At 46.0% G+C, this 72,089-nt stretch overlaps 3 protein-coding genes, 1 long non-coding RNA gene and 1 pseudogene across 4 annotated transcripts; 1 reads left to right on the top strand and 4 right to left on the bottom strand.

The window, feature by feature from the left end:
* The first annotated feature begins 10,664 nt into the window (after nucleotides 1-10,664).
* On the top strand, nucleotides 10,665-11,777 carry LOC123106431 (uncharacterized). The gene is made up of 3 exons (XM_044528599.1): nucleotides 10,665-10,741; nucleotides 10,839-11,087; nucleotides 11,161-11,777. The coding sequence occupies exons 2-3, from the start codon at nucleotides 10,860-10,862 to the stop codon at nucleotides 11,371-11,373; spliced, it is 441 nt and encodes a 146-aa protein (XP_044384534.1). The 5' UTR covers nucleotides 10,665-10,741; nucleotides 10,839-10,859; the 3' UTR covers nucleotides 11,374-11,777.
* Nucleotides 11,778-20,577: 8,800 nt separating this feature from the next.
* Nucleotides 20,578-20,800, bottom strand: LOC123106430 (uncharacterized; annotated as a pseudogene).
* Nucleotides 20,801-27,531: 6,731 nt separating this feature from the next.
* LOC123102132 (uncharacterized) lies at nucleotides 27,532-30,904 on the bottom strand. The gene is made up of 2 exons (XR_006448764.1): nucleotides 30,595-30,904; nucleotides 27,532-29,890 (listed from the first exon to the last, which is right to left on the bottom strand). It is a non-coding gene; the product is annotated as an uncharacterized lncRNA (long non-coding RNA).
* An 8,890-nt stretch (nucleotides 30,905-39,794) lies between these two features.
* LOC123106429 (uncharacterized) lies at nucleotides 39,795-40,245 on the bottom strand. Its single transcript, XM_044528598.1, has one exon. It carries the CDS (start codon nucleotides 40,127-40,129, stop codon nucleotides 39,908-39,910), a length of 222 nt encoding a protein of 73 aa, XP_044384533.1. The 5' UTR covers nucleotides 40,130-40,245; the 3' UTR covers nucleotides 39,795-39,907.
* A 24,990-nt stretch (nucleotides 40,246-65,235) lies between these two features.
* LOC123106428 (uncharacterized) lies at nucleotides 65,236-65,769 on the bottom strand. The gene has a single exon (XM_044528597.1). The coding sequence runs from the start codon at nucleotides 65,659-65,661 to the stop codon at nucleotides 65,437-65,439; it is 225 nt and encodes a 74-aa protein (XP_044384532.1). The 5' UTR covers nucleotides 65,662-65,769; the 3' UTR covers nucleotides 65,236-65,436.
* Nucleotides 65,770-72,089: the final 6,320 nt, after the last annotated feature.

Here is a 72,089-nt window from a genome sequence, read left to right as displayed (position 1 = left end):
GTCCGTGCTTGGTCGACGCTACGTACTATACATACGTATATAGAGAGGACTAGACACGCTAGCTAGCTAGTAAGCAAACGAAGGAAACAGAAGATCGTCATGAACATATATGCATATATACAGAGAGAAGTGATATCGACCACCTCTCCTTCTCCAAGAGATTGGTCAAACAACAAGTTCTCGTATATCTATCTGACACTACCGGCTACATATATACAATAATTATCTCTTACAAATATAATCATACGGACTCAAGGTCCACATAGAATTCTCCGTCTTCAGGGATCACGTGGTCAAGAAAGAATGCCGCCAATTCCTCTTGAATTGCTCGCATGCGAGCTGGTGCTAGGAGTTCATCCCGCTTCCGAAACATCTAATTTGAAGAAGGGGGTCAATACATATATATATAAATGAATGAAACTCAACACAAATGATGGTAATAAAATAAAATTGTGAATGTTGTTATTTACGTACTTCATATTGTTCGTTAGAGTACCCGCCTCGCTCACAGGTCGTGTGGCGGATGGACTCGCAGATGTAGTATCCACAGAAATCATTCTCTTGTTCCTGCCACAACCACTTTACAAGAAATAGAGGTCAATCAAACTGATAAGAAAGAATGCTAAATGGTATTGATGAAACTAGCGCTTGAATCACTAGGAGATGCGCGGAACATGCTACTATAGTACTTACTTTCGGGTGTCTAAATTCCAGCTCCTTCGGCTGTCCCGGAACTGTTTTGGTAAATTTTCTCCAAACCCTGCCGGACAAAGAAAACAATTACTTGATATTAGGAAATGAACAAAGTTGCTGATATGGTGGATAATGATCGATTTAACTTACTTCTTGAGGATTTCAGTCATGTCCGCATACTCCTTGGGATCTTTTCGTTTAGAGTCCAAGACGGTTACTACTCCCTGCTCAAGCTTAATCTCTAGGAGAATATAGTGGAAACTGCACACACATGCATAACTCATGAATTACATTACTATAACCTTGACTAATATATAAGGGAAACCGAATACGCACAAGACAGTAACACTCACCTGAAGTTGTAAGGAAAGAGTATTATATCTTTGTTTTGATTTATTACGAACGATCGTAGCAAGTTGGCCTCGGTAGCTACGGCATGAAGTTTAACCTGAGTTGCATCTATGAGATATGTGTTAATGAACCCAATATCACCGACTTGTCTTTTCTTCAATTCGGCGATCTTCAATCTGCATAATATTGTGAGGATGATTATAAATACATGCAATGAAAGAGCTAAGCTATATAGAGAAACTTAATGACAGAAGTAGTACTACTTACAGACAGTAGCAGGTGACCGTTGTTTTATCGAGGGCCAATTGATTGAAAAACTGATAGAACTCCTCAAATGGAACAGGCAACAGATCAATTCCAACGAGGTCATGCTCCTTTTTAACTTTCACATACAAAGTACTCCTCCCCCCAGAGTCTCTGCAGATTTTCATGTACCAATCATTCAATCTTCGCATCATCGTTGATAGAGATCTTTCATCTTTGACGAGAGGCTTCCCGTACTCGTATCTTTGTATCTGCACCTCCATGGGTTCATAATGTACTTCGTCGGGCAGGTAATCTGCAAGATTGTTATAACCGGGCACCATCCTCGAATCATTATCGACGTTGTGGCTAGGCACCTTGAGCGGGGGCACGATTGCTTCGCTTATTCGCCGAGCTGGGCAATTTGTTTCCCAGCTCGTCGTTCTTTCAGCCTTTGATCACTGACAGTACTTCCCGACCGCTCCGCTTCAGCAAATTCCTTTCCAATAATGCGGTCATAGTTTCCTTTCGGCGGATCAGACTTCGGTGGTTTTGTCAGGGCAGCCAGAGTGCGCTTCACTTTCACCCGATCTACCTTCTCCTCCAGAGGTGGATGTTTCTTTGCTTTCACCCCTTCAAAGAAGTTCCTCACTTCTTCTCGCGCGATCTCGGCGTTCTCCTCCAGGGTCCTCTCATATGGTAACTTCTCTGGAGTCTTCAAAGAAGGACCGAATCTGTATGTCCTCCCACCTCTGGTTGTACTGCTAGACGCCGACCGAGCAGACGGAGCGGTTGTCTTCTTTACTTGCTTAAGCGGCGGAGGAGAAGGACTACGACGCGCCGGAGCAGCTGGAGTGGCGGCAGGTCTCTTCCGCCCTTGCTGACGAGGCGGAGAAGGAGGAGGCTGGCTGCTCGGGCGCGTCGGCGCAGGCGGAGAAGGAGGCGGAGTATTTATTCTCCACTATTCCTTTCTCTTCTTCTCCACTATTCCTTTCTTCTTCTCCTCTTCTTTTTCTTCTTTTTTCTTCTTCTTATTTATTTCTCCTCTTCTTTTCGGTAGAGGAAACCCTAAATAGCTAGCAAGTATGGTGGGTGTGAGATACATGTGGCCTTCGGTGTCGGACACTACATCCACGTCCCACAAGTGACGTGGGCGTGGAAGCCCGCGCCACTTGTGGGATGTGGGTGTAGTGTCCGACACCGACGGTACATGTATCTCACACCGACGATACTTTCTATTTAGGGTTTCTCCTCTACCGCTCCTCGACCTCTCGACGACCCTCGTTCCCGATAAAATAAAGAGGAAGAAGAAGAAGAAAAAAAAAGAGAAGAAAGAATAGAGGAGAAGACTTCCTCTTCTTCCTCTCCTCTTCTTCTCCCTCTTCTTCGCCTTCTTCCTCGCCTCTCTCATGAATGTCCGGCGTTCTCGACCCCCCCCCCACGTGTCGAAGAAAAAAAGAAGAAAAAAAAAGAGGAGAAGAAGAAAGGAATAGAGGAGAAAAGAGAAAATAGAATATATTCTATTTTCTCTTCTTCTCCACTATTCCTTTCTTCTTCTCCTCTTCTTTTTATTCTTTTTTCTTCTTCTTATTTATTTCTCCTCTTCTTTTCGGTAGAGGAAACCCTAAATAGCTAGCAAGTATCGTGGGTGTGAGATACATGTGGCCATCGGTGTCGGACACTACATCCACGTCCCACAAGTGACGTGGGCGTCGAAGCCCGCGCCACTTGTGGGATGTGGGTGTAGTGTCCGACACCGACGGTACATGTATCTCACACCGACGATACTTTCTATTTAGGGTTTCTCCTCTACCGCTCCTCGACCTCTCGACGACCCTCGTTCCCGATAAAATAAAGAGGAAGAAGAAGAAGAAAAAAGAAGAGAAGAAAGAATAGAGGAGAAGACTTCCTCTTCTTCTCCCTCTTCTTCCCCTTCTTCCTCGCCTCTCTCCTGAATGTCCGGCGTTCTCGACCCCCCCCCCACGTGTCGAAGAAAAAAAAGAAAAAAAAAAGAGGAGAAGAAGAAAGGAAAATTGAGGAGAAAAGAGAAAATAGAATATATATTCTATTTTTCTCTTCTTCTCCTCTATTCCTTTCTTCTTCTCTTCTTCTTTTTCTTCTTTTTTCTTCTTCTTATTTATTTCTCCTCTTCTTCCTCTCCCCTCTTCTTCTCCTTTCTTCCTCTTCTTATTTTCTTTTTCCTCTCATTCTTTTTCTTCTTCTTCCTTCTTAAAAATACAAGAAGTAGTATTGCCTAATTCATTGTTCATATGAATATAAAAACATTTGCATATTTACAATAATTAATATCACCAAAAAAATCTATGAACAGAAAAAAATCCTAATTTTTCTAAAAAACAATCTTTTGCATTGTTCACATACACATATACATTATAGCCACATACACATATACATCACATATGAACAAAAAAATTAAAGTAATAAAAATAAAAAAACAGAGCCGGGCGGCGGCTCACAGCGCGGGGGCAGGCGAGGGCGCCGGCGCGCGGGGGCAGGCGAGGGCGCCGGCGCGCGGGGGCGGGACGGGGCAGGGGCTGGGCGACGGCGAGCATGGGGCGGCGACGGCGAGCCCGTAGCAGGGGAGCTCAAGGCGACGGCGAGGGCGGCGAGGGCGCCGGCGCGCGGGGGCGGGACGGGGCAGGGGCAGGGCGACGGCGAGCACGGGGCAGGGGCGCGGGGCGACGGCGAGCACAGGCAGCCTGACGGCGTCGTCGGGGCGAGCTCGGGCAGCCTGGCGGCGTCGTCGGGGCGGGGAACTGGCGATGAAATCTGAAAAAACGCCAAGTCTTTGCTTATATAGAAAAGGCTTTGGTCCCAGTTCGTGGCACAAACCGGGACCAATGCCCCCCTTTAGTCCCGGTTAGTGCCACGAACCGGGACCAAAGGCCAATTTTCAACAGCCCAAAGGGCGGGAAGCGGCGGCCTTTGGTCCCGGTTGGTGCCACCAACCGGGACTAAAGGGGGGCATTGGTCATGGTTGGTGCCATGAACCGGGACCAATGTCCCCTTTAGTCCCGGTTGGTGCCACCAACCGGGACCAATGGCCTTTGCTGCCCCGAGCCCAAAAGTTTAGTCCCACGTCGCTAGCTGAAGGGCACCGGCACTGGTTTATAAGCGCTGGTGTGCCTACCCATTCGAGCTCCTCTCTAATACAGGCTTTCGGGCCTAAACTTGCTACTGCCTGTGGGCCTATTGGGCCTTCTGCAGGCCTGAATCCTGGCCCATCTAGGGTTTCCAGTCGTATTCAGGCCGTGGAGGCCCAGTAGGAGGCATTTTTTGGTTTTTTCTTTTTTATTTCTATGTTTTTTTGGTTTTTTATTTTTTTTATTTCTACTTACAACTAAATACTTACAGTTTTTTAGTGATTTCTTTTTGCTTTTAGGTCATAAAAAGTATAAACTTTCTGTTAGTGCCATTAGTTTTAAATTTTAAATAGTTTAAATTTGAATTTTTAAAAATTTGTGTGAACCACTAGTTTATGAATAACTTTACTATAAAAATAGAATTTTTTTCTATTTATTTTTTTATTTCTACTTAAAACTAAATACTTACAGTTTTTTAGTGATTTCTTTTTGCTTTTAGGTCACAAAAATTATAAACTTTCTGTTAGTGCCATTAGTTTTAAATTTTAAATAGTTTAAATTTGTGTGAATCACTAGTTTATGAATAACTTTACTATAAAATTAGAAATTCTTTTCTATTTATTTTTTTATTCTTTGAGCTAAATGACTCTGAAATTGGAAAGCATTTCAAAATGAACTCTGAAAAGGTTGAAAGTTGGCATGGTATCATCATTTCACCCACATAGCATGTTCTAAAAAGTAGAGAGGGTTACGACAAAAACTTGATGCACTTCGTGTACAAAATGGACAATCACTTTCGAAGTATCAAAGTTTCAAACCATAAGACATGAAAGCATTTCAAATGAACTCTGAAAAAGTTGAAAGTTGGGATGGTATCATAATTTCACCCACATAGCATGTGCATGTACAAAACGGACAATGGTAGCATGTTCGTCTGTTACAAATTTGGCATGGTATCATCATAATAGTTGCGGGAGAAAGTCTTCACTTTTATTCGCTTGTGTCATTTGCTTATTGCGCCGTAATCATGGATAATCTTCATTGTTTATCAGGATGCTTGGGTCAGCCTTGACATTGAAGGGAGGAATTTCATGAAACTTTTCATAATCTTCAGACATATCTCTCTTGCCGTCCACTCCCAGGATGTCCCTTTTTCCTGAAAGAACTATGTGGCGCTTTGGCTCATCGTATGATGTATTCGCTTCCTTATCTTTTCTTTTTCTCGGTTTGGTAGACATGTCCTTCACATAGATAACCCGTGCCACATCATTGGCTAGGACGAACGGTTCGTCAGTGTACCCAAGATTTTTTAGATCCACTGTTGTCATTCCGTACTGTGGGTCTAGCTGTACCCCGCCGCCTAACAGATTGACCCATTTGCACTTAAACAAAGGGACCTTAAAATCAGGTCCGTAGTCAAGTTCACATATGTCCACTATGTAACCATAATATGTGTCCTTTCCGCTCTCGGTTGCTGCATCAAAGCGGACACCGCTGTTTTGGTTGGTGCTCTTTTGATCTTGGGCGATCGTGTAAAATGTATTCCCATTTATCTCGTATCCTTTGTAAGTCAATACAGTCAAAGATGGTCCCCTGGACAACAAATACAACTCATCACAAACAGTGTTGTCACCTCTGAGACGTGTTTCCAACCAACTGCTGAAAGTCCTGATGTGTTCACATGTAATCCAGTCATCGCACTACTCCGGGTGTTTGGAGCGCAGACTGTTCTTGTGTTCATCGACATACGGGGTCACCAAGGTAGAGTTCTGTAGAACTGTGTAGTGTGCTTGAGACCAAGAATATCCGTCCCTGCATATTATTGAGTCTCTTCCAAGAGTGCCTTTTCCAGTCAGTCTCCCCTCATACCGCGATTTAGGGAGACCTATCTTGTTAAGGCCAGGAATGAAGTCAACACAAAACCCGATAACATCCTCTGTTTGATGGCTCATGGAGATGCTTCCTTCTGGCCTAGCGCGGTTACGGACATATTTCTTTAGGACTCCCATGAACCTCTCAAAGGGGAACATATTGTGTAGAAATACGGGCCCCAGGATGACAATCTCGTCGACTAGATGAACTAGGACGTGCGTCATGATATTGAAGAAGGATGGTGGGAACACCAGCTCGAAACTGACAAGACATTGCGCCACATCACTCCTTAGCCTTGGTACGATTTCTGGATCGATCACCTTCTGAGAGATTGCATTGAGGAATGCACATAGCTTCACAATGGCTAATCGGACGTTTTCCGGTAGAAGCCCCCTCAATGCAACCGAAATCAGTTGCGTCATAATCACGTGGCAGTCATGAGACTTTAGGTTCTGAAACTTTTTCTCTGGTATATTTATTATTCCCTTTATATTCGACGAGAAGCCAGTCGTGACCTTAATACTGAGAATGCATTCAAAGAAGATTTCTTTCTCTTCTTTTGTAAGAGCGTAGCTGGCAGGACCTTTATACTGCTTCGGAGGCATGCCGTCTTTTTCGTGCAAACGTTGCAGGTCCTCTCGTGCCTCAGGTGTATCTTTTGTCTTCCCATACACGCCCAAGAAGCCTAGCAGGTTCACGCAAAGGTTCTTCGTCGCGTGCATCACGTCGATTGAGGAGCGGACCTCTAGGTCTTTCCAGTAGGGTAGGTCCCAAAATATAGATTTCTTCTTCCACATGGGTGCGTGTCCCTCAGCGTTATTCGGAACAGCTAGTCCACCGGGACCCTTTCCAAAGATTACGTAGTGTAAATCATTGACCATAGCAAGCACGTGATCACCGGTGCGCATGGCGGGCTTCTTCCGGTGATCTGCCTCGCCTTTGAAATGCTTGCCTTTCTTTCGACATTTATGGTTGGTCGGAAGAAATCAACGATGGCCCAGGTACACATTCTTCCTGCATTTGTCCAGGTATATACTTTCAGTGTCATCTAAACAGTGCGTGCATGCGTGGTATCCTTTGTTTGTCTGTCCTGAAAGGTTACTGAGAGCGGGCCAATCGTTGATGGTCACGAACAGCAACGCCTTAAGGTTAAATTCCTCCTGTCTGTGCTCATCCCACGTACGTACACCGTTTCTATTCCACAGCTGTAAAAGTTCTTCAACTAATGGCCTTAGGTACACATCAATTTTGTTGCCGGGTTGCTTAGGGCCTTGGATGAGAACTGGCATCATAATGAACTTCCGCTTCATGCACATCCAAGGAGGAAGGTTATACATACATAGAGTCACGGGCCAGGTGCTGTGATTGCTGCTCTGTTCCCCGAAAGGATTAATGCCATCCGCGCTTAAAGCAAACCATACATTCCTTGGGTCCTTTGCAAACTCATCCCAGTACTTTCTCTCGATTTTTCTCCACTGCGACCCGTCAGCGGGTGCTCTCAACTTCCCATCTTTCTTTCGGTTCTCACTGTGCCATCGCATTAACTTGGCATACTCTTCGTTTCTGAACAGACGTTTCAACCGTGGTATTATAGGAGCATACCACATCACCTTCGCAGGAACCCTCTTCCTGAGGGGCTCGCCGTCAACATCACCAGGGTCATCTCGTCTGATCTTATACCGCAACGCACTGCATACCGGGCATGCGTTCAGATCCTTGTATGCACCGCGGTAGAGGATGCAGTCATTAGGGCATGCATGTATCTTCTCCACCTCCAATCCTAGAGGGCATACGACCTTCTTTGCTGCGTATGTACTGTCGGGCAATTCGTTATCCTTTGGAAGCTTCTTCTTCAATATTTTCAGTAGCTTCTCAAATCCTTTGTCAGCCACAGCATTCTCTGCCTTCCACTGCAGCAATTCCAGTACGGTATCAAGCTTTGTGTTACCATCTTCGCAATTGGGGTATAATCCTTTTTTGTGATCCTCTAACATGCGATCGAACTTCAGCTTCTCCTTTTGACTAATGCATTGTGTCCTTGCATCGACAATGACCCGGCGGAGATCATCATCATCGGGCACATCGTCTGGTTCCTCTTGATCTTCAGCAGCTTCACCCGTGGCAGCATCATTGGGCACATCGTCTGGTTCCTCTTGATCTTCACCAGCCCCCCCCCCTGTTGCAGCATCACCGTATTCAGGGGGCACATAGTTGTCATCGTACTCTTCTTCTTCGCCGTCTTCCATCATAACCCCTATTTCTCCGTGCCTCGTCCAAACATTATAGTGTGGCATGAAACCCTTGTAAAGCAGGTGGGAGTGAAGGATTTTCCGGTTAGAGTAAGACCTCGTATTCCCACATTCAGTGCATGGACAACACATAAAACCATTCTGCTTGTTTGCCTCAGCCGCATCGAGAAACTCATGCACGCCCTTAATGTACTCGCGGGTGTGTCTGTCACCGTACATCCATTGCCGGTTCATCTGCGTGCATTATATATAATTAAGTGTCCAAATTAATAGAAGTTCATCATCACATTAAAACCAAAGTGCATACATAGTTCTCATCTAACAACATATAGCTCTCCAGAGCATCTAATTAATTAAACCATACATTGAAACTATGTAAAATATTTCAATGCGAAAACAAATGCGATCATAATCGCAACCAAGGTAACAATTGATCCAACGGCATAATGATACCAAGCCTCGGTATGAATGGCATATTTTCTAATCTTTCTAATCTTCAAGCGCATTGCATCCATCTTGATCTTGTGATCATCGACGACATCCGCAACATGCAACTCCAATATCATCTTCTCCTCAATTTTTTTTATTTTTTCCTTCAACAAATTGTTTTCTTCTTCAACTAAATTTAACCTCTCGACAATAGGGTTGGTTGGCATTTCCGATTCACATACATCCTAGATAAATAAAATCTATGTCACGTTGGTCGGCATAATTTTCATAAACAATAAATGAACCAATAGTTATAAAGATAATATACATACCAAATCCGAATCATAGACAGGACGAGGGCCGACGGGGGCCGATACCAAAACCATCGCACTATATAAGATGCAATAATAAATGTAAGAAAATGATACAAGTATCTATCTAAACATACAAGTAAGAATATTTTTCCTTTCAGAAAGAAGATAAGAACAAGAGGCTCACCACGGTGGTGTCGGTGATGAGATCGGCGCGGGTGATCGACGGCGGTGAAGACGGGGACGGGGCGTGACGGACCGCTAAATCTAGACAAATCTCGAGGAAAATGGAGTTTGGAGGCGAGCTTCGAGAGGAGAAAGCTTAAGTAGTGTGGCTCGGGCATTCCATCGAACACCTCATGTGCATAGGAGGTGAGCTAGAGCACCACAAAGCCCTCTCCCCCTCGGCCAGAAAAAACAGAGCACTGTGCTCTGCTCTTGCGCGAGGGGGTATATATAGGCACCTCATTGGTCCCGGTTGGTGGCATGAACCGGGACTAAAGGGGAGCCTTTGGTCCCGGTTCATGCCACCAACCGGGACCAATGATGGTGGGCCAGGAGCGAGGCCCATTGGTCCCGGTTCGTCCCACCTACCGGGACCAAAAGGTCCAGACGAACCGGGACCAATGGCCCACGTGGCCCGGCCGGCCCCCTGGGCTCACGAACCGGGACCAATGCCCACATTGGTCCCGATTCTACACTGAACCGGGACTAATGGGCTGAGCCGGCCTGGACCATAGCCCTATTTTCTACTAGTGCACGCTTTTCAAGTAGATGATAAGGGTCAAGATGACCATAAAGACCTTTGAAGGCCCACCATATCCATTCTCAACAAAGATAAATAAGCTCGGGAATGATCTTATGGAAAACCCAGCGTCACGTGGTAATACACAATGTAACTCGAAGTTAAGGTTGCATCAGCTAACGACATCCAATCATGCATAAAAAAGATATTAAAAAACAATGAAATGATTCGGTCAAAATGTCGTAGAAGCTAGCTTGCTAAAATGATTGCTTTGGCACCCGTCGTTAAGAGTGGTGTTACTAGAAATCATACTAGTTGAAAATGACCGCGCGCGTAGCTAAAATGAGCTAGCTATTTTTTTACTGCATGTCATGTGTGTGCTGAGGTTCACTCACAGTTTTGTACATCTGCCAGCAAATTAAGCATCCCATTGCATTGCCAAAGATGGCATGCCCTCTCCTTCCCCGTGGTTTCCTTTGTCCACAGTCACATGGGCCTCTGTGTGCGCGCGCGCGGCTCGATCGACACGTCGTGGTGGGCGCCCACGCTGCGTCCCTTTGCATCGTCTCGGCTCCACACGTCGTGGTGTGGGCGCCCACGTGCCCTGCGTTGCTTTGCTCTCTTAAACAGCTCCACACCATAGTCCTCCGCCTCCAGTCTCCAACACCATAGTCACGCACGTCGCTAGCCAGCTAGGGAGTACAGGAGTAGGGAAGCATCTCTCACATCGATCGACGAGCGGCGGTGAGTCCATCCCCTCCTCCTCCGTGTCCCCGTTCCCGGAGATGCTTCACTTTCATGCTAATGCTGCATCTTCTTCTTGTCCACTTGTCCTGACTAGCTAGCTTGGAGCCTTGGATCCATGGAGTCCCCGCAGAAGAAGGCTGGATCCATGGATGGCACTGGCAGCGAGAAGACGCCTCTTCCCCATCTGCTGCCGGTGACCGTGGCGAAGAAGACGCCTTGTCCGGATGTTGTCCGAGAGGTCAGCGAGTGGGTGCTCGTGACCGCCTTCTCCTTCGCCTTCGCCTTCGTGTTCTCCTTCGGCTTGGCCTACGCACTCGAGCTCTTCCACGTCCAGTGCAGCCAGGTAAAGACGAGTCGGCGAGCTCTTCCACGTCGCTATTCATGTTCCTTCGCGTTCTGAATTTCCTCCTCCGCAGTCCTCCCTCTTTCTTCGGTGCGGCCTGCTGACGGACGCGGAGGAAGCTGTGATGAACGCCCTAGGTATCGGGATGCTGTGCTGCGTCGCGCTCCAGGCGGCCGCAGCGGCGCTGCGCTGCGTCTCCAGTGCCGCCGTCGCTGGGTCCGCCGTGCCCTTGCCTACCTCGCGCTCGCGCTCACCATCGGCGGCCACTGCTTCTACGCCGCGCTAGCCCGCCTCTTCCTCGTCGCCGACCCAGGAGACCTCTTCTTCAGGATCTGCTCAACCGTGGGCATCTTCGTCTGCGCGGCGGGAGACACCATCAGCTTCCTGGCCCTCATCCTCGGCCGCGAGTAGGACTGGGAAGCAGGGCAAGCAGCGGATCATGTCTATGGATCCTCTCATGACTCGTGAGGTACTGATGATGAGAGATTGATGAATATTGAGTGCAATAACGTAGAGCGTGCATTATGCTAGCTGCGACGATTGATCGAGTGCCCTGCCCTATGTTTGTGTGAATTTACTAGTGTACTGCCTTATCTTTGATGCAGTAGTATTTGACCTTTTCTCTATATGACCAGACATCATTTATATGCTTATTTGTGCAGCTTATCTGTGTGAATTTATTAGTGTACTGCCCTATGTGTGAATTTATTAGTGTACTGCCCTATGTGTGAATTACTGAATTATGGTCGTCTTTGATACAGTGGTATTTGACTTTTCTCTATATGATCAGACATCACTTCTATGCTCATTTATCTCCAGCTTCAGTATAATTCATGTTGGTGAGATTGTCACTGCATGCACTTTTTATATATATTCATGAAGTATATATATGTTAACCATTGTTTTGCATGCAACCGCTGGCGTAATGCATTGGGGGTATATATAGCTGTTGGTTCCCCTGAACCTCTAGGAATTGTTGCGGTACAGCTAGCAAATTAAGAAATTTTGCTTATAGTTTTATTTCACCATACAAAATTATTTCAGTTATGCTTGTATGGATATATACTCAGTGCCTCACATGCATAATTAGCTTATCTTGGGTCTAATTGATGTTGGTGAAATTGGTAGTGCAGTTTATATGCATACACACATGCATGTTGTTTCAACATATGTTCCTAGTATCAACTTCCTTGCTGATCAAGCAATTTTCTAGAGTTGCGGAAATGCAACTTAAAGTACCTGTAAAATTGTCCACAGATAAATGTCTCATAATGATTTTTAGCCTGTACATGTGTTTGTTGAAACAAGGAAATAAAGTGCAGAGGAAAATGTTGGGGGTACATGCCTGTACTTTAGAGATGTCTTCTTACACTGACTGTTTGTCTTGCTTGTGCTAATTTCATTCCTGCATATCATTATTCAGCTAGTATTTAAGGTGGCTCCGTTTATTTCCAACTTGTACTCTGAATCTTGCCGTGCATGCATGGTAATGTTGTTCAGTTGGGACGATTCTGTTTGAAGTTTGAACCGCATGTGTATTTGATGATCAGGGAGCGATCATTCTGTGCTTGTTCTGTTAAGATGTGTCCTACTGAAAGAAGAAGAAATTTACGCAGTTTACTAGCTAGTTTGTTTCCTACAGTTGTGTTTGGTGGTCTGATTAAGCAGTTTTCAAGAGTTGTGCAAATGCAACTTACAATTAGTCAGGTCGTAATTCTGCCACACCAACCCAGACTTACACATGTTGATACTCCTTCTATCCCAGTTGTCGAATTCAGCCCATGGAGTGGGACTAGACAAGACGCAACAAATCAAGATGACAAACAAAATAAACAAGCTCATGTATCTCTCTCAGCGCGTGAAACTCATTTTAGCTGATCTGGTATGAGCTGATCCTCATTTTAGCTGCACATGTACCCGCGTGCTATGTGCACTGCTGGTTGTTAGAGCGCGCCCCATCTTGCTCATTTTGCCAAGGCCAGGTGCTCGTGACTACCTACATGCGGTCATGCATGCATGCATGTCACCATGTGCACTGCTCTATCTTTGCCAAGAATATGAGAGGAGGTGGGGCTCCAAAGCCCTGTCTACAAGGTTTTCCATTTCACATAAACAAAAGGTCTACACGTCTTGACCCTTGTCATCTACTCCAAAGACCCATCAAAAGCAACAACAACAAATAAAAAGGTCACTATAATTCAAGACACTGACGCACGTCTCCATGGATCATCTATTTTCGATCTCACCTCCCCATGAATAAAGCAAAGACATGACCTTGTTGAGGCCACAGTGAGCCCGGGCAAGCTAGTTGCATTACCGAAGTGACATGGTCACTGATTAATTAATCCGGCCGTTGCCAAAACATGGGAAATCGATTGATTGAAATTAAAGTCTAGAGCTCCCAACACGTGAAATATCTTGGCATCCAGCAAAAATAAAAGGATCCTAGCCAAATCTATAAGTACTAATACATAAATAAAGGACTGTGCATTTCTATGATTTTTTTCGACCATCATACAGTTGAATGAAATTACCCACCTCGCATGAACCAAGCTGGGCCTGGTCAGCACTATTTTTTCATTAATTTGGGGAGCAGCGAAAATTCATTGATAGAAGAATACGCAAAGCTTGCGTATCTTTTCATTGATAGAAGAATAGAGAATGAGTACAAGCGAGGGTACAACACATGCACGAATACAAGATGGCATGAACACGGTGCCCAGAGCAGAGAGACAAAGGTTGCTCTTCCGAATAAGCGCACAACATAGCTAAACTCCCTAACATGAGAAGCAACCCGAAACAACATGACGTCCCACATCCACAAGTCCATCACCGTAGACATCGCGATCACGAAAGATGACACCTTCAAGAAGGATAACGACGGCATGGTGCCGTCGCCGCTTGATCCAAAGAATCAGACCTAGGGTTCCCCCTAGTGCTCTAAGAGGGGCATAGAGAGTCCATAGCAATGCGTCCAAGGAGGGGAGGAAACTTGCTAGTGTCGCAGCTGCTAGCACTAGCAAGCCGAGAAGGGATTTCTCCCTGGCCTAGGTCTGAGCAATCTCATAGCCAGGGATCAGAAACCGGGAGTTGAAAGTCAAGTGCAGGTCAAAGCCCAGGACACGTGAGCCTTGGACATGACGGGTGGCGGGGCAACGAGGTGGCCGTGATTGGGGGCTACGGGGCGAAGTGGGCCGATGCAGGGGACGCAACGGTAACCAGCGATATCGGCAAGGTAGGAACTAGAGGAGACGCAGCTCGGGACAAGCAAGGCTAAGGCAGTCACTGACCGGCGAGGCATAGAGGCTGGAGGAGGCGCAACATCTAGAGTGTCGTGGCCGGCGCGTCGCATGAAGAGACACCAACAACCATGGACACCAGAAAAAGCAAGTCGAAGGTCGTCGGCTCTGGAGCCGCACCAGCAATAGTCCAACTGCAAGGGCACAAGCGTCCACCGCCCGTCGAACGCCAGACCGCAACCGCCGCCGAGGAGGCACCACCGAGACACATAAAAAACCAGAACCTTTTTGGGCCATGGCCACGGGTCAGGGGAAGGATGGACGCCGCCACATTGCCAGGAAGAGTGGAAAAATCGGCTGAGGAGCCCTACCACCAACCGCCCAAGATCATATACCAGGAAGAGCAAGCGACATCGGCGAGTGGAAGGAATTTGATGGGATCCTGCCGCCAGATCTAACGTGGGGCTTAGCGAGGAAGTGCCTCGGTGGCAGGCACATACGGCACTGGTGGCCATGTGGATCAGGCAGGGGGAGGGAAGGTAGATAGACGGAGGCGTGCCGGCCCAGGGTGTGACTGCCGGCAGGGGAGACGGCCGGCAAAGAAGACATACGGGGAGGACGAGACTAGCAGTCGAGGCAATGTGAGGCGCCCCATCGCCACCATCCTAGGAGCCGGTCACTACTAGGAAAAGGGCTATAGATAGGATTGACACTAATGACGCACCAGGGAAGTAGTGCGCCACTACTATATACTAATAGCGCACCAGTTGGTGATGCGCCATTAGTGTGGAAGACACTAATGGCGCACCAGAAAATAGGTGCGCCACTAGTGATATTTTTTTACATACATACTAATGGCGCATCCTACCGAAGTGCGCCATTACTAGTTCTAACTAGTAATGGCGCACCAGACATGGAGTGTGTCAGTACTGAATTTTTTTTATTCTTTTTTTTGCAAAACTACTAATGGCGCACCGCCTCACAGTGCGCCATTACTAGTTTAACTACTAATGGCGCACCCTGTAGAAGTGCGTCATTAGTATATATTTTGATATCATGAATATTTTTAAATTTCATGGGCACTTTTCGATATCATGAATATTTTTAAATTTCATGGGCACTTTTTGAATTCATGAATATTTTTTCAAATTTGATGATATTTTTTCATATTCAATATGATAAAATATTGAATATTCATGACACTCGATCTCGATCCCCCTCCACCTCGATCTTGATCCCACCCGCGCCTCCTCTTCCCTCTTCATTTTTAAAAAAATAAAAAAAAAAAGTCCGCCGCTCCACCGCCGGCGCCGACCCACCGCACCCTCCCCCGCTCCACCGTCACCGACGACCCACCGCAACCTCCCCCACTCCACAGCCGCCGACGACCCACCGGACCCTCCCCCGCTCCACCGCCGCCGCCGACACCCCGCACCTTCCCCCGGCCCGCTCCACCGCCGCCGCCGACACCCGCACCCTCCCCCACTTTTTGAAGATATTTTTAAATAAAAAAATGGATGATATTTTCAAATAAGAAATTTGATGATATCTTCAAATAACAAATTTGATGATATTTTCAATTAAAAATAAAAAAACAAATTTGATGATAGTTTCAAAAAAAATTGATGATATTTGATGATATCTTCTGTTCTAGTCCTCATGAAAATAACAAATTTGATAAAAAACAAATTATTAGATGCAACAAGAAATAATAAAAAAAATGTTGCTAATGGCGCACCAGAGGAGGGTGCGTCATTGCTGTCAGAAAAAAAGTTACTAATGACGCACCAGAGGAGGGTGCGCCATTGCTATCAGAAAAAAAACTACTAATGGCGCACCAGAGGGTGGTACGCCATTGCTATAGTGTCTAGCTGGATACCCCTTCGCTCGATCCCCCCTTCCCTCTCCCTCGCCAGATCCCCCATCCCTCCCCCGCCGCGCCCGCTCCGACGACCCCCGGCCCGCTCCAACGACCCCCGCGACCGCTCCACACCCGCTCCGGCTCCCCCGCCTGCCGCCACGACTGCCAGCCCGACGCCGCGGTGCACCCAGCCGTCCGAAGCCTCCGCTACCCCGCAGCCGGCACAGGAGCCCAGCAGCGCCTCCCTCCGCCGCCCCTACTGCGCCGCTGCCCGTCCTCCTCCACCCGTAAGCCCCCCTCCTCCTCCGCCCGTAAGCCCCCCTCCACTCCAAACCCCTGACCCCTTCTTGTCTCGTCTCTATAGGTAGACCGCGCCGGCAAGCGACCAGGACGACGCCCGGAGAGGAGAGGAGGGCCTTCTCCTCACTGTGTAGCCGCCGACCTTGTCCTGCTCGAGGAGGAGGAGCAGGAGGGGCGCACCTAGCCACCACAGTCGCCGCAATCAAGGGCTTCTTCCACCTAGACCTCTAAATCCACGGCGCCGTCATTCAGCCACCCAAGGTGAAGGTGCCCCCAACTCCCCTCCTTGTTTCATTCGATCAAGCAGCCATGGATTTGGGTTCCTCAAGGCTGCCTAATTACTCTACCATGTGTTCCTACTACTAGCTCTAGCCATGGATTAGGGGCTAGTGTAGATGCAAAATAAGGTTAAATCCCTCTCGAATTTAGGTCAAATTAGGTTCAAATCCCTCTGAAATTAGTATGTAAAGCTCACTGTTCTGAAGTTCTGATCAGTTCAGTACCTTAGTAAGCAATAACACAAGCTTGCTGCTAGTTCAGTACCTTTTGCTGCTAGTTCCTCAAGGAGTTCTGCTCAAAATTAGCTCAACAAGTTGCATCTGGCTTTTAGAAACTTGTTTTGGCTTAAGAGGATAAGTTGTTGTATATACTGTCATAAAGTTCAGCAAGAATAGGGCATCAACAGTGCTACTCTAGTATCTAGTCGGGGAGCTACAAAATGGACAGGGCATCACTGTAGCTGTACTGCACAACAAACTATTAGTCTTAGGATTAACACTCCTCATATGAGATGAGAGGATTTTTTTAAATGGCTTTTCCCTCTAGCTAGCTTTAAATGTCATCACTGTAGCTGCCAATTCAGATAAACCTGAATTGACTTTTCCAGTGTTGTATTTGTCCCCTTGGATTATTGTAAATTATATGTAGTGAAGCATGCAAATTGGATTTGCTATAGTCAACCTATTAATATTTGTCAGTTTTGAAAATTCAGTTTATTCGGCTACTGAAAATTCAGTTAATTCAGTTAGGCACACAAATTTCAGAACTTTTGTGTGCCCTAGTACTTGGTGTTTGTAGAAAATTCAGTTAATCCATCGAGGTGAGCACTGATGCTACAAAAAGAGAAGACATGTATGAGTTTGGAGAAAGTGCCAATTTGATTTTCAGTTGCTAGCTAGCTGTGATTTATTGTTTCAATTTGGATTCCAGAAATGTTACTGTGTGTTACTATGACCCAACTTTATCGGTACCATAGCATGCTACTATCAGTTATTTTTGAACATCAAATTCAGTCTGTATCTTGCATTCTTTTTTTTGTTCAAAATTTCTCAAACTCTGAATAAATAAAATTATTTGGAAAGAAGCACATGAGTATCAACAATAATTGTTTCTTTCTGCTTGAATGAATGGAGTACAATACAAGTTCAGGAACAAGGGACATTTTTTGCAATTGTGAACTCTCAATGCTCAAGTCTGGAAGTGTTTACAAATTCAAAGAGTTCACATGACTACTGGTCAAATACTCTAGTGTATTTAGTGTAAATCTAGTCTGAAACTAGTAGAGCTCTTGTTGATTTGCAAATTCAGTTTAAATAAAAATTTGGTACATGACTACTGATCATGTATGAAAGATGTTGCTACTGGATGAGCACAAGAACTGATTAGTAGATTTTGATTTTGAATGATTTTGAATTTTTATGACTAGTGATCAGGTTTCAAATGATTTTGAATTTTTATGATCTTTATGCACATAGATGAAGCCACTGACTACACTTCAGGTTCTACTCCTGGAACACTTCAGGAATTTTACTTCATAACTGGAGTATTTTGATGATATTGGGGGGTTTCGTCTCCGACCATCGTGTCGTGATGATATTGTGGGGTGTTGTGGGGTTGCAGCTGGGTGGGGGTGGGGTAATGAATTTGCAGGTACCCCGAGAGGCCCTTGAGTTTGCCGGAATGTCGATTAACTTCCATTCCGGCAAATTCGGGTACTCCATATGTCCTATTTTCAGCAAAGGTCATGCTGAAATTTTCCATGAATTTTAGCATGACTTTGCTAAAAATAGGACATATGGGGTACTTGCGACTAATGCATGGGCCGGGGTATCTTAGTACTTAGTTAAGTTGGATCAACTGCCCCGCCATTCTTGCTGCATTAAACCATAGGTGGCAATAGAGCCAAGTGATTAGGCCCAACTTAGAATTCTCGTTAGCATCGATAAACCCTAGATGATAAACCCAACATAGGTGGCAATAGAGCCAAGTGATTAGTGCCAAGTGATTAGGCCCAACCTAGGGTGCCTCGGCATCGATAAACCCTAAATGATGAAAACTTAGCTTCGCTTCTATAGGGTGCCTCGGTGTCGATGAGAACCTAAATGATGTACGCTTAGGCTTTTAGGGTGCCTCGGCGTCGACAAAACTTAAATGATGAAAGCTTAGGCTTTTAGGGTGCCTCGACGTCGACAAACCCTAAATGATAAAACCTTGGCTTTTAGGGTGCCTCGGTGTCGATAAGAACCTAAATGATGAAAGCTTAGGCTTTTAGGGTGCCTCAGCATCGACAAACCCTAAATGATAAAAGCTTAGCTTTTAGGATGCCTCGGTGTCGACAAACCCTAAATGATGTAGTTTTGAATTATGAATGTAGGATATGTCGTCATCATCATCGGACGACGAAAGTCTCCCGGCGGAGTGCGACTGGTGCCACGACGATCGAGGTCTGTGCGACATGCCTCACCGCACTCCTCGTGGTTGTGACCCATGAAACCACAAACTTTACAGAAATAGGGAATCTTCTCATACTTCACCGGGAGGCGGAGTCTTCCCTCTCCTACAACATTCAGAGGCGTAACCCGTGTAAGAGGTTTGCTGACAAGTACCCTAGCTCGAACCCTAACATAATCTCCTTCGTAATACAGACGAGGAGCAAGCTGGACTTCTTTCACCCTTCCAATGCGGCGGGCGAGTTGATCAACAACCTCCGCTTTGCGATAGAGTTCTGGTATGTTATGGATCTGAGCCCACACGTGTAATCCATCAAAATCAAAAGATGTTGGTTCCTTCTTCCCATCATAGTCCTCAATCAGCATCCCCATCCCCCTAAAAAGCCATGGCCCTCCATGCACTACCTTCTTCCAATCCCCCAGACAGAACATCTGGAAGATGAACAGATTTTCTCCTGCCTCTCTGTACTTCGGCACATGCGCCAGCGACCAGATGGATTTCATGCACTCAAACGTCACTGATGAACTGAAGATGCGGGTAGTGTTCACTTTCCCGATCGCCAGCCACCTGGCATATGCTTCGAACTTGTTTACCTCCTCCTCCCCTACAACCACATCATCAAGTTCGTCATCCTGGAGATCCAGGTGCTGCAGCAGTTCCTCGAGGTTCTTTCCTGTCCCGCTCGACGACGCCGACTCCGCTCGGTCCGCCATCTGTGATTCTTCCTTCGCCTGGAAACAAAGCGCCCAAACAATCGAACCGAACTCCCCCTGCCGATCAGGAGATGACCAGGGCATGGGGAACAGCCGGCGGTAAGTAGAAGCGGTGAGAACTCTAGGCGGCGATGGGATTGCCGCCAGAGCCAGAAACCCTAAACGAGAGGGTAGAGATACGCCCGTTATTATTTTCCTTTTCACGAGGCCCTGCAGAGAAACTAGTTATTATGAAGGCTTATTGCGGGCTGCTGCATCTACACAAGGTAGGCCCATATGGATGACTACCGCCGTTCGCCAACAAAACTCTCCTGCTAAAAGAAAATCTTGAACTCGAGAGGAGTAACGAGAACAGTAATATTGACGAGAAAGCCTCTGGTGCGCGGGCCTCTGCTATATGAACCTCTGTATCTCAAACTCGTATTTGGCCCGATCAGTCAGTTAACCCAGTAATCTACTCCTACTAATCAAATTTATAGCAAACTCCTCACAAAGCATATAGACACCGCAAACACCTTAGATTACAAGACAAACACACAAAAAAACACCCATTTTATTGAAATCTTCTTCATCAATCATGCACAAACTCAGGCAGACCGACCAGGTTACAGCATACAGGAAGGGATTAGATTAGGATGAGAATAGGATTAGATGGGGATGGCCGTGGAGACGCACGGGTAGACGACCCTGGAGGGGTGGCCCATGATGCGGCGGCCCTTGCGGTGGCGGAACAGGTACACCACCGCGCCCACCGGCCACTCTATGACGCCGTGTCATCACGAACGCCAGGATCCCCAGCGTGGGCCCAATGAACTTGCACCGGCACGGGTTCTCCCTGGTCCCTCACTGCACGCACGCCGGGAACGCCATGGCTAGCAAGCTCCTTGCCGAATCCGAGCTCTCTGTTTCAAGTTATGGTGGACGAATTGTTAGGAGCAGGGATGGGGATCGATGTATTTAACTGGTCGCAATCTCTCAGAGTACAGAGTAATGGCGATTAGAAGCCAAGCCGTCAGGGTTCATGATTCACTGGATGAGGGGAAAAGCGAGGCAGCGGTGGCTTAAGTAGTGGGGGTAGTTGGACCGGGCCGGTTGTGCCATTCTGGGCCGAAGTAGCGCTGGTTGCTGCGTCGGGCGCGGCTGGGCCGAGCCCGTGCCTCGTTGGTAGGTGGGGCCGAGCCGTCGGGGGAGTTAACATCCCCTCCTCATTGAGACGAGGCTTGCCCCCAAGCCTTCACATGAGGAAAGTGAGCTTGAAGCGCTTGGCTGTCTTCCCAGGTGGTGTCGAGTGCTGCGCCCGCTGACCATTGGACTTGGACTTGCTCGATCATGATCTCATTCTTGTTGCGCCATCTTGTTTGGAGAATCTTGATCGGAATCGCCGTGTCGCCTGCTTCTGATGGTAGAGTTTTGGATGCTGTTGCACCTGGGAGTAGCACTTGCCGAAGTTGCGAAACATGGAATACCGGGTGCACCGTTGCTTGAGGGGGAAGTTGTAGTTTGTAGGCGACGTTATTGACCTTGTCGATGATCTTGAACGGAGTGTAGTACTTGTAGCTGAGCTTGTGATTTGCTCGAGGGGCCACTGAGGTTTGGATGTAAGGCTGCAGTTTGAGGAAGACTTGATCACCGACCTGAAACTGACGGAAGGAGCGCTTCTTGTTCGCCTGATCTTGCATGATCTAGCGTGCGCGATGGAGTTATTGTTGGATGAGATCTTGCATAACTGTCCATTCCTCAAGCCACGTTTGCAGCGCTGGTACTGACGACGATGTTGATGCAGTAATCCCCCAGTGCCTTGGTTCTCTCCCAAACATGGCCTTGAACGGCGTCATCCCGATGGCGGAGTGATGCGATGAGTTGTACCAGAACTATGCCAAAGGTACCCAGAAACTCCATCACTTCGGGCACGCTTGTACGAAGCAGCGCAGATAAGTCTCGATGCATTGGTTCACCCTCTCGGTTTGGCCGTCAGTCTGCGGGTGGTTCGCCGTGCTCATGCGCAATTCTGTACCTGCATATTTGAACAGTTCTTGCCAAAAGTGGCTCGTGAAAACTGGGTCGTGATCAGATACAATAGCCCTGGGAAAACTGTGCAGCTTGTACAGTTGTTGCATGTAGAGGATAGCCACTTTAGCTGTTGTATAGGGGTGAGCCAGGGGAAGGAAGTGGGCAAACCGAGTTCTCTTGCCGACCACCACAAGCAAGCAATTGTGTTGACCCGATTGCGGCAATCCGTCCATGAAGTCCATGGTGATGAGATCCGACGACTCCTTGGGGATTGGCAATGGCACTAATAGCCCTGGTGAAGTTGTGCGGTCTGGTTTGGCCTGTTGACAAACCTGGCAGCACCGCACATACTGTTGCACATGCGCCTTCATCTTGGGCCAGGGAAACAACCCGCGGATGTAGCGATAGGTCACTAGGAAGCCGGAGTGGCCACCCATTGGGCTGTCGTGGAAAGCCGCGATGATGTGTTGTTGCATAGCTGTGGTTCCCCCCAACCAGATGCAGCCACGGCGGAGCAGTCCGTTATGTAGTTGGAATCGTCCTTTTGGATCCTCTCGAACAGCCAGTTGCTCGAGGAGTTTTTGCGCCTGTGGGTTGGTGTTGTAGCTGTTGATAATATCTTCAAGCCACGCTGGTTGGCACACGCTGATGGTGTGCAGTACTTCAGCTGTTTTTGCTCTGGACAAGGCATCCGCTGCTGTGTTCTCGGCTCCCTTTTTGTACTTGATGTTGTATCAGAGCCCCAGCAGTTTAGTGAAAGCCTGTTGCTGCCATGGTGTCGAAAGCCTCTGCTCCGTCAGATGCGTCATTGGTCTACGGCCACAATAACTGCCAAGTATTCCTTCTCGTAGGTCGAGAGTCCTTGGTATCGGGGGCTCAGGGCTTTGCTCATGTAAGCAATCGGGTGACCATCCTGCTGCAGTATCGCCCCGATCCCTTTGTCACATGCGTCAGTCTCGATCACGAATGGTTTGGCGAAGTTGGGCAGCGCCAGAACTGGGGCTTCGATCAGGTGTTGCTTGAGTAGCTGGAATGCTGTATCTGTGGCCGGTGTCCAGACGAACGGCGCCCCTTTCTTCAGAAGGTTGAACAGTGGACGAGCTATGATTCCAAAGTTCCTGACGAATCTTCGATAGTACCCAGCGAGCCCCAAGAAGCTGCGGACTGCTTTGACATCAGTTGGAGTCGTCCAGTCGGATACTTCCTGTATCTTGGTTGGTTCCGTGGACACCCCTTGATCGCTGATGACGTGCCCTAGGTATGATAGGCTGTGCTGGCCGAACTCGCACTTGGACATCTCCACGCGCCATTGGTCTCGGCGCAAAAGTTGCAGAACTTGTCGCAGGTGATTGATGTGGTCTCGCAGAGTCTTGCTGAACACGAGGATGTCATCAAAGAACAGGAGCACGCACTTGCGGTTGACTGGTTTGAGGGTGGTCGTCAGAGCTCCGTTGAACGTGGCCGGTGCACCCGCTAACCCAAAAGAAACCACCAGGAACTCGTAGTGGCCTGAATGCATCTGGAATGCGGTCTTGTACTCTTCGCCTTCTGCCAAGCGAATCTGGTGATAGCCCGATCGCAGATCCAGCTTGGAGAACCAGTCTGCACCGTGCAGCTCATCCAGCAACTCTTTGATGATAGGCACGGGGTACTTGGCGATGTAAGTGATGGCGTTGAGGTGTCTGTAGTCGATAAAGAGCCTCCATGTCCCATCCTTCTTCTTGACGAGGATAGCTGGAGAGCAGAAGGGGCTTCTGCTTTTCTGGATAATGCCCTTGCGGAGAAGCTCTTCCACTTGTGCATCGATCTCCTTCTTGTGCTCTGGCTTGTGCCGGTAGGATCGGATGTTCACCGGCTGGGCTCCTGGTATGAGCGGAATCTTGTGATCCCAGTGGCGGCGGGGTGGCAACCCTTCTGGTTCTTTGAACACATCTGCGAATTCCTCCAGGACAGCTTGAATCTCTGGCGAGGTGGTGCTGTTGCTGCCCTCGCCGGTCGTCGCATAAATCAACGCCATATGCATGATGGCATCCGTGTTGCACAGTTGCTGGAGTTGGAGAGCATTGATGACGGTGCAAGTTGAGGAAGTAGCCTCGTGCCCGTGTAGACGAATTGCCCACGCGGTCGACGGGATCTCGATGAGCTTCGCGCGCCAATCCACGGTCATGGGACTGTGCTCCTCGAGCCAGTCCATGCCCAAGATTGCGTCATACGTCCCAAGCACCAGCACCTTCATATTCGTCATGAACTGGTGGCCCCGAGTGCACCATTGGCACTGTGGCACACTAGCAGAGCAGGCGAGCGCTCCTCCATCGGCCATGCGCACCTGCTACGTGTGTGGGAGAGGTTGGACTCCTTGGATGGTCGCTGCCAGGCGCTCGTTGATGAAGGACGTGGTGCTGCCGGAGTCCACTAGCATCAGCACCTCACGCCCTTGGATCCACGCGCGTAACTGGAACGCCTTGCTCGATACGCCCCCCGTTAGGGCCGGTTTGGAGATGGCCATGACTACTTCATCTTGAGCGGTTTCTGGTTGCGTTGGTGCTGATGTTGCGTCGATGCCGAAGAGTTCTAGAAGTTCTTCGACGACGTGGAGTTGGACCGACGTCGGGCTGGTGAGGTCGGGTCCCCATCGTTCGCCGCACTTAAAGCACAGGCCGCGCGCTCTGCGGTAGTCGCGCAGGGCCTTGAGCTTGGATGAGTCGGCTCGTGCGGCGTCTGTGCCGCGGCGATCCGCGGCTGGAGCTGGTGGTGTCGCGCGCGCCAGTGGGAGAGGCTGAGGAAGCAGCACGTTGAGCCTCGGCGATGCGTCGGGAGGGCGCGTAGGCGTGGGCCGCTGCACCTCCGCACGCGCGTTGTCGGCCACCTCCTCCTGGAGCAGCACCAAGGCACAGGTCGTGTCCAGGTCGGGTGGTCGCTGGACCATGACCACCGCTCGGATGTCCGCCCGTAATCCTTTCACAAAACGTGTGAGAAAATAAAATGGGTGAATAGAGTCTGAATAAGAGCTCAAATGATTAATGATCAATTCAAAGCGCTCGATAAAATCAGCTACGGTTGATGTTTGTTTAATGGTGTAAAATTGACGAATGAGCAGTTGATGACGATCACGACCAAATCGTGTAGTTAACAGGGCAGAGAAGGATTCCCAATCGAAGCTATTGAGCTTCTTTTGGACTGACTGTAACCAAATGGCCGCAACCCCCGAGAAGTTGAGGGCGGCCATGGGAACCCAGAAGGTTCTGTGAATGCCAAACATGGAAAAATACTGCTTGCACATCGTTTTCCACATGTTCGAGTTCTCGCCCGTGAATTGGGGAAACGAAATGGAAGGGTGGGCTTGTCCCAAGCCCGCAAGCATCTGACTAGCATGCGCAAAAGGAGAAGATAAGATTTTGATCTGACTGTTGGCCGAGAGGGGCGGCGGCGTCTGGAACGACACCGCCGGCCTCCCCCGATGCAGGTTGAAATCGCCATGGTCCTTAGACCCTTGAGGGGTGTCCTCATCGCCTCCCACCAGGCCCAAGTTGTTGGAGGGCAGCACGGGCGGTGGCGCCGTAGTGTGGAGTGGTGGCGCGCCCCCGTTGGTGTCGGTGGTGGGAGGTGGGCGCGCCTGTTGGAGGGCGGTGACCGCGTCGCCCAGATCAGAGACGCGGCGCTCCAGATCCGGCCGCCACGCGACGAGATCGTCGAGGCGGGCGATGACCGCAATGAGGGCCGCGGTGTTGGCCTCCATCGTCGTTGTGAGCTTGTCGAGGTAGGCCTTTGCGGATGGATCCATGGTTTCGACGATGAAACGACCGTGGCGGATCCCTCGAGTTTCGATGAGGTGAGATAGATCGGGCGGAAGGGGTGGTGGTGTTCTGGCGACTGATACCAGATGTTAGGAGCAGGGATGGGGATCGATGTATTTAACTGGTAGCAATCTCTCAGAGTACAGAGTAATGACGATTACAAGCGATCTCACTCGAACTAGGGTTCATACAAGAGGAAAGGGGAACGGGAGAGGAAGCCGTCGCCGTCAGGGTTCGTGATCCAGTGGATGAGGGGAAAAGCGAGGCAGCGGTGGCTTAAGTAGTGGGGGTAGTAGGACCGGGCCGGTTGTGCCATTCTGGGCCGAAGTAGCGCTAGTTGCTGCGTCAGGCGCGGCTGGGCCGAGCCCGCGCCTCGTTGGCAGGTGGGGCCGAGCTGTCAGGGGAGTTAACACGAATACTCTCTGGCTGTTGGCGATGGATGAGGCCTCGCGCCGGCAGGCCAGTATATAGAGGCTTTGCGCCGGGGACGCGTGGAGCTGTACGCGTAGCGGTGGTTATATATCCAAGTGGTTGACGGCACACTTGCACGGGGGAAGCGCAGAACCAGCACATATCCCCAGCTCGGACGTGTCTCTGTTTGGCCTTGGAGTTTTCTAGTGCTTTGCCTCACGTATGGGATCGGGTCAGTGTGCAAACAAGGCCAAGAGTTCAGGTTTCTTTAGCCCACGGTGTGGTGCTTCTATTCGGGTTGGAGTGAGAAATGCTTTGCAAATCCATAGGGAAGCTCCTGTTACCATCAGCTACTTGGCGAGCAATCATTGCGGGCAGTGAAGCGCTTAAGGGTGGTCTCATTCGTCGTATCGGTGATGGTATGACGACGGAGGTGTGGCATGACAATTGGATACAAGGAACTCCCAGTTTACGACCAGTCTGCAGATTGTCTGATGATTATGTACATCTTGTTGCGGACCTATTAGATGAAGTAGGGGAGTGGAATGAGGAGCTCGTCAGCAAGCTGTTAATTGCCCCTGACGTTTGTGCAATCTTAAACATGTCGAGGCCAAGAACATCTTCGGATGACTTTTGGGCCTGGGGTTTTGAAAGGTCGGGTAGATTTACTGTTCGTTCAGCATACCGAATACTTATGGACAGAAATGGTACTGCACCGGACCGGACCGTGCTAGTAGCTCTTCGCTTGGGGAACCTACTTGGAAAGCTCTTTGGAAGCTACATGTCCAACCTAAGATAAGGGTGTTCTGGTGGAGAGTGGTGAAGGGCTTTCTCCCTTCTTACGGCGAGTTATGCAGGAGGCACATTAGCGATCATGCTATTTGCCCAATATGTGGTCATGATGATGAGTCTCTGTACCATGCTTTAATCAAACTAGATGATACCCCGCGCGTTGCTGCGGGAATTTGTAGCCATATATAGCAGGAAGGTTATGGAGTAAAAAAATTACTAAACGATGAAATCATATTTATTTGAACCATCTGTGTATGATATGAGAAGTCAAAAAAGTAATATCTTCTGGAGTATCTCGGTATTTGTGCAGTTAGAGCGGGGCCCTTTTTTAGGGAAATTGCTAGCATGGAAAAAGAAGCACTGAAAACATGTCCAATCTTGATGTCCAACTCATTGTTTTTAAGCATGGCCCGAAACTCCTTTTTTTTGTTGAGAAACTGGCCCGAAACTGATATTTCACGGAAAATAAAGATTAAGCTCGGTCCAACACATAAGGCCCGGATGCCCTGAAGTCTAACTCAGGGCCATGTATAAAGAACTAATGCGAATATTTGTTTCATTTTTTTTGAGATACCACGAAGACCTTCAAAAGCGAAAGCACAAATCTAGTAGCGATGCATCCATAAATCTTATAATTTGTACATGGCCACCAGCCACATCACAGAAAAAAAAACACATCAAGCACGGACAGTAGTACATAAGCATGTCTTCCATAGAAAAAGCACAGATGCATCTAGTTCTCCGTCACATAAAGCTTTGTACATGCCTTCAGGGGTAACAACGCTGACATGAAAATCTGGCAAATAAACGATAGGAGTGACCTCATGTCCTCATCTTTCTGCTCCTACCTCGGCGACAAAGACGCAACTTTAATTGGGACGTGGCACACTTACATACTTGGCATCGGCATGGTGGGCGCTGCCAAACTACACCTTGGGGCCTATCTCTGACTTGGAACCTGAGCTTCCAACCAAGCTAACTACAAAACCATTCAGATCTAAGTCAGCTAGAGAGGAAGGAGAGCCCCACCTTTGGTGCGAGTGTTGTTGATGGAAGACGTCGACGGTGGCATGCATCGTTCGTCAAAAGTTCGGGTCGATGCCAAGGCGTGTGGGCTTCGGCCGGCAAAGCCCCTGCTAGGCATCTAGCGGCCATCATGTGGCTCCAGCCAGCTTTAGCTTGCAGGTCTCTCCTTCCTCTCTATACAGATAAATAGGGCAGTAGAAGAATCAGGAACGCTCCAGTGAAGATTTATTGATGGAAGATGAAGTGAACCATCGTACGTTGAGGCGAGAAGAGGAAAGGACAGAAGAGAGATAACGCCTGAAAAATTGAACATGTTAATTTGCTAACGTGGAATGCTGCATGTTCGAGAGGGGTTGATCAATGTTCACGGCTGGAAACTAAATGCAGCATGACGTGGCAGCATGCATGCGGAGAGTTGCTGATTTGGCTGGATTGGTGATGTGGAGGGGCTGCATGTTAAGATAAATCAAAGTAGTGGGGATCAATCTCTTAGGTATATAGGATGTGAGCATGCTCTGTTGTTCTGGAGGGAAGCAGATGGATTTTTTGATCTCAAACTACCACAGCTGCACCCATTGATGTGGTCGGGAGATCTTCTGGATGGAAACTTCATGAGCAAAGACAAAGCAGCGATTGCAATCTCAGTTATGTGGGCCATTTGGAGCAGCAGGAATAAATACACACATGAGGAAATAAAGTTCCGGCCTTCACGGTCTATGGATCTCATTCAGGAACTGATTCAAGCACTGCATGTGCCGGGCATGCCAAGCTCGGGTGTTACTCTCGGTAAGGCAAAGTGGCATTCACCGGCAGCAGGGACTATCAAAATAAACACGGATGGATGTAAGTGAGAGAAGATCTTCTTTAGGAGTTGTAGCTCTTGATCATCTGGGAGTTATTTATGCAAAACCACCATACTTGGGGCTAGGGTAACAACTTAGTACCACGTTTGCGCTAGGGCGCAGAAAACCATCGAAATAGCGCCTAACCCGTAACGCGGAGCACTGATTGTCTGATTTAGTCGCGAAAACATGGAAACTGACAAATAGGCCCCACCTGTCAGGATGACGTGGCGAAGACCAAAAACTTTGACCGACTGATGTGGCAAATGAGACGTGGGCCCCGCCCGTCAATGACTACATTGTCATCTTCTTCACATCTCTTTCTAAGGGGCATTCCATCAAGCAGGTTCTGGGCGCCGGAGTACGTCTGCGGCATCTGCCTCTGGTGATCACGGTTGACGGCTGCTATGAAGAGGAGATGCTGGGAGCTGCGCATACATTTCTTTGCCTCCAACGGAGCCGCGGGAGCCGTCCCGTCGACAGCCAAGCTGGCCGCGGGAGCTGTCGCGTCACACAGCCCAGCCAGCCGCCATGGCTAGCGCGAGACGCGGCCACTGCAGGCTGGCGCGGGTGTGGCAGCGAGGAGCAGGATGCGCACAAACACCAGACACGCACGCACACATCAAGCTAGAGCGCGCACTCGCACAACGGCTCATCACACAAAGAACTCACGTTGCCTGTCCAAATTGACGCGCGTTGACCATGGAAATCACACGCTACTGGGCTATACATACGAATCGAGCACCGATGTGATCCCACGGCTAGAGGCATCGTCCGTCCCGTCCAATTTCACCCGCTTGTCGACGTGGCCGGAGACTTGCGGAAGATGCGCCGCTGCACGGCTTCCGAAGATCAGCGGGCTCGGATTCCCGCGAGTCTGCGGCTCCCATGGCCAGAGAGGCAGCAGCCACTAGCCGCCGCGTGGCTCCCATGGCCGGCTCTCCGGTGCGCCGCCACGTGACCTCGCCTGTGCGGACAACATCGTGGAGCCGGCGAGCTGGCATCCAGTGGATCCGCGTCGCAGGGGAAGGATGGGGGATGCGGGGCGACTTGGGAGGCGGCAGCCGTGGAATCCGCCGGAGTACCTGCCGTCGGGAGAGAGAGATTTTTTTTTTTGACATGGAACAACATCGAGAGAGAGATGAGGAGGAAGAAGAAGAAAATAGGGAAAAAAGATGGGAGGCTGACAGGTGGGCTTTCCGTCCACATCAGCGTATTGTCCATATAGGTACGTCAAGTCAGCCTGACAGGTGGGGCCTACTTGTCAGTTTTCTTGTTTTCGCGACTAAATTAGACAATCAGTGCTCCGCGTTACGGGTTATGCACAATTTTGATGGTTTTCTATGCCCTGACGTAAATGTGGTACCAAAGTTGTTATCCTAGCCTTAAGTTAGACCATGTCTTGAGTCTTTCCTCTCGAATTTCCAGGGATTTGACATTGTTTACACTAGAAGGGATGCTTGCGCATCGCTGTGCAAATGAGGGTTTATCTAGTAGCTTAAATGTAATCTCTTTCAATGTAATCCCTGATTTCTTGGTTGCCTTAGTGCAATCGGATGTAGACCGCCGATATTGTGAATAAAATGCCTAGAGTGGGCGGTTCACCTTAAAAGGAAAAAAAAGTTGTCGGCAAGTGCATTATTCTGTGCAGTCGGCATCTTCCTGCGGTCCCAAACGTTCGGATGTCGGCCGAGTTATTATATTATTATTACAAGAAAAATAACTTTAAATCACACTCAACATGCCCGATTGTCTCAATAACGATGAGAAGGCTCTTTCGGTGGAGTACCTCTAACGAAGAGGAGCGACGATCCGGTGCAGAGGTACCGCCGGAGGGTATACAAATCAGGCGCCGATGGCACGGCTTATGGCGTTGGGCAAGGCGCGGGCACTTGCGTGGGTCATGCGGCTGGCCAGGTCGGCGAGGGCGCGGACGACGGCGACCAGGGCGTGGGCCAGGTCCTCCAGGGCGCGGGTGAGGGCGCGCAGGACGGCCATGGCTACCTAGCTCCTGCTCTCCTCCTAGCTGAATCTGTGCCTGCCGACCGAGCTCTGTTACCGGCTATGGTGGACGAATGATCTAGCTGCTGGTGATGGAGGAGGAGCATCGCGCCCGTGGGTGGAATATATAGAGGCTCTGCCCGAGGACGCGTGGCGCTGTGGTTATCCAAGTGGTTGACAGCCGCGTTGCGCTTTTGCACGGGGGAAGCGCTGCACCCGCACATATCCATCCCCAGCTCAGACAGACGTGTCTCTGTTTGGTCCTCGGAGTTTTCTGGTGCTTCCCTCACATATGGGATTCCTCCCGTGGAAAGCGAACATATACTATTCGATGTAGTCGGCAAGTGTTATTGCGTGTGCAGTCGGCATCTTTCCTCCGGTCCCAAAAGTTCGGACGTCGGCCGACTTATTTTACACAAAAATAAGCCAGCACGACAACTTTAAATCACACTCAACAATACGTGTGATCTGCCTTCTATTCTAGATGCGGATTTGAAACCGTGCAGGTGCCCTCGGGAGTTCTAAAACTTTAGTCCATAAGAGCATCTACACTCGGACTGGCAAATCCGGCCCCTCCGATACCCACGAACGCGTCCACGGACAGTGACCGGGCACTCCTTAAATCACGTCGTTCACATCCGTATCTCTCATATCTGAACCCATATTTCCATACTAGATCATGCAACGTGGATCAAAGTACGTAGATCAACCTCCGGGCATAGCAATAGGACATAGCAAATAGCAGCAAAGTTCACCAAAACATCCACCACAGTTCACATAAACGACGGACAAATTGAAACTACATCTAAAACTTGAAATAAAAACTTAAATCACCACTTCCGGGCCGGCCCTTTCACCTAGTGGTCGCCGGTGTAGCTGTACCCGTCAGCGGATGGTGGATGGTCGTCGTCGGAGGAGGAGCCGTGGTCGTCGGATGAGGAGGAGGAGGAAAGGATGACCAGGCGCTTGACGACCCGGGTGAGGGAGTCTTGCATTGGGGGGTCCTCGGCGTATGGCATGGGCTGGACCGAACCTGACATAGTAGGCCCACTCGGGACCTCTTGAAGGACTCTCGTGAAGACCAAACGTGTTGGGCAAGTGGAGGCCGATCGGGGCGAACCGACCATGTAACCTAGGGTTTGGGGTGTCTATATAAACCTCGGACCCTAGCCATAGTAGAGGATATGCATATACACAACTACACCTTAGGGTTTAGACATAGATCTCGAGGTAGATCAACTCTGTACTCCATACATCATCATCAATACAATAAGAGCATGACGTAGGGTTTTACCTCTTCGAGAGGGCCCGAACCTGGGTACACCATTAGCTTACAATCCACAGATCGGGACCCCCTACCCGAGATATGCCGGTTTTAACACCAACATTGGTGCTTTTATTGAGAATTCCTCTATGGATCAATCTAAGCCAATGGTCCGTTTGATCTTCAGCAAGGGCGTACGCGGCACAGACATCTTCACCCCCGGACAACTTTTTGCGTTCGGGAGTGTGGTGCTGCACGCCGATTCTACCGGCCACTTAGGGCGGGTCGACGGCTTCGCGCCGAATTACGAGATCTGCTTCTGAAATTTGGAATACGTCACCGATTCTAGGGGCGATATTGTCCTGACCGGAATTTCGGCTCCCTCGGAGCCGGCCTGTTCCCCCGGCGCTACGACGTCAGGTCAAACAGCCCTCCTTACAAAAGAGGCAATTTTGAACACGGCCCCGATCGAGAGTTTAGATCCGATCTCCCCGCCCGGACTCGACGACCCGAACTCTGGGACAACTTTGGTCACCCCGAGAACGGATCATCTTCGGATTAACCCCGAAGACGCTAAGAAGATGGATCCAACCGATCTGGTGTATTTAAATGTGATCTTGGTTCGGATCCAGGCTATGGGTCTGGATGACGGCCCGATCTCGATCTATGATCAGATTGGGATCAGACCTGACGATAGGGTAATTTACACCCCGCCAGACTCTCTCCTAGTTGCGTCTGTTGAAGAATCCACAGGAGAATACGCTTCCTCGCCCGAGCGTCATGCTCCGAATACACGGGCCGAAGAAAACCCTGAGGAATTTTCCGCCGCTCACCCGCAGGTCGAACCCGAACATGCCCTGGAGGCACGATCGGGCAGTCTGGCTGCGGTACAGGATACGACGCACGATGGACCGGACTCACGTCCTCTGGGGATGAAATTTTCAATCCCACCCGCCCCCCACGTTGAGTACTGCCTAGATAATGCGGGACAACCCGACGTTTGGGATTTGGCATACGTAAAACAACAAACCGGCGAAACAGTTCGGCAATTTTGGATAATACCAAACTGCCGAGATGCCGAAGTCCTCGCCACCTTCCGTTATAACTGCAATGACTATGGCTTGCTTAACGCCCTCGCCCGCCGACATGTCCAGACCTTCGATGAGTTGTATGACTTAGTTGGCAAATATTGCGTTATGGAAGACGCCTGGCAGGCGCAGCAGTATCAACTGCATTCGGTTATAGCTGACTCGCTCAGGCCAACCCGAGATAAGCGAACCTTGTCTCGGCGGCTCCGTAAGCATGAGCCATCCAAAAAGAGAAAGAAATCCTCACCAGGTCACAAACGAAACTACTCTACGTACGATGCCTTCTCGTCGTACAACAGTACGATCAGACTGGGATCATCTCTAAATACTAGGGCCCACAAACTGAATCATCTATGGCTGTCACTAATCGTATGGAGTGTTGGACACGAATTTATCGTACGTATAGCAAGGTTCGGTCACAAATCGGTGTTTAACGAGTCGATGGATAGCCCATGCCCCATACGTTTTTCTTACCCAACACAAGCCACACTCACAACCTTCGGGCTTGTTGGGTAGTTTGACAGGTAGCCAAAAGTGGCGAAGACATCCTCGAGTGCCCCTCACCCACAAGGAGGCACACACCACCCCCCGGTGACGACGAGATCTGCATGATCTACGAGACCTATGTGTCAAGCAATCAGAGAAAACGAGCCCTTCGGGAGCTCGAACAGATGCATCGCATGGAACCACAGACGCCTGGTCCAATATCCCAATCACTTTCGAGGAAGATATTCGTTGCTGAGAATGGATCCTTTCTAGAGAAGGAGTTTCTCTCAAAAGAAGTGAGTGGGAGGAAAGTGGAACTTGATAAGGTAATTATACGTTCTCCTGAATTGGAAAATAGTTCATCACAGAAATCAGTTCCAATGATGTCTACACCAACAAGAGAGGAAGTTAATGATGATGATCATGAAAGTTCAGATCAAGTTACTACAGAACTTCGTAGATCAACCAGAGTGAGATCCACACCAAAGTGGTACGGTAATCCTGTTCTGGAGGTCATGTTACTTGACCATGACGAATCTACGAACTATGAGGAAGCGATGATGAGCCCAGATTCCGCAAAATGGTTTAAGGCCATGAAATCTGAGATGGGATCCATGTATAAGAACAAAGTATGGACTTTGATTGACTTGCCCGATGATTGGTGAGCCATTGAGATTAAATGGATCTTCAAGAGGAAGACGGACGCTGATAGTAGTGTTACTATCTATAAAGCTAGAATTGTCGCAAAAGGTTTTCGACAAGTTCAAGGTGTTGACTATGATGAGAGTTTCTCACTCGTATCTATGCTTAAGTCTGTCCGAATCATGTTGGCAATTGCCGTATTTTATGAAATCTGGCAAATGGATAAACAAAACTGCATTCCTTAATGGATTTATTAAAAAAAAGTTGTATATGATGCAACCAGAAGGTTTTGTCAATCCTAAAGGTGCTAACAAAATATGCAAGCTCCAACGATCTATCTATGGACTGGTGCAAGCATTTCGGAGTTGGAATATACGCTTTGATAAGTTAATCAAAGCATATAGTTTTATACAGACTCGCGGTGAAGGCTGTATTTACAAGAAAGTGAGTGGGAGCACTACAACATTTCTCATAAGTATATGTGAATGACATATTGTTGATCGGAAATAATGTAGAATTATTCTGCAAAGCATAAAGGAGTGTTTGAAAGGAGTTTTTCAAAGAAAGACCTTGGTGAAGCTGCTTACATATTGAGCATCAAGCTCTATAGAGATAGATCAAGACACTTGATAAGTTTTTTCAATGAGTACATACCTTCACAAGATTTTGAAGTAGTTCAAAATGGAACAGTCAAAGAAAGAGTTCTTGCCTGTGTTACAAGGTGTGAAATTGAGTAAGACTCAAAGCCCGACCACGATAGAAGATAGAAAGAGAATGAAAGTCATTCCCTATGCCTCAGCCATAGGTTCTATAAAGTATGTCATGCTGTGTACCAGATCTATTGTATACCCTACACTAATTTTGGCAAGGGAGTACAATAGTGATCTAGGAGTAGATCACTGGACAACGGTCAAAATTATCCTTAGTGAAATAAGAATATGTTTCTCGATTATGGAGGTGACAAAAAGGTTCGTCGTAAAGGATTACGTCGATGCAAGTTTTGACACTGATCCAGATGACTCTAAGTCTCAATCTGGATACATATTAAAAGTGGGAGCAATTAGCTAGAGTAGCTCCGTGCAGAGCATTGTTGATATAGAAATTTGCAAAATATATACAGATCTGAATGTGGCAGACCCGTTGACTAAACTTCTCTCACAAGAAAAATATGATCACACCTTAGTACTCTTTGGGTATTAATCACATAACGATGTGAACTAGATTACTGACTCTAGTAAACCCTTTGGGTGTTGGTCACATGATGATGTGGACTATGGGTGTTAATAACATGGTGATGTGAACTATTGGTGTTAAATCACATGGTGATGTCAACTAGATTATTGACTCTAGTGCCACTACTAGGGAAAAGCCTAGCAGCAGCGCGGGTTTTAGGCCTATCAGTAGCGCGGGGCGATGCGCTACTGATAAGGCGCTACAGCTAACGTATAGCAGTAGCGTGCCTCCGTCCATGCTACTGCTAAATCGACTTAGTAGTAGCAACTTCCCGGAGGAGCGCTACTGGTAATTAGTAGTAGTGCTTCTCCCTGCCCGCACTGCTACTATTATTTCGTATTTTATTTCTTTTTTATTTTATGTTGTATTCGTACACCTTTACACAAGTTTTCATACAACAGGAATTTAGAAATTGTTTTTACATCATAATGAGTTATTACATCACGGGGTGAAAGAACCATGGACTAGTTTCAAGTGGATGGACATCCACTTGAAACTAATCCACGGTTCTTTCACCCAATGATATAATAAATATCATCATCATCGGCATATCATTAACAACTTATCTTCATAATACATCATTGTCATATAACACCTCCTCAAGATCATCGTTTTCATCAATGAGACATCACATAGCAAATTGGTCACTAGTCGTAATCACAAGTACTCCTCATCATCAACTCTAACACATTGTATCACATAATAAACATATTGTACCTCATAGGACCTACTACATTCTCTTAGGACCTACTATATTTTCTAAGGTAAAATAGAAAAAAAACAAGATAGCTCCTGACTCTCCATTATGGAGAATGGAGATTATCCTATCTTTAATTCTTGCCTTTCGCTTAATGTTACTTCCAAGAACCTCTTTGCGAATGTCCAAACATTTTTTCGATTCTTTGATTAGCATGTGTTCACCGGTTTTAGAAATCTGATATGCACAGGTGAGCTCCTTAGATTGACCTGGCTGTATGTTCAGAACTGCAAGGCGACCATTCTGATACATCAGACGAGGCACACAATCCATCGGTATTTTCTGTTGAAAAACATAGTAATAACTTCGTAGTTAGCAATGATGTACTAGTTTTAGAAGTATGCAAAAGATGCGCGGATGTTGTAATAGTAAAAATCTTACCAGGGTATCTCCATAGAAGTTACCGTGGTTCAACACGTACACTAGTGGCACGTATTCACCATAATTTGGAGGAGTTCAATAATAGGTATTGTAATTCTCAAGATAAGTACAATAAGCAATCAGATGACTTTTCTCCTTATAAGTTAATTCAGAGCCATCAGTGTAGTGGGTTTTGTCTATCATCTTCTGCACATTATTTAAAAATTCAAAATAAGCTGTCAACTATTTTGAAATAAACAATATAAATTAGTTAATAACTATGTTTGAGAAACTCACATTGCGGTAGAATCGGAAGCGTATCAACAAGGATCCAAATGTCCATATTGTCTTGCTCGATGTCAGGATTACCAAGATTCATGGTGACAATCATACCCTCATAAAAATCATACATTTTGCAAAGTGCTTCCCAATTTTGACAACCAAAATGGGTTACGCTCTGAGAATTGTACAGATTTACTTCAAAATCGATATCATGATGGGTCCTTAGGTGTATTTTCTTTGTTTGAAAATTTTTATGGTCTTCAAAACCCGTCCTCTCCAAGACACAGCGTCTTACATGGCATGGGATAAGCTAGTCGAATTGTAAAAGATGAAAATTAGACGTTGAAATAGTTGAAGTCATGCTTAATTACGAAAAAAATACTTGTCGTTGTTGCGTACCGTTTCAACATCGAAGGTCTCCTCGAGCTTAATGCTGAAGCGCCGATCTTCGTCCAGCTCAACGAACATGTCGCACATACCTCGATCGTCGTGGTACCAGCTGCACTCCCCCGGGAGACTGTCGTCGTCCGAGTACGACATTTCCTACGTTCATAATTCAAAGATTAAACTTGTACAATTAAATATATGTACTAAAAAAACCTAAGTTGGATCATTATTTTTCGAGAAAATCCAGGCCACTCGATATTTCCTACATATTCTAGCACAAGTCATGCCAGAATTCACGAAAAAATCCGGCATGACCTTTGCTAAAAAGGGACATATCGAGCGCTTGAAATTTGCCGGAACAGAAATTAATCAATACTCCGGCAAAACATAGGCCACTCGGAGGTGTAAACTGAATATGAATGGCCACTTGGGCAACCACGTATCCTATTTGAGCAAATATGACATGTTCAACTAGTTTTATTAATTCAACTAGTTCTTACTAAATATAAACTTACTATAAATAGGAAAAAACTAGTTCTATTAATTTTCGTACTAAAAATAAAATAGTTGTATTAACTCAACTAGTTCAATTAAGCACTTACTATGAATAAAAATAAACTAGTTTTTACTAAAATAAACTAGTTCAACTAGTTATATTAATTTTCTTACTAATTCTATTAAACACTTACAAAAATTTAACCCTAACTAATTTGATGAACTCTAACATTTAATCCTAACTAATTCGATGAACTCTAAAACTAATTCTACTTAACAACTACTGCCATAATTAGCATCTAATTTGATGAACCATAACTAATTAGATGAACTATGATATTTAACCCTAAGAACCCTAGCTAGGCAGAGGTAGGGGAGGAGGAGGAGGGCGTGCTCACCTCTGGCGCCAGCGGAGTTAGGGAGAGGGGCACGCGGCGTCGAGGTTGGGGACGGGGTCGGGGCGGCGGGCGCATGAAGGGCAGCGATGTAGGGAGGGTGTCGAGGTCGGGGGCGGGGGCGGCGTCGAGGTCGCGGTCGGGGGCGGGGGCGGCGTCGAAGATGTGCGGAGAGCGACGGGTCGCGCGCGACGATCGACGACGATGCAGGGCGGCGACAGCGGATGAGTAGGGATTTGGGGAAGTGACCGTGGGGGAAGAACGAACCGCGCGGTTAAGTTAAAAGTAGCAGTAGTGCATTCCAGGAAGTGCGCTGCTGCTACGGTAGCTATAGCGCGTTTCTTAACAAGCGCTACTGCTATTCCTTCTCTTTTTTATTTGCTTTCCATTTAATTTTATTTTCATTAGCAGTAGCGCATTTGTTCGTAAACGCGCTGCTACAAAACAAGTAGCGGTAGCGCGGTTCCACCTAGATCGCTACTACTATGTGTAGCCTATCGGCTAAGCCGTGGGAATTTTAGTAGTAGCGCTTTTGTACTCGGGCGCGCTACTGCTATAACTGTATCTGTAGCATGGTTTAAAATACCGCGTTGCTGCTAATTAGCACCAGCGTGCGTTTTTATCCCGCGCTACTGCTAATGTTCTGTGTATAAGATTTTCCCTAGTAGTGTGCAAGTGAGAGACTGAAGGAAATATGCACTAGAGACAATAATAAAATTATTATTTATTTCCTTATATTTATTTCCATTGGCGCGGCGGGGTGGGGTGGCGCGACGGGTTAGGGTTTCGGTGGTGGTTGGGACAGCGGCGGCGGTGAGGTGCGGCGGCTGCGGGAAGAAGAGGAGGCAGCGGCCGGTAGGGAGGAGAGGCAGGGCGCGACGGGGCGGCAGTGGCACGATCAGGAGGCGCGCGGCGGTGGCGGGTCGGCGCTGCAGGAGGCGGAAGCGGGCGGCACAGGGCGGCGGCAGCGTGACGGGGGAAGGGCGCGGCGGCGGCGGGGTGAGGCAGCGACAACGGCGGCTCGCGCGAGAGGGCGCGGCGGCGAACCCTAGTGCAGAGACCTAAATGATGATATCATGTAGAGAGACGGTTTAGTAATACAATATTCCTAAATGATGATACCATGTAGAGAGACGGTTTAGTAATACAATATTCGTTGTATTGATGGGTGTCGGTGCACGTATATATAAGTACACGCAGGACCTTAACCTCAACTATACATGACTAGAAAGTGAGCCACAGTATACATGATACAAGCAACACAAATATACTCAACAGTAGTGCTATTATACGTGGGTGTTTTGGCCATGAATGTATTCTGTAATACTTCCTTTGCCCTATGATGCAAAGGCAATGTATTCTGTAATACTTCCTTTGCCCTATGATGCAAAGGCAGAGCCTCTGCTATTCACATAAAAAAGAAAGATGGGAGACGAGAATAATATTGATGAGAACGACTCTCGTGCGTTGGCCTCTGCTATATTAACATGTATCTCGAACTCCTATATCAGTCAGTTAACCCAGCGATCCACTAACCAAATTTATAGCAAACTCCTCACAAAGCATATAGACACTGCAAACGCCTTAGATTACAAGACAAACACAAACAACACCCATTTTATTGAATCTTCTTCATCAATCATGCACACAACTCAGACGGAATGACCAGGTTACAACATACAGGAAGGGATTAGACTAGGATAAGCTTAGGATTAGATGGGGATGGCCCTGGAGACGCGCGGGTAGACGACCCTGGAGGGATGTCCCATGATGCGGCGGCCCTTGCGGTGGCGAAACAGGTACACCACCGCGCCCACCGGCCACTCTATGACGCCGGTGACAAGGAAGGCCACGAACCCCAGCGTCGGCCCGATGAACTTGCACCGGCACGGGTTCTCCCTCGTCCCGCACTGCACGCACGCCGGGAACGCCATGGCGGCTACCTAGCTCCTGCTCTGCTGCTTGATGAATCTGTGCTTGTCGGCCGAGCTCTCGGTTTTCCGGTTATGGTGGACGAATGCTCTGGCTGTTGGTGATGGAGGAGGCGTCGCCCCCGGCAGGCCAATATATAGAGGCTTTGCGCCGGGGACGCGTAGCAGTGGTTATCCAAGTGGTTTACTGCCGCGTTGCACATTTGCACTGGTGAGCGCAGCACATATCCCCAGCTCAGACGTGTCTCTGTTTGGCCCTTGGAGCCTTCTGGTGCTGCCCTCACGTATGGGATTCCTCCCGGTCGACGGCGAAAGAAATACTATTTGATGAAGTTGGCAAGGTATTATTCTGTCCAAATCACTTTACAGAGATAACTTTCAATCACAATACTACTTATTTCGTGCAGTCGGCATCTTCCGCTGGTCCCAAACGTTCGGACGTCGGCCGAGTTATATATTACAGAAAAATAAGCCAGAAAGACAACTTTAAATCACACCTAACAATGCATGTGGTCTGCCTTTACACTAGATGCAGATTTGAAACCTGGAAGTTCTGAAATTTTAGTTCATTTGGTTGAAATAAGGCGGGTCAGAGGATATAATAAAAGTTTCAAATTTACATCTCTATCTTTTATGAAGCCAAGGCACGCAATTTGCAATGCCCTCGAACAAAAATCACACTCAACAATACCTGATATTTCTCTTTAAGGCACAATACGATGTGGCCATGAGTTTAACAAGTTTTAAGCGCGTATAGTTTTTTTACGGGGATAAGCTCATAGTATAATTTAACGCTAAGGTTTTGCAAATTATCCACCCCTCATAACGTGTCGGGTATCTTTTTTCCTTTCCTAATGCGCGCACCTTGGTACAGAACTCGCGCTACGACATGTACCCTCTTCCCCCTTATCAAGGAACCTTGTTCTTCCGAGAGCGGCGATTTGGTGCCCGGGCTCAGATGAGCCCGGACATGAACAATACCGCCATTTGAAATATAAAAAATGTTTAAAAAATTCCAATTTTTTTTGTGGTGATAGATGCTACTGTACGTGAACTCCGTGCAAAATTTTGTGAAGTTTGGACATTCGAGGAGCTCGTGGTAAAAAAGACAAATTTTGGATGTCTAAGAAACTTTTTAAAATCGCACTGTTCATGCCTGATTTTGTCTTTTTAGCAGCGACCTCCTTGAGTGTTCAAACTTCACAAAATTTTACACGGAGTTCACGCACAGAAGTATCTTGCACCACAAAAAATTTGAAATTTTATGAGCTTTTTTTAAATTTTAAAATCAAGGTACTGTTTACCGGGCTCTAGGTTGAATTATCGTGTTCTTCCTTGCGTCCTTGCCTCCAGGCAGGGGCGGAGTTTCGGCTGGGCCAAACCAGGCCATGGCCCCCCAGCCCAGCAAAAATTCAGTGAAGACTAGTACTGAATCTGCGCCCTTGGAGCAAAATTTCAATGGTACTCCCTCGGTTCCTAAATACTTGTCTTTCTAGGCATTTCAACAAGTGACTACATACGAAGCAAAATGAGTGAATCTACACTCTAAAATATGTCTACATACATCTGTATGTAGCAGTCATTTGAAATGTTAGAAAAACAAATATTTAGGAACGAAGAGAGTATTTCCTAATCAGGCCTGTTTTAGCCCGCCTAGAGAAGTGGCTGAAGCTCCACCACTGCCTCCGGGTCCAGGGTCACCTGGCGACATGGCGTGCATGGTTGCGCCCAAACACATGGGCATTGGGAGCTTTGTGGATGTCGACTTCTTCTCGTGTGTCCGTCACCAGAACGTCACTTGCATAGAGGGGACACATGAAAAACCGGTGCATCGTGGCTTTGCCATGCTCATCGGGAGCACGTGCGTGCATCGTCCCTCTAGCTGGTCAACAAGTCCACCCGATATTAGCCGATCACATCAACTACAGAAACGCCTCATGAGAAAAATCCACACCTTATGTGTAAAAAAAACTAAAAACTAGTATTAGATTTGGAGAAACACTATCGTAACGAGCTGGGGAATACGTCTTTGCAGTAAGATTTTTGGAAGTATGACTCCCCAATGACTAAGGGCATGTACAAAGGCATCTAGTCAGCTGTCTGTAACACAGGTCACGTAGGAAAATAATGACGTGGGGGAGGGAGAAAGGTAAAAACTACCGAGGGTGTCTGCCCAAATACCGACGGTCTGTTGCCACACAAATCGCTGCATCCAGATAGCTTATTTTCCGTTGTATGAGTTCGTCGGCTGTAGTGGGCTGTTTAGATCGTGTTCGTGGGTCAGATATTTACGGACAGTTGAAGTGTTCCAGCCGGGCCTAACAGACACCCCTGTTTCAGCGTCATATTTTTGGTAGTCTCTAAAGTTGATGTGTACATATGTTATAGACACCAGCCGTCTGTGCCGATCTACATGCCCTAACAAGATTCTGCTCGCAGAGGAGACGCGTGGAACCGACATGCCGATGGCGAATTTCATGACCTTTATCAACCAGCCCGGTCCAAATGTTGCACTCCCTCCGTTTTTATTTACTCTGCATATTAGTTTTGACTGAAGTCAAGCTTTATAAAATTTTACCAAGTTTGTAGAAAAAAATATGAACATTTACAGTAACAAATTTATATGGTGTGAAAATATATGCAATGATGAATCCAATGGTATTGATTTGGTGGTGTATATGTTAATATATTTGCACAAACTTGTCGAAAGTATATAAAGTTTGACTTTAGACAAACCTAATATGCAGATGAAGTAGAACGGAACGAGTAAAACATAGCGTAGTCAAACTAACCGATCATACATATGTGCATGCAGTAAATTGACTCGGAAAACAAGGAGGATCCTTAATTGATAATTGTAACTACACGCGCAAATGATTTTTTTATTGATGATTGCAATAGCACATAAATAATTATTTTAATTAATTATAAATAATTATCTTTATCAATGATTGTGACTATACATGTGAATGGTTCCCCCTCTTACTAAACTAGATGATACCCCCGCACATTGTTGGGGGTTGTTTTTTTAATATTTTTTAATTAGATTTGATTGTATGAAATATGAATATTCGAAGCAATAATATGAGAACTAAAACTTACATATAATTTATCATGTTCGATTATTGTATCGTTGTAAAACATTTGTTAAATAAAAATGGTGTTATAAAATGAAAGTTCGACGCACGTTTGTATGCCGAGGTGAGGTTTTTCCCATGCATGTTGCATGATCAGGTGGCATGCTTGCACACCGAGAGAAACAAGTTAGCGGGGCAAACTATTTGGATGTACTAGAGGATACCGTGCGCATTACTGCGGGAATTGATTGATGAAAATTTGGGTGATAACACGAGAACCAAAATTAAAATTATGTATGACTTATTATATTTGATTATGTATAATTATAACAATATTTATTGAGTATAGCTAGAATAATTGAAGGAAAACTCTTTTACCATGCATGGTTGAAGGCTGTGGTGGGTCTTTCCTCATGCATGATTATGTTGAGGTGGGTCTTATCGCATTCATAATTGCACGAGAACCAAAATTTAAATTATGCTTGGATGTTGAGCTAAATAAGTTAGCGGGGATGACTCTCTTAGGTATATAGGATAAGATATGAAGAAGAGATAGAGAATATATCCCTACAACCGAGCATTAAGTGGAGTAACCTTAAAGGCTATGGCGAATTGGTCCTTCACCCGCCTTCATGGGTCCTAGTTTCTTGAAGGATTGAAGGACCAATGCCTAGAAGGCGAGCCCTCCTGTTTTCTACTTAGTTCGAAGGAATAGTTGGGAAAATGCATGAAGCAGCTTACATGGGATGGCCATGCCACGACAAGTTAAGACCTGCATTCTTTTCAAGAAAAATTATTTCAAAATTTATACAAATGTAATCAGAAATAAATTTTCCAAATAAAAAGTTCATTCGAAAATAAAATATTAATGTATGAAAAGAATATATTTATAAATAAGAAATAAAATGGTCATCACATATTTACAATAAATATACTATATGCATTAAAAAGCTTATGTGTTTCTTAATAAGTTTATGAATTTAAAATATGTATATATGAATCTAATATTTTCCACATCTTTGGAAATGAATTGTATACAAAAATATGTTAATGTATTTAGAAGTTCCTCCAAAAAATTTAAAAGTAACAAAGTAGAAAGGTTGTTTGTGGACTTGCAAATATGTGTTTCATATACTACTACAAGGAAAATATTCAAGGCTAAAATGGTAAGAGAAATATAAAACATAAACAGAGAAAAACAGTAAAAAAATAAGTAAAATAATTTTTGTTTAAAAATAAATGAATGTAAGTAAAGAAAAACAAAAGGTACCTCAATGACAGAAAGAAATCGAAAAAGAAATGAAAACCGGGTTGAATCAGAGATTGGCCAAAATATCCCAACCTCAGGCGTGTGGGGTCATTAGCGTTTGCTCAGTTAAATTTTTTTTGAGAGGTAAGGCCTAATTTTTATTCCTCATAGTCCACAGAGAGTGGGATAATGTTTACATCATGTGGCTGCTCAGTTAAATGGGACGCGTCTACGGCGCTCACTTGATGACTGGCCCACTACTTGTTTTCCTTGTAGCTTTAGTTCAATGTTTTGCACGATGTTTCCAGCTATATTTGTTTTTACCAATTTCGGTCCATAGTGTGGTTTCACGTCTGTACTATATAATAAAATAAAAATAATAAAATGGGTAATAATACTTTTTTGGTATATAAAAAAATTCATGCAATTTTAGAAATTATTCACATGTAAAAAAAAATGTAAAAATGATTTTATTTTTAGAATACACTATGAATATTTTTCAAAAAATGCGATGAACATTTTTCTTATACTTGATGAATAGTTTCCAGATACAAGGTGCAAATTTTGTAAATACGTGATGAGCATATTTTGAATTACACAAGGTACATTTTACTAGTTCAAATTATGAATACATAATTTCCATGCATGTTTCCAGCTATAATTCCTCGGGATTATGAATCTATAATTATGGAATAAAGCTCCTTCATCCTTTCCGGTTTATAGGGCTTATCTCAAAAATTTAGTTTTTCCATTTTATAAAGCTTAATTTGGTTGTTCCCCATCACATGTTCAAACTTCAAGATGCATTAAATCATTGCATGCAAGTATTAAGAGCGCAAACCTCTTTTTACCGTTCCCAGGATGTACCGGTGGTTCTCCAACCAATAAAATGCTGCCACCTCAAAAGTGGTTACAAGTTATATCTCTGCATTTCCCACATATCTTCATTTAACCTCCTGTATTTCACCAGCTGGACCCCACCCACATGATTTGACCAGCTGGGTCTACCCACGTGATTTCAGCCACGGCCCTCGCTTTACACGTACGCTGAAGCCAGTCTCACTTCACACACACACATACAGTAATATCAGCTTATTTTTCAAAGGATAAACCTCTCTCACTTTAAATTGATATGAAATCTGTTAAAACATATATGAGAATTTGAAAACTTATTAAATTCATTTCAAATAAAACTCTTTCAAAAAATGCAACAACACATTGAAATGTCAGTTTCACATTTTTTGTCCACGGCTCATCTACAAATAGCTATTTCAATTAGTATCTAACTGAAATAGCATTTCAACTCTTGCAAAAAGCATTGCAATCATTTTCATAAATATATAACACTTCCACCAGCTAAAATGATCCGGTTTCACCACATTGAAATATAAATTTCACATATCTTGCACAAACCATTACACTTAAATTAGTTTAACAACTCGTAACACCACATTGAAATATATTTCTAGAAAGTAATTACATATTTTTCAGGAAAGTAATTTCACATATTTCAATACATATCTCATTGATATAACAAGTTACAGATGTGACAAATAGCAGTTTCATATATTTCAGAAAAGTAATTTCATATATTTTCACAGAAATTAGTTTCGCAACTTGTAACAACACATTGAAATATGTTTCAGGGAAGTAATTTCATATTTCCCAATACACATCTCACTTAAATAACAAATACTCCCTCCGTTCCTAAATATTTGTCTTTCTAGACATTTTAAATGACTACTACATACGGATGTATGTAGACATATTTTAGAGTGTAGAATTACTCATTTTGCTCTGTATGTGGTCACTTGTTGAAATGCCTAGAAAGACAAGTATTTAGGAACAGAGGGAGTACCAGATAAGAGAAACAACAGTTTCATATAATTCAGAGAAGTAATTTCATATATTTTCCCAGAAATTAGTTTCACAACTTGCAACACCGCATTGAAATATATTCCAGGAAAGTAATTTCTCAATACATATATCACTGAAATAACAAATGACAGATAAGAGAAATAGTTGTTTCATATTTTTCAGAGATCTAATTCCATATATTTTCACAGAAATTAGTTTTGCAACTTGCAACAACACATTGAAATATATTTCAGGGAAGTAATTTCATATTTCCCAATACACATCTCACTTAAATAACAAATGCCAGATAAGAGAAACAACAGTTTCATATATTCCAGAGAAGTATTTCATATATTTTCGCAGAAATTAGTTTCACAACTTGCAACACCGCATTGAAATATATTCCAGGGAAGTAATTTCTCAATACATATATCACTGAAATAACAAATGACAGATAAGAGAAATAGCTGTTTCATATATTTCAGAGATATAATTCCATATATTTTCACAGAAATTAGTTTTGCAACTTGCAACAACACATCGAAATCCCAGTTTCACATTTTTTGCACATCTCAACTACACATAGCTATTTCAATTCAAATCTCACTGAAAATCATTCCAATCTCACTCAAAATCATTACAAATCTCACTGAAAATCATTCAAATCTCACTTCGACATACTGAAGTAATCCAGTTTCACCAAATTGAAATATAAATTTCACATTGTGCCACAAACCATTTCACATTACTTTGTTTCACAACTAGCAACACCGCATTCAAATATATTACAGGGAAGTAATTTCATAGATTTTGGTCTCTTTCAAAAAACTACAACACATGCTCTCTGTCACAAACATTCAAAAATCCTGAAATTGAAGTAGCAGAGGAGGCCGACGATCTGGTGGTAAAGAAACATAGAGTGTTCAAATCATGCTAAATAAATCAGAAATCGTGAAATACATATGGAGAGAGGTTAGGGGAGACGGGATTCATTACTCACCAGATCCGCTGGTAGTCAGGCTTGGTGTCGCCGGATCCAGCGACAACCTTGCGTGATGACCCGTCATGGTGCCCGTGCTGAACGGAGACACCAACGGCGACCACGGCTGCCGGGGCAGCCAGGATGCCGGTGGACGGGCTTCTGGTTGGCGGGATCGAGGAACCTCGCCGGATCAGCCACCCCCCGACGGCTAGTGGATCCGGCCCCCGCTCCACGTCGGCCTCATGGTACCGCCGCGCCGCCGCCGGCCTTCTATGTGCCCCCCGTGGTAGGTGCCGGCGGTGGAACCCTGAATCCGGTGCCGGATGTTGCTGGAGAAGGCGGATCTCGCGGCGGCCATAGCCGGGATTTACGACGGAGCCCCATGGAACGAACTGACGAGAGATGGGGTGGGGAGAAAGGAGATCGATGCAGGAAGGAGACAACGGCGTGGGGTTGATATCCTCTCTTTCGTGGGGCCCATCACGTATTTGCAGTTGTATACAGCTTGTATCCTGGAATCTGAGGTGGAAATAAAAAACTAATAGGGTCCACCCGCACGGATCTAGAAGCACCGAGGGATGGTGGATTGAGCACCGGTACATCCCCGCTTCGGTAAAAAAACTTATTCGGTATTAAGAGAAAACTGGCATGCATTGCAATTAATACATTCGTAAACATAATTTTTTGAGGAAAATAAGAGCATTAATTGGGTGCTTTTGCAAACTACAAAAAAATATTTCACCACTCATCATCTATCTTGGTTGATGAGATTTTTGAATTGAGCCTTGTAAACCGGAAAGAAGGGAGTAGTTGGAAAGATGGCATCGTCACGCTAGTAAATGTTCAAAACCCAGCGCGTTTTAGCTATTGCCTGGGCCGACTCGGATTCAAATTGCTTGCCGCCACATCTCTGTTTTCTGGCTCGCCCCGTTTCCTGAATTCCCGATCCATCTCACCTCGCCCTCTCAATCTGATCGGCGACGTCTCTTCCTCTCTCTCTCTCTCGACGCCCTCTGATCCATCTTGCGCGTCCTCTTCCTCTCTCACCCGACGCCGGATCGTTGCCCTCGCGATCCCATCAACGGCCGCGACCATGGGTGGCACTACGGTGCTCCCGCCGTCTCTGCTCCTCCCGCGCCGTAGCGCCGCCGACCTCCAGTCCTGCTCCTCCCGCGTACGCGTAAACCTAAACCCTGCCTTGATGGCGAATCCCGCCGCCGCCAAGAAGCCGAAGCGGCCCGTGCCCGTGTCCGACGACGAGCAGCCGCCGGCGAAGCGTGTCTGCTCCGGGAGCGAGCTCCATGTGCCGGTCGCCGCCAAGATCAACATCAACAGCAGCAGCCTTCCGTGTCCCAGCAGCGGCGAGGATCCGAAAAGCCCCACGTGCCGCCACCCCTCCGTCTCCGTGATCAAGAACCCCGTGGCTGGCTCGCCGGAGAGCGCGAAGCCACCGGCCAGCGGCCGCGGCATGCGCGAACTGATCAAGAGCGCTCGCCTCGCCAAGGCTCGCGCTGGGGCCGCCGAAGAAGAGGCCAGCCGCCGGCGTGACGTCGAGAGCAGCAAGCCTCCGCGTCCCAGCAGCGGCGAGGATCCCAAGAGCCCGGCGTACCTCCGCTCCTCCGTGACCAAGAACCAGGCCGAATCTCCGGAGAGCGCGACGCAATCGAAGCCCCCGGTCAGCATGCGCGAGCTGATCGAGAACGCCCGCCTCGCCGGCCGTCGGCGCGACATCGAGCGCAGCCGGGCGGAGGCCCGGCGGCAGGTGGAGCAGATGGTGGACACCGTGCAGTTCAACGACCCCTACATCGATCCCTCCGACGTGACAAGGTCCCCCGAGGAGCTGCTCCGAGCCAGGCAGGAGGCATGGTGTGCTCAAGCTCAGCTGATCGCCATGGCTTGTCGACGGGCTGACCCCTTCTTCGTGCAGCCTTGCTGGTGGTAGTCGAACGAAGCAGAGGAAGAAGCCATCAGCTGTGCAAAGCAGAGGACGCAGAGTCTGCGGACAACAGTGGGATTCTTAGTTGTCCACTATGTATGTAGTCTTAGTTGCAAGTGTGTAGGAGTGTTTCACTGCATGTTTTTCAGTGGGATCCTTAACATGATGAATTAGTGTGAGTTCTGATCACAATTGCTCCATTAATGCAAGGGATCAGTTTTATGTGAATTGTGATCCATTAATTTGAGCATTAGTTAGTGTGAATTCTGATCACAATTGATCCACTACTTGACAAATTTGGAACTGCTGCAAATTTCGTTTCATTCAAGTGGTGCCATGCTCATGCATACATGTCACGTCAAAGAGAAAATACATATACTTGCGGACAATGGTGTTTACTTCACTGAATACATATTCATTGACATAAATCCACCGGATTACAAGGAATTACAATGCCTGGTACATAATCTGAAAATTCGTAGTGACAGCTTCAGTCAATTACAACGGGAAATGCTGGCAACATTCACAGGTGTTGCAGTTCTTCCCCTTCCTCTTCTCGTTTGTACCTTCAGCGTCATGCGCGGCTTCTCGTCTTCCTCCTTTGAGAAATCAGGAGTGCGCATTTTGACACGCTGGGAAACGGAAACGGCAATTAGTTTGTTTGCATCTTGTGTGCTAATAAAGAGGCTTCTGTGTAAGAGCTGATGATGTACGAACAGAACAGTTATGTTTCTGGTTATCTGACTCTGAACTTCAGAGTAGTAAAAAAACGAGCCAGACGCAACTCTGAACTTCATAGTAGTAGTAAAACGAGCTACCAGTTAAAAAGATAGTAGTATGATCATCTTGAAGGGTCAAAACTTGGCCAGCGACATCATCCATCTTTGCCTCCATTTATTTAGCAATCACCAGCCATTTGTCTCCAGTTCTTCTCAAGGCAAAACTTCCAGCAAGACATTCAGAACACTAAACATCGCAGTTGGTGTGACGCTACTGACAATAGTTCCTATCCTATGACAGCCTGCACACTGCACTTCAAACTGCGGATTTTAGTATCATTTGCAACAAATGTGTCGATGGTCATTTCCTGCAAAGCATGTCTAAATTGTTGTTGGAGCATGTTCAATACTCTGAACCATAAGATTGTTAGTAATACCCAACTACTAACATGTAACATGAGAATAAAAATTTAATAAATACTAACCTTCCATTCTGTATCTCAAGTATGGAATCCTCACCTCACATAATTGTTTTCTTGCGCAACAATTGCCGATGATAAAATACTAATGTAACAGTAACAGAAGGGCTCATTAGTTGCCATACTGTTAGCAAGTTGAATGCGTGTAACAAATGTGTGCATACCAACCAAGTTCTGCTGTGAAGTTAACTGCTTTTGTCAGTTGAGGTAGAAACTGAAGAACACGGCATACTAAGTCCCTTATGATTGCTCTTTCCATGTCTGTTAGCACAACAACGCCAAAGTCAAATATCCGCTTGCAGATTTGCTTATCCTAAATATGCAAATTATCACAAAAAGTCCCAAAACTGGTATGACAATCCAGATATCAAATAGAAGACCGACTTAATTTTGAAAATACAAAAAGGGCATACATTACATGGAAACTTCAATAAGACACGCGTTTAGACCCATATTCGAAAAAAAGAAAGTTACATGCAAACTTGAACTACCGAAATTTCTGCAACAAAATATAAAATGGCAAGAAATCGGTTGATGAATACATAGTTGCATTCGGAAATCTGCAGGCATGCAATATCTGGAGCTGATGGCAAGAGAAACTTGTTCAGGTGAAATGCTCACCGTTTGCTTATTCATGGACTGTAACTTTAAAGGTAAAGCACCATCTAACACCAAGTTCATGTTGGAGAACGTAGTAATTTCAAAAAAATTCCTACGCACACGCAAGATCATGGTGATGCATAACAACGAGAGGGGAGAGTGTTGTCCACGTACCCTCATAGACCGAAAAGCGAAAGCGTTAGCACAACGCGGTTGACGTAGTCGTACGTCTTCACGATCCGACCGATCAAGTACCGAACGTACGGCACCTCCGAGTTCAGCACACGTTTAGCCCGATGACGTCCCTCGAACTCCGATCCAGCCGAGTGTTGAGGGAGAGTTTCGTCAGCACGACGGTGTGGTGACGATGTTGATGTTCTACCGACGCAGGGCTTCGCCTAAGCACCGCTACAGTACTATCGAGGTGGACTATGGTGGAGGGGGCACCGCACACGGCTAAAAGATCAACTTGATCAATTGTTGTGTCTCTAGGGTGCCCCCTGCCCCCGTAAGGAGCAAGGGGGGTGCGGCCGGCCATAGGAGGAGGCGCGCCGGAGGAGTCCTACTCCCACCGTGAGTAGGACTCCCCCCTTTCCTAGTTGGATTAGGACTTGGGAGGGGGAAGGAGTGGAGGAGAAGGAAGGAAAGGGGGGGGGGGGGCGCCGCCCCCCTCTCCTTGTCCTATTCGGACTTGGGGGGGAGGGGCGCGCGGCCAGCCCTTGCCTCCTCTCCTCTCTTCCACCTAGGCCCATTAAGGGCTTGTTCTGAATCTCTCCAGCTCCTAACTTCACAGATTATCAGAGAGAAGCTAGCCCGAACGCTTTAGCTTCTAGAAGTTAGATTCACGAAGCTAAACTGGGCCGGTAGTGCAAATTTGTGAAGCAAGCGTTACCCAGCTCCACGTTTTGAAGAATCTGGAGTTCCTATTATTTACGTGCAAATTGCCACCGCTAAGAAAAACGGTTCGATCCCACGTCTCCTTGCTCGACAGATACACGCAAGGGCTGACTCCTCTCGGTTGCATCTCCCCTCTCCCCCGCGTTCTCCCTCCCCCTCACGTTCTCCCTCTCCAAACCCCCAGCACCGCCGCCCTACAGCCACGCCCGACCCACCCCGTCGCCGGCCGATTCCTCTCGAAGGCGCACAGATCCGGCCTTCCCGGCGAATTCCCCACCGGATCCCATCCTCACCACCACCCGTACTGCCGTCAGCGAGGACCAGCGCCACCATGGGAAGGAACAGGTCACCCCACGCCATTGACGCCCGAGAACCTCCCCGGAGCGAGTTCCCGCCAGATCCCGTCCACACTGCCGCCTGTACTGCCATCTACACTTTGGCCCCGCAATGGGCTGCTTCTAGCCGGCCCAAGCTAAGACGAGCAGGCCTACAGTCCCACCACTGGGATGCAAGCGTACTGGAACGACAATGCAACGCTACGAGAAGCTCCTCTGCTGCCGAACGGTTTCTGCGGCTCCAAGTGAAGCAAGAAGCTAGTTGAGAAGCTGAATCTGAGAAGTTTTTGAGAAGCTGGAGAGATTCAGAACAGGCCCTAAGTTACTGGGGGGTTCCGGTAACCTCCCGGTACTCCGATAAAATCCCGGTTTCACCCGGAACACTTCCAATATCCAAACATAGGCTTCCAATATATCAATATTCATGTATCGACCATTTCGAGACTCCTCGTCATGTCCGTGATCAGATCCAGGACTCCGAACAACCTTCGGTACATCAAAACATATAAACTCATAATATAACTATCATCGTAACGTTAAGCGTGCAGACCCTACGAGTTCGAGAACTATGTAGACATAACCGAGACACGTCCCCGGTCAATAACCAATAGCGGAACCTGGATGCTCATATTGGCTCCCACATATTCTATGAAGATCTTTATCGGTCAGACCGCATAACAACATACGTTGTTCCCTTTGTCATCGGTATGTTACTTGCCCGAGATTCGATCGTTGGTATCTCAATACCTAGTTCAATCTCGTTACCGGCAAGTCTCTCTACTCGTTCCGTAATACATCATCCCGCAACTAACTCATTAGTTGCAATGCTTGCAAGGCTTAAGTGATGTGCATTACCGAGAGGGCCCAGAGATACCTCTCCGACAATTGGAGTGACAAATCCTAATCTCGAAATACGCCAACCCAACATGTACCTTTGGAGACACCTGTAGAGCTCCTTTATAATCACCCAGTTACGTTGTGACGTTTGGTAGCACACAAAGTGTTCCTCTGGCAAACGGGAGTTGCATAATCTCATAGTCATAGGAACATGTATAAGTCATGAAGAAAGCAATAGCAACATATTAAACGATCGGGTGCTAAGCTAACGGAATGGGTCATGTCAATCACATCAGTCTCCTAATGATGTGATCCCGTTAATCAAATGACAACTCATGTCTATGGCTAGGAAACATAACCATCTTTGATCAACAAGCTAGTCAAGTAGAGGCATACTAGTGACACTCTGTTTGTCTATGTATTCACACGTGCATTATGTTTCCGGTTAATACAATTATAGCATGAATAATAAACGTTTATCATGATACAAGGAAATAAATAATAACTTTATTATTGCCTCTAGGGCATATTTCCTTCAGTCTCCCACTTGCACTAGAGTCAATAATCTAGTTCACATCGCCATGTGATTTAACACCAATAGTTCACATCACCATGTGATTAACACCCATAGTTCACATCTTCATGTGACCAACACCCAAAGGGTTTACTAGAGTCAATAATCTAGTTCACATCTCTATGTGATTAACACCCAAAGAGTACTAAGGTGTGACCATGTTTTGCTTGTGAGAGAAGTTTAGTTTACGGATCTACCACATTCAGATCCGTATGTATTTTGCAAATTTCTATGTCAACAATGCTTTGCATGGATCTAATCTAGCAATTGCTCTCACTTTCAATATGTATCCAGATTGAGATTTAGAGTCATCTGGATCAGTGTCAAAATTTGCATCGACGTAACCCTTTACGACGAACCTTTTGTCACCTCCATAATCGAGAAACATATCCTTATTCTACTAAGGATAATTTTGACCGTTGTCCAATGATCTACTCCTAGATCACTATTATACTCCATTGCAAAACACGGTGTAGGGAGTACAATAGATCTGGTACACAGCATGACATACTTTATAAAACCTATGTCTGAGGCATAGGGAATGACTTTCATTCTCTTTCTATCTTCTGTCGTGGTCGGGCTTTAAGTCTTACTCAATTTCACACCTTGTAACACAGGTAAGAACTCTTTCTTTGACTGTTCCATTTTGAACTACTTCAAAATCTTGTCAAGGTATGTACTCATTGAAAAAACTTATCAAGCATTTTGATCTATCTTTATAGATCTTGATGCTCAATATGTAAGCAGCTTCACCGAGGTCTTTCTTTGAAAAAACTCCTTTCAAACACTCCTTTATGCTTTGCAGAATACTTCTACATTATTTCCGATCAACAATATGTCATTCACATATACTTATCAGAAATGTTGTAGTGCTCCCACTCACTTTCTTGTAAATACAGGCTTCACCACAAGTCTGTATAAAACTATATGCTTTGATCAACTTATCAAAGCGTATATTCCAACTCCGAGATGCTTGCACCAGTCCATAGATGGATCGCTGGAGCTTGCATATTTTGTTAGCACCTTTAGGATTGACAAAAGCTTCTGGTTGCATCATATACAACTCTTCTTTAATAAATCCATTAAGGAATGCAGTTTTATTTATCCATTTGCCAAATTTCATAAAATGCGACAATTGCTAACATGATTCGGACAGACTTAAGCATAGATGCGAGTGAGAAACTCTCATCGTAGTCAACACCTTGAACTTGTCAAAAACCTTTTGCGACAATTCTAGCTTTGTAGATAGTAACACTACTATCAGCGTCCGTCTTCCTCTTGAAGATCCATTTAATCTCAATGGCTCGCCGATCATTGGGCAAGTCAATCAAAGTCCATACTTTGTTCTCATACATGGATCTCATCTCAGATTTCATGGCCTCAAGCCATTTTGCGGAATCTGGGCTCACCATCGCTTCCTCATAGTTCGTAGGTTTATCATGGTCTAGTAACATGACTTCCAGTATAGGATTACCGTACCAATCTTGTGCGGATCTTACTCTGGTTGACCTACGAGGTTAGGTAGTAACTTGATCTGAAGTTACATGATCATCATCATTAGCTTCCTCACTAATTGGTGTAGCAGTCACAGGAACAAATTTCTGTGATGAACTACTTTCCAATAAGGGAGCAGGTACAGTTACCTCATCAAGTTCTACTTTCCTCCCACTCACTTCTTTCGAGAGAAACTCCTTCTCTAGAAAGGATCCATTCTCAGCAACGAATATCTTGCCTTCAGACCTGTGATAGAAGGTGTATCCAATATTTTCTTTTGGGTATCCTATGAAGACGCACTTCTCCGATTTGGGTTTGAGCTTATCAGGTTGAAACTTTTTAACATAAGCATTGCAACCTCAAACTTTAAGAAACGACAGATTAGGTTTCTTGCCAAACCATAGTTCATACGGTGTCGTCTCAACGGATTTAGATGGTGCCCTATTTAATGTGAATGCAGCTGTCTCTAATCATAACCCCAAAACGGTAGTGCTAGATCGGTAAGAGACATCATAGATCGCACCATATCTAATAAAGTACGGTTATGACGTTCGGACACACCATTATGCTGTGGTGTTCCAGGTGGCATGAATTTGTGAAACTATTCCACATTGTTTTAATTGAAGACCAAACTCGTCACTCAAATATTCGTCTCCACGATCAGATCGTAGAAACCTTATTTTCTTTTCACGATGATTTTCCACTTCACTCTGAAACTCTTTGAACTTTTCAAATGTTTCAGACTTATGTTTCATCAAATAGATATACCCATATATGCTCAAATCATCTGTGAAGGTCAGAAAATAACGATACTTGCCATGAGCCTTAACACTCATCGAACCGCATACATCAGTATGTATTATTTCCAATAAGTCAGTTGCTCGCTCCATTGTTCCGGAGAACGGAGTCTTAGTCATCTTGCCCATGAGGCATGGTACGCAAGCATCAAGTGATTCATAATCAAGTGATTCCAAAAGTCCATCAACATGGAGTTTCTTCATGCGCTTTACACCAATATGACCTAAACGGCAGTGCCACAAATAAGTTGCACTATCATTATTAACTTTGCATCTTTTGGCTTCAATATTGTGAAAATGTGTATCACCACGATCGAGATCCAACAAACCATTTTCATTGGGTGTATGACCATAGAAGGTTTTATTCATGTAAATAGAACAACAATTATTCTCTAATTTAAATGAATAACCGTATTGCAATACACATGATCAAGTCATATTCATGCTCAACGTAAACACCAAATAACACTTATTTAGGTTCAACATTAATCCCGAAAGTATAGGGAGTGTGTGATAATGATCATATCAATCTTGGAACTACTTCCAACACACATCATCACTTCACCCTTAACTAGTCTCTATTTATTCTGCAACTCCCATTTCGAGTTACTAATCATAGCAACTGAACTAGTATCAAATACTTAGGGGTTGCTATAAACACTAGTAAAATACACATCAATAACATGTATATCAAATATACCTTTGTTCACTTGGCCATCCTTCTTATCCGCCAAATACTTGGGGCAGTTCCGCTTTCAGTGACCAGTTCCTTTGCAGTAGAAGCACTCAGTCTCAGGCTTAGGTCCAGACTTGGGCTTCTTCACTTGAGCAGCAACTCGCTTGCCGTTCTTCTTGGAATTCCCCTTCTTCCCTTTGCCCTTTTCTTGAAACTAGTGGTCTTGTCAACCATCAACACTTGATGCTTTTCTTGATTTCTACCTTCGTCGATTTCAGCATCACGAAGAGCTTGGGAATCATTTCCGTTATCCCTTGCATATTATAGTTCATCACGAAGTTCTAGTAACTTGGTGATAGTGACTAGAGAACTCTGTTAATCACTATCTAATCTGGAAGATTAACTCCCACTTAATTCAAGTGATTATAGTACTCAGACATTCTGAGCACATGCTCACTAGCTGAGCAAGTCTCATCCATCTTATAGGCAAAGTACTGTCAGAGTTCTCATACCTCTCGACACGGGCATGAGTATGAAATGCCAATTTCAACTCTTAGAACATCTTATATGCTCTGTGGCGTTCAAAACATTTTTTAAGTCCCGGTTCTAAGCCGTAAAACATGGTGCACTAAACTATCAAGTAGTCATCATACCGAGCTTTTGTCAAACGTTCATAACGTCTGCATCTGCTCCTGTAATAGGTCTGTCACCTAGCGGTGCATCAAGGGCATAATACTTCTGTGCAGCAATGAGGTTAATCCTCAGATCACGGACCAAGTCCGCATCATTGCTACTAACATCTTTCAACTTAGTTTTCTCTAGGAACATATCAAAATAAAACAGGGGAGCAAAACGCGAGCTATTGATCTACAACATAGATATGCTAATACTACCAGGACTAAGTTCATGATAAATTTAAGTTCAATTAATCATATTACTTAAGAACTCCTACTTAGATAGACATCCCTCTAATCCTCTAAGTGATCACGTGATCCATATCAACTAAACCATGTCCGTCATCACGTGAGATGGAGTAGTTTCAACGGTGAACATCACTATGTTGATCATATCTACTATATGATTCACGCTCGACCTTTCGGTCTCCGTGTTCCGAGGCCATGTTTGTTATATGCTAGGCTCGTCAAGTTTAACCTGAGTATTCCGTGTGTGCAACTATTTTGCACCCGTTGTATTTGAACGTAGAGCCTATCACACCCGATCATCACGTGGTGTCTTAGCACGAAGAACTTTCGCAACGGTGCATACTCAGGGAGAACACTTATACCTTGATAATTTAGTGATAGATTATCTTATAAAGCTACCTCCGAACTAAGCAAAATAAGATGTATAAAAGATAAACATCACATGCAATCATAACATGTGACATGATATGGCCATCATTATCTTGTGTGTTTGATCTCCATCTACATGATCTGCATCGTCACCGGCATGACACCATGATCTCATTATTTTGATCTATATCAATGTGTTGTTACATGGTCGTCTCGCCAACTATTGCTCTTGCAACTATTGCTACCGCATAGCGATAAAGTAAAGCAATTATTTGGCGCTTGCATCTCATGCAATAAAGAGACAACCATAAGGCTTCTGCCAGTTGCCGATAACTTCAACAAAACATGATCATCTTATACAACAACTTATATCTCATCACGTCTTGACCATATCACATCACAATATGCCCTGCAAAAACAAATTAGACGTCATCTACTTTGTTGTTGCAAATTTTATGTGGCTGCTACGGGCTTAGCAAGAACCGTTCTTACCTACGCATCAAAACCACAACGATAGTTTGTCAAGTTGGTGCTGTTTTAACCTTCGCAATGACCGGGCGTAGCCACACTCGGTTCAAATAAAGTTGGAGAAACTGACACCTGCTAGTCATCTGTGTGCATAGCACGACGGTAAAACCAGTCTCGCGTAAGCGTACGCGTAATGTCGGTCCGTGCCGCTTCATCCAACAATACCGCCGAACCAAAGTATGACATGCTGGTAAGCAGTATGACTTATATCGCCCACAACTCACTTGTGTTCTACTCGTGCATATGACATCTACGCATAAAACCTGACTCCGATGCCACTGTTGGGGAACGTAGTAATTTCAAAAAAATTCCTACGCACACGCAAGATCATAATGATGCATAGCAACGAGAGGGTAAGAGTGTTGTCCACGTACCCTCGTAGACTGAAAGCGGAAGCGTTAGCACAACGCGGTTGATGTAGTCGTACGTCTTCACGATCCGACCGATCAAGTACCGAACACACGGCACCTCCGAGTTCTGCACACGTTCAACTCGATGACGTCCCTCGAACTCCGATCTAGCCGAGCTTTGAGGGAGAGTTCCGTCAGCACGACGGCATGGTGACGATGATGATGTTCTACCGACGCAGGGCTTCGCCTAAGCACCGCTACGATATAATCGAGGTGAATTATGATGGAGGGGGGCACCGCACACGGCTAAGAGATCCAAGGGATCAATTGTTGTGTCTCCAAGGGGTGCCCCCCTCCCCGTATATAAAGGAGTGGAGGAGGGGGAGGGCCGGCCCTCTCTATGGTGCACCCTAGGAGGAGTCCTACTCCCACCGGGAGTAGGATCCCCCCCTTCAAGTAGTAGTAGTAGGAGTCAAGGAAAGGGGAGAGAGAAGAGAAGGAAGGAGGGGGCGCAGCCCCTCCCCCTAGTCCAATTCGGACTAGGCCTTGGGGGGCGCCCAACCTCTCCTCTCTCTTTCCCCTAAAGCCCAATAAGGCCCATATACTCCCCGGCGAATTCCCGTAACTCTCCGATACTCCGAAAACTACCCGAATCACTCGGAACCTTTTCGATGTCCGAATATAGTCGTCCAATACATCGATCTTTACGTCTCGACCATTTCGAGACTCCTCGTCATGTCCGCGATCTCATCCGGGACTCCGAACTACCTTCGGTACATCAATACACATAAACTCATAATATAACTGTCATCGAACTTTAAGCGTGCGGACCCTACGGGTTCAAGAACTATGTAGACATGACCGAGACACGTCTCCGGCCAATAACCAATAGCGGAACCTGGATGCTCATATTGGCTCCCACATATTCTACGAAGATCTTTATCGGTCAAACTGCATAACAATATACGTTGTTCCCTTTGTCATCGGTATGTTACTTGTCCGAGATTCGATCTTCGGTATCTCAATACCTAGTTCAATCTCGTTACCGGCAAGTCTTTTTACTCATTTCGTGATACATCATCCCGCAACTAACTCATTAGTTACAATGCTTGCAAGGCTTAAGTGATGTGCATTACCGAGAGGGTCCAGAGATACCTCTCCGACAATCGGAGTGACAAATCCTAATCTCGAAATACGCCAACCCAACAAGTACCTTCGGAGACACCGGTAGAGCACCTTTATAATCATCCAGTTACGTTGTGACGTTTGGTAGCACACAAAGTGTTTCTCCGGTAAACGAGAGTTGCATAATCTCATAGTCATAGGAACATGTATAAGTCATGAAGAAAGCAATAGTAGAATATTAAACGATCGTGTGCTAAGCTAACGGAATGGATCAAGTCAATTACATCATTCTCCTAATGATGTGATCCCGTTAATCAAATGACAACTCATGTCTATGGTTAGGAAACATAACTATCTTTAATTAACGAGCTAGTCAAGTAGAGGCATACTAGTGACACTCTGTTTGTCTATGTATTCACACATGTATTATGTTTCCGGTTAATACAATTCTAGCATGAATAATAAACATTTATCATGAAATAAGGAAATAAACAATAACTTTATTATTGCATCTATGGCATATTTCTTCATGATGTTTAGTAAAGTGAGCACCCACATTTAGCAGATAACATGTAGATGTGAGCCCTGCACATTTCGTCCTGCGGACCAGTAGGTATTTTCAATATGACCAATCACTCCAAATCGTTACCTCTGATGATCTAACTAAAGGAGAATCCACTTCCGGACACTTTTCATAGTTGAATGAATACATCTATATTAGTTAGTTGAAGCAAAAAAATGGATCACGATGAATCTCCATACGAGCAAACCAAAATGATTTTTCTGTCAAACCATAATTGAAAAATAGATCAAGATAAAGCCAGGTGAATTGTCGCTGGGCCCTAAATAGGAAGCGCTAACACCAGGAGGCAACTTCCCCTACAGTTGCTTCCAAAAAGACTACTTACCTAAATTTGCGACTAGCATCAGATTCATGCTCCAATTATCCACATGGAGACCTTAATGTGGCTCATTGTCTCAATGCACCAGCAACTAACTTAAAAACTGAAATTCTAATGCGTTGAAGAATGGCGTGATCTCAAACTTACTTAGTTGGTTCCAGTAAGTGTGTTTAAAACCTGAATGAGGATGAAGAAGTTCATAACCGATCCATGCTTTCTTCTCTGCCGAGTGATAGCATTACATACCGGTATTCAGGGATCAAATTATCAATTCCATTACACGTTAGCAACGACCAACCCAGCATCTAACATTCATAGAGCAGCGGACAGCCAGCACACAATTACATCATAGCCCATTCTTGGCTCATGCGAATCTGAAATTAGACGACACTTCCCCTTTACAAGCAGCATCATAGTCTTCTTTGAGGTGTTGCGCGGCTTCCTTGTGAGGGCATATGAACTTCTTTCTGAATGCCTTCTCGGTCTCCTTGAAAATAGCACTGTAGCTCGGATCCATTTGCCTTGAGAAACTTCACAATGTAGTACCGGGGTTTCATCCGGCCCTCTAGGCTGAAACAAAAATAAACAGCCGCTGAGCAATGTACGCCGGCTCCAGCCCCACTTCAGAGATGAGGAACTTGGAAGTTGGAACTGCGCCGCAGCGATTCCTTAGTTCTGTTCAGCACCATTGGAGCCCTAGACACAGCCATGCCTACCTCAGCATCCGTCCACCTGAACGTGTTCTTCAAGTGCTCCACACCCTGGCTGCGATCTCCTCCTCGCTGAGAAATGCAACACAATGCAGCGCATGCTTGAACATCCCAGTGTCACGGGGTATACCTATGTTTTCAGCGCATCCCACCATCACCTGGAGACGCAGTTGGGCGCCAGGGTTCTCTCCACGCCGGCGCAGAGGAGCCTGGGGTCCTTGGCGACGAGGGCGGCGGCGGCGGCGCCGGATAGGCCGATGCCGGCGAGGAAGGCGAGCACGGCGTCGGGATTGGCGGGGGACTTGAGGTGGGAGAGCTTGGCGGAGGCCTTGACGGCCTGTGGTCAGGTGAGGCCGTAGGTGGCGACTAGGTAGTCCTCCACGGCGAAGCTACCAGGCGACGGAGATGGGATACGGGAGAGGTGGCTGGAGAATAGAAGAGATGAGCGAGGATGCGACTACGTAACTGGAGCATGGCGCCGCGGCTGCGCGGTGGCGCCGACGGCGAGGGAATGGGGAACGACGGCCTGGTGCGAGTGCGAGAGCGACAAGATTTGCGTGGTCTGGTCTGGTCTGGTTCGACCTTGATGATGACAAGGTGACCCCACGCGCCAGTCTCTCTCAAAAAAAAAATACTAGAATGCATTTTGTAACAAATTTTACTGCTTTCACATGATCTGCAATTTTAAACAACATTTTGCTGCATTATTATAGAACTAAGTGCATTTGATTTAGTACAAAGTTTGTAGTTTCAAATTATACCAAATCATCAACACTTATTTTGGCCGTATAAAATTATACTAAAGCTTGTACTAGTATAAACACATATTTACCGCTTCTATGGCTTCGTTTAGTAGTTACTCTCTTTCGCGTTGCATGCACAACACTTGTACATACACAAAGTAGATAGATGAATTTTATGATTCTTTGGTTCCGTTGTCTATTATTGACTCTGCATGTGGCCATGACGCAATGTTATGTCCAGTACATCTAGAAGTGAGAGACCGTGGATGCAAATCATGGGAGAACCATTATTAGTCTATAATACTTGTATGCCACTATGACGCTCCTCTTGTACTAGTGAGACTGAAAGCCTAGATATCGTCCTTTGCTTTATTGAGTCCTACAAGTAGAACCCTTTTTTACTCTGTTCTAGTTTAATACTCCCTTCATTTTTATATACAAGGCCATTATGGAATATACATTTTACATCTATATAAGGCCACCAACAGTAATCGAGACGAAATTAATGATATTTTCTCGTACTAACAACCTGTTTAATACTTGCATGCATGACATCATAATGACAGTCGGCTACTTCCTCCACTCAGTTTCTTTGCATGCATGCGAAGTATTAATGATCGCAGTAACAAGAAGAGAAGTTGACTTTTAAAGCAGGCATTAAATTTTACATTGATACCTGTAATCCGAGTTTGTGGCCTTGTATACAAAAATGAAGGGAATATATATTTTTCTCCTAGTTTGTAGTCTAGTTAAAACCTCATTTATTACATTCCGGTAGCAATCGATAGCATAGGCTATTTTCAAACTATGGTTTGGGTACGAACATAGCTACGCAGACAATGTAGTTATGAGCTTGATAATGTCTTCCTATTAGCTTCATGTGGGTATGACACTCTACTTATCACATGAAAAATGATACAACAGCCATGTGCCCTTGCAGGGCATCACCGAGGTAGACGTCGATGGCCTTCGGGACCAACTCCTCTTGGGAGACCCGTGCGGGATCCTCCGAGCCCGCGCACCAAGACATCTGGAGGTCTGCGGCTTGCAGCAGCAAGACGCGACACCACCTAGGTGTGCACGATGTGACCTCCAGTCAGACCACCTTTCTTCAAGCGAGCGGTAGCATCCACCAACGCCTTGGCCTCTGGCGTCAACTTGGTCAGCGGAACCCACGACTGCAGATTTCACGGGGGCTCATTCATGAAAGCTGGCAGATCCTCGTCGAGGCCCTCCACATAAAACCATGACTCATGCCACTCTCGAACGGATTTCGGGAGATCAAAGGAGAAGAAACATGGAGTTGGGACGGAGCTGCAAGATGGCGCCCTCGTTTGTCTGGACTCTGGACACAGACCCGAAAGAAGTGACAGAACAACTCAAAGTGGGGGGTCGTCCCAAGGTAACACTCACATAACATGATGAAGTTGGCGATGTGGAGCACCCCGTTAGGAGGGATGTGATGCAGTTGGCAGTCTAAGAACCGCAGAAGGCCCCGCACGAAGCCATGGAGCCGGAATCCAAGCCCTCTCCCAAAATACCCCGGGCATAAGACATGCTCACCGTTGCGGGGCTCCGGCGGGACCTCCGATAGGGAGTTGGACGAACAGATCCACCGACATCAAGAGTTGCTCCTTGTATCCCTGGATTTCAACCTCCGCAGCTGCGGAGGGGAACCATTTCCGCGTTGACTTACGGGGGAGGGGGTGCGCGCCGAGGTCTCTCTGCCTCTTGGAGCGACCCGCTTCCGCTTCTTGCTGGCAGCGCTCGACGAAGGTTCCCGGCTAGGAGCTCACTCCCCCTGTGCACGTCTTGTCTTGGCCATCAATGGCGGGGAGGCGGTGAAGGGCATGGCGAGAGAATGAAGCTGGGGCCGCGGCGCGCCTGGAAGTCTGAAGGCGAGCGAAAGGGGTGAAATAAGCAGAGGCGGGGTGAGATCAAAAACTCCCCGTCACCCCCTCTCTCTTGTAGAGACCCGAGAACCGAAGCCCGCCACCCCGCGGAGGCGAGACAGGTGGTTTATTCCGGTTCGAAAAATTCCCTTTTAAAGTTGTGGACCAAAATCTAAGTTAAATACCTCAATCGAAGGAAGAGCTCTAGATTATGAAGCATAGTGAATTGAAAGAATTATGGGATATGGTGAATTAAAAAGATTGAACCAAAGGATTTTTAAGAAAATATTATTGACCCAGTTAAAATCGAATGACTCAATTTAAACTAAAAATCTCAATTAATTACGAGATCTTGAAAATTAAGAAGCATAGTGTATTTAACAGATTCGACGACATCTAAGAGAGGTAGATCATGCACTGACACACATATAGAGCCATGGGTATTAGCCTTACAAGCCGCTGCCTCCTCCTAAAAGAAAGGCTAGGGTTTCTACCTCTCGCCAGCGCCGCTGCAGGTCTGCATCGTCTCCAGTGGCCCTAGAACCATGTGGGCGTGGTGGATCCTGACAAGGGCCGGTGGGAGGGCTTTGATCTTTGCCGTTTTTTCTGTTTTATTAGGGTTTGTGTCCTGCTTAGGAAAACGATACGGCGACGGCTCCCTGAAGATGGAATAAAGGTCTCCCCGTTTAGTCCCCGTTCCGGCGGTGCCTCTAGCATCGTTGATGGGCGTGTGGAGGTGTGTCTCCGGCGGATCTATTTTTGGTGGATTTGCTTGGATCTCATCGTTGTTCGTCGACGTTCGTGTGTCTTTGGATTGGATTCTTCTGATCTACGTTATTCTTAATCGGCGGCGGTTGCTGTGTTGGTGCGTTGGTCCTATGAGGTTTTAGTACGACGACTTCCCGACTGTCTACTACAATAAGTTGTGCCCGACTCCGGCGATGAAGAGACGATGACGACGGCTCGCCTTCGACTCACTATAGTCCTTGTAGTTGTCGCTAGGTGATCTATGAATCTGGATGTAATTTTTATTATTTTCAATGTTCATTGTACCACCATGATTAAAGATGAATAGATTGAAAGTTTTTTTAAAAAAAAAATACACTGACACACATACACCCCGTTTCCGTAGGAAAACGAAAATACACGGACCAATTGCATAGACTACAAGTTTACAACACAAGCACACACCAACACCCCCGCCCTTTTATTGAATCCCATCAATGAACACAAGCTGACGGATGCCATTAGGATGAGGATTAGATGGGGATGGCCGTGGTGACGCGCGGGTAGACGACCCTGGCCGGGTGTCCCATGATGCGGCGTCCCTTGCGGCGGCGGAACAGGTACACCGCCGCGCCCAGCGGCCACTCCACCACGCCGGTGACCACGAAGGCCACGAACCCCAGCGTCGGCCCGACCACCTTGCACCGGCACGGGTTGCTCCGCGTCCCGCACTGCACGCACGCCGGCACAAACGGCATCGCTGCTCTCCTCTACTTGCTGCTCAAAAGCTCAAGTCTCTGCTTCTTCGACCGATTTTTGGTGGCTGGTTGCTTGCTCTCTGTTGTTGGTGATGGAGCCATGGTTCCCGGCCGTCATCAAGCTATATGTAGGCTTCGCGCCGGGGACGCGTGGCGGCAGCAGGGTGTACGTGGGGGCGCTAGCGAGTGCTTCTGCTGAGGTTGCAGATGGCAGGCAATGGTTGTCCCAGCGGTTGACTGCCGCGTTGCATGGGAGAAGCGCGGGCCAAATCCTGAACTCACACGTGTGTCCCTGCTGTTCGCTCCTTGGAGTTTTCTGGAACCTCCTCAAGCGAGGCACTCGCCCAGGAAAGCGTGATAGGGTATCTTCAACGCTGTGAATTAAATTGGACACGTCCGTAGTCATGTTTGGACATGTCTGTAGACGCAGACATCATGACAGTCATCTAATAGTACTACTATGCATCAAATAAAGCGGACACGTATTTTCGGAGTTTACTCCTTCGCGCTCGCTCGTTGGAACGAGCGATCCCACGCGCGAAGCGTTTCGTCTCAGGCAGCCGCCCGCTTTTGTAGCTAGATGCGCACAATTTACTCTCCTTCCTTTTTTTTTTCTGCTTGCTACCTCACGTAATCACATCCCCCCTGATTTTCAGGGTGGGCCCAGCCTAAACCTGCCTAATCTCTCAGATTTTAATAGCTTTCTCACGTAATCGTAACATCCTCCCTGATTTTCAGGGTGGGCCCAGCCTAACCTGCCTAATCTCTCAGATTTGCTAAGCTTTCTTACGTAATCATAACATCCCTCTGATCTGTAAACCCGCCTAACCTAGCGTTTCTATACATTTAGTAACCGACTGTAGCCTACTCTTCGCCGGTCATGTGCACAAATGTGTTATACGGCCGGGCGTGTGCACGTCTATGTTTCATGTTGTACTCTTCCTCGCCGGACTCTGCCGCCTAGCCGTTGACATCATCGGTGGAGCTAAGGTCGATGATCGAGTAGGACGGCCTGGCCTTGTCGTACAATGTGGAGCTGTTGACATTGGCAGCCATCCCGTCAGTCACCACATGCGCTGCCTTCGCTGCAATCTCCTCGAACAAGTGCTCACGCTTCGCCTCGTTGGCACGGAGCTGCACCGCTTGGGACATGCCAAAAACGGAAATGCTCCATCGAACACATTAAGGTACGCGGAAGGAGCGATCACTCATGGTGTCCACGTCGGCAGGGCTCGATCGAGCAAGCGCGTGGGTTGGGCAGGAGGGTCGAAACAGTAGCGACGAGAAAAACAAACAATAGATTGGTTCGTTTCCTTTGCAACGAAGGCAGCTCCGCATCACGCGCACGTCTTCCTTTCCCCCACGGAAAAAAATTATATGAGACCTGGTCTCATAGAATTCTTTTCCCTCCCTCCACCCTCACACGCCGCAGCCGCCTCTTCTTCGTCCTCCCTCCGCTTGTCTCCCCCCTCGCCCAAGAAGGTCCATGGGTCGCTCGCGCCGTCGCTACCCTTTGTCTCTCCCTCACACATGACTTGCGCCGTCGCTGGGCTCCCCATTCTCTTCCCGTGCTGGCCCAACAATGAATTGTTGTGCTGGTACGTGCTAGGTCGACGGCGACAGCTACGGCACTATATGTGGCGTCCCTCGTCCCCTTCTGCACGGTAGCGGCTTTCTTGACGGTATGGTCTTCCCCCTCTCACCCTCGCTTTATTTCTAGGGTTTTGAAGTTGGCTCAGTAGCTGAATGAATCATAGCCATGAATTTGTGTGGGTCAAGGAAAGGAGTGGATTTTATCTAATCTTGTGGTGCCATCTAAGCCTCCCATTATAGGCATCAATTGGGCCCATGCTTTAGCTTGATAATTAATCTTTGATTTGTGTGTTGCATCTAATCGAGGTTTTCTTGCGTGTCCGCAGTAATTGTCAGCTTACATCGACCGCAATACTGCTCCAGGACAATCAGGATTACACCAAGCCATCAAATTACCTTGCTTTTCTTGAACCGAGGGCACACCGCCTAATCTTGGCCCATGCAGGGACAACCAAGATTGTACAAAGCCACCAGTCAGCTTAAAATTTGGTACTGTTGCATCATGAATGCATTTGGTGTAGGGTGATGTTTGGAAAGGCAACACTGGTTTCACTTGGAAGTTCAAAGATAAAAATAGCAGCAACCACAAACTGTCTCGGTTGCAGATAAGGATGGTACTCTAGAAAATAAATGGAAACTAACCTAAACATAGGAAAGATTATATCCAGGATAGGTAGATAAGAAGTCTGATATCGATTGATCTTTTGGAAGAGCAAACCTGAAAAAAAATGTCACTACGGAGCAGATTGCCGACCATGGAAAAGCCTTCACAGCCCAACGGGTCCATAATAATATTTATAAGGTACGAATTGCTATATCACTCCATATTGCTTAGCCTAAGAAGCACTTTCTAGATGAATAATAAATATCAAAGCTTGCTTTGTATCTTTCCTGAGATATTCTGAATCATGGAAAGTTAAACTCAGTTTGTGCTCAAGTTTTTTTCCAGACAATTGTACAAATCCATCTTTAACAAGGGAGGTACTTTGGATGTCAACCCAGGAAGGTCACACCTTGATGAATGCAAAGGTTCATCGTCAAATTGTGTTTGGCGACGAGATGGAGCTTTGGAAGGGAATCAATAATAACATTAATTTTCCAATAAGAATATCCCCAAAATTTGTTTGGTAATAACAACCATGGAGAAACTGTACAATGGTTGCTTATAGGTCTTCAGTACTTAATAGCCAATTTCCTTCCTTCCCCATGGTTTAATTGTTTTTTATTTTCATTTTTGAATCAGATTTGCAAACGTCCCACTGAATCAGGTTCTAGCTCGGTGGCATCATGCTGAGGTAACCAACACTCCCTAAAGAAGGTACCCAGCTGGATGATTAATTGAGAATGGTTGCTAGCGATGCTACAACAACATTTGCATTTCAGAGTTCGGGCGCCAGCTACTATAGCTATTTATCTATGTCTAGAAACCAATCAGCTAGAATCATAGACATCGCTTGAGAACAGGAGAATTGGTAAGCTTTTGTTCTTCTTATATGTTCGTAGTACATGTCAAGACACCAATGATGTTGCACCAACTCTTTTCTTTGTTGTTTCCTTGATCATATTAATGTTGAATGAGTATGTGATGAAAGCTCTCTTGCTCTCTCCATGCTCTGATATTTGTGACTTATTTGTACCACAAGTTGTCAGTAAATTGGGAGCCTCTTCCACCTTTTAAACTCTGATGTGGTGGACAACTGCAAGGAGGAAGACTAACTTTTAAAGACCTACTCCTTTTATAATGATAAATCTCCACATACACAATCATCAGGAAGTGTGTAAAGACCTTATCGCATATGCAAGAGTAGCCTCGCACGCACATGTCTGCAAGCAATTATTTTAGCTAAGAACATTAGCTGCTGATAGATCTTTGTTTGATTCATGAGTGAATTTTGCGTGCATATCCAGAGTGCGTTTAATTAGAACTGTTGTGGTGATACCCTGTCTATAAATGCCATTTTTGGATGTTTATTTGATCTAGGATGTATTGGTAAGAGCTAAACCGAGCCATCCTAATTCTAAAATCACGTTTAGACATACTCATATCCATAAGTTTGAGTTGTAGCATTGGGATTCTATGGATAGAAGGCGAACCTATCAGTGTGCTTCTTAAAATTATGTAATACTTACAAGTTTTTGTAGTTTTGATACATATGACAATCTTTCTTATGGGACAACACATGTGAGCAAGCACAAAACTGATTTTTCTTTTATACTTCCATGCTTTTTGCTATGTATATGAATATATTTGGTTTCATGTTTTCCCAAATAAAGGGTGAAGATGAGAGCTAAACTGAATTGATTCTCTTTCTTCAAGATCAGCAGAAATAACCCACCTGACTATATTTCAAATGAACAATATTATTCCAATCAAAGATCCTCATGTTCTAGGAAATAAGATTGGTATCTTGGAAGAGGACTTTCTTTTTTTTAGGAAAAAACCAACTTTACTTCTAGACTGGGATAACTAAATCTACAGAGGGTATTTTCTTTTCTTTTATTTTGTCAGAATCTGGGGGAGGCAAGCAACTGTACATATGTCGAACGATGTTCTCAAGTTTATTTATGTGCTGACGAGAATATCAATCCTTGGACAATGTTATCACAAATTCCCCTAAAGCTTCATTTTTACGGTCCAATGGTCATCCGAAGCTGAATTGTTTAAAAACAACAACTGAGTACCAATTGGAATCTAGATGTTTTTTCATCATTATCTTTTGGTTTTAATTTCAGATAAAGAACGATATTGATCATTCTCACAGGCTTCTGGTTTCTTTGCTTGGTCATGATAACTCTGCAATGTTGCTATGGTCCTGATTCTTAAAAAGAATCTATGCCTGCAAAGGTGTCTATACCCTTTGTATTGATTTATTGTAAGTTTGCGGCTCATGATAGAATATTCCCTTCGGTTACTTGAATATCTCATATGATGAACAAATCAATTTTATTCTTTGTTATTGTGTTTGCACACATTTTAAACCTACTGTTAGCACCAAGTGTAGTGCAATGTCTAACTATTACCCTTTTCATAAATAACAAGTCTTGCGTGATGGAAGAGCAATTGCTGAAGGACTTGACAAATCACTCTTTTCATTTAAAGTTCACAGTCCAGATTGCACGAATATCAGAAGATCGGAGCCCAGATTCTACTCAGCTGTTTGACCTGATTTTTTTATGGTGGATCATAAGGTAAATAATATAGTGCCCTCTTCTTTCCTGCCAAATTGTAATAGACTCGATAATTTGAGCTATGTCTGCTATTTCGTGGCGGTATACTGGAATGGGTAATACTGTCAAACGGAATGTATATATTCTACAAGTTTGAAGGAGTGGTGTACACAATCGAGTGCTTTAACATATTCAACGCCACAGGGCAGCAGACCAGTTTTTCCCGTGTTTGCATACAGTGTGCTTACTCTTTTTTTTCAGATCTTGAGAAATGTATTCGACAAAATGTTTTGATGTCAGGTTTTACCATAAAGAACTTCATCTCAGTTAAAAACACTGTTTCAAATAGCCCGCTATAGCTCCGCTATAGCACGCTATAGCGTTTACAAAAGGTCTTCCGCTAAGAGACTTTGGTCCAAACAAATGAACAAACATTTTAAATAGCGCGCTATAGCTCCACTATAGCACGCTATAGCATTTGAAAGAGGTCCAACGCTAAGATGCTTAGCGCGCTATTTAAAACTTTGGTTAAAAATGACCTTGCCAAACAAAGGCAACTATTTTTTCCCTTTTTATATTTGTGCACATTCTGTTTTCACTTAACTCATCAAACACATACAACAACAGTATAATTAACAATCCAACCGACGACAGGCTTTAGCATGGGCATGTTTCGCAAGCTACCTTTGTTTCACTTTTTTTGTTAACTGAGTTTCCATGTACCGGAGAAAACAAGGGTGCCGCTAGTCCCATGGTTTCATGTTTGTTCTACTATTTTGGACACATTGAGCGAGTAAAGGTAGTCTGTCTTATTTTGCATTATAGTATCTTTTCTTTTTCCCTCTTTGTGCTGCATTGTATTAACTAATTGGTCTTCTTATCTTTTGCAAGACAGGTTTATGTGGATGGGGTGCAGACTTTGAAAGTTTCAGTATACTGGCTTTGTTCCTGTTGTAAATCTGGTCCATTTTGAGAGAATTTTGGTCACAATGCTCACATGAGGGGCACAAAGAGGTGCTTTAGCAAGGCAAGTGTGCCAGTCGCACGCCTCAGGAGGCCCGCCATTGGCGGGCCCCATCCACTAGTCTACGTGAAGCTACGTGAGTGTTTACGTAAACTGCCTAACATAATTCTTTTCCCCTCCCTGATTTTCAGGTGGGTGGGGCCCCTTTCTCCCCCTTCTCCAATCAATTTAATCCATGTTGCTTTTTACGTAATATACGTAGCTTTTATTACGTAGATGTAGCATTACTCTGCCAAGAATAGGCAACACTTTCTTCCAAATCATATTATTGCAATCCAGAAGATCCGACCACAGTTCGATTTGGAGATGATTTTATAGCTTATGTGCCTGAAAACAACAAAGTGTACTCTCTCTACGGGAGTGCTTACTGACTGGCGGCAGATGTGCTTGCAAACTCGTCGATAACTTGTTCTAGATGCCACGCTGGTGGTAGCCGAGATGAATGGAAAGCTTTCTGGCGTAGCCAACAACACCTCCGAAGGTGCAATCTTTTGTGCGGCCCTTAGCCTAGAGGTGACGGCAATTTGCCCGGTGTGTGGAAGGGAAGTTGAGAACTTATACCATGTGTTCTGTGCGTAGAACCATGCTGTGTGACTTTGGAAGGCCATGGCTGCAAAGTCGCATCTCCTGGAGCGTACAAATA

The sequence above is a fragment of the Triticum aestivum genome, chromosome 5A (assembly GCF_018294505.1).
Source record: "Triticum aestivum cultivar Chinese Spring chromosome 5A, IWGSC CS RefSeq v2.1, whole genome shotgun sequence".
In the NCBI taxonomy this organism is placed as follows: Eukaryota; Viridiplantae; Streptophyta; class Magnoliopsida; order Poales; family Poaceae; genus Triticum; species Triticum aestivum.
This window is presented reverse-complemented; position numbering and strand designations above follow the sequence as displayed.

Excerpts from the sequence above, each read along its gene's own strand:
- LOC123106431 (XM_044528599.1), top strand. The coding sequence starts at position 10,860 with ATGGAGTCCCCGCAGAAGAAGGCTGGATCCATGGATGGCACTGGCAGC. Across the intron at positions 11,088-11,160 it reads TCCACGTCCAGTGCAGCCAG|TCCTCCCTCTTTCTTCGGTG; the intron begins GTAAAGACGAGT and ends CCTCCTCCGCAG.
- LOC123106429 (XM_044528598.1), bottom strand. The coding sequence starts at position 40,129 with ATGGCGTTCCCGGCGTGCGTGCAGTGCGGGACGAGGGAGAACCCGTGC.
- LOC123106428 (XM_044528597.1), bottom strand. The coding sequence starts at position 65,661 with ATGCCGTTTGTGCCGGCGTGCGTGCAGTGCGGGACGCGGAGCAACCCG.